At 42.3% G+C, this 70940-nt stretch overlaps 7 protein-coding genes across 10 annotated transcripts; 3 read left to right on the top strand and 4 right to left on the bottom strand.

Moving 5' to 3' along the window:
• Window positions 1-11429: 11429 nt before the first annotated feature.
• LOC308305611 (guanine nucleotide-binding protein G(I)/G(S)/G(O) subunit gamma-7) lies at window positions 11430-22392 on the top strand. Its single transcript, XM_080750431.1, has 4 exons — window positions 11430-11500; window positions 14945-15132; window positions 15661-15776; window positions 16981-22392. The coding sequence occupies exons 3-4, from the start codon at window positions 15696-15698 to the stop codon at window positions 17104-17106; spliced, it is 207 nt and encodes a 68-aa protein (XP_080606557.1). The 5' UTR covers window positions 11430-11500; window positions 14945-15132; window positions 15661-15695; the 3' UTR covers window positions 17107-22392.
• Window positions 22393-23838: 1446 nt separating this feature from the next.
• LOC308305768 (growth arrest and DNA damage-inducible protein GADD45 beta-like) lies at window positions 23839-26398 on the bottom strand. 2 transcript variants are annotated; one of them, XM_080750637.1, is made up of 4 exons: window positions 26297-26398; window positions 25726-25827; window positions 25181-25409; window positions 23839-24712 (listed from the first exon to the last, which is right to left on the bottom strand). In XM_080750637.1, the coding sequence occupies exons 2-4, from the start codon at window positions 25824-25826 to the stop codon at window positions 24608-24610; spliced, it is 435 nt and encodes a 144-aa protein (XP_080606763.1). In that variant the 5' UTR covers window position 25827; window positions 26297-26398; the 3' UTR covers window positions 23839-24607. The 2 variants fall into 2 exon arrangements, with proteins under 2 accessions (XP_080606763.1, XP_080606762.1); XM_080750636.1 differs by having other exon boundaries at window positions 26190-26327.
• A 2614-nt stretch (window positions 26399-29012) lies between these two features.
• LOC308305770 (interferon-induced protein 44-like) lies at window positions 29013-35650 on the bottom strand. The gene is made up of 8 exons (XM_080750639.1): window positions 35497-35650; window positions 33117-33624; window positions 32773-32833; window positions 32247-32442; window positions 31674-31826; window positions 30216-30387; window positions 29956-30056; window positions 29013-29318 (listed from the first exon to the last, which is right to left on the bottom strand). The coding sequence occupies exons 2-8, from the start codon at window positions 33604-33606 to the stop codon at window positions 29136-29138; spliced, it is 1356 nt and encodes a 451-aa protein (XP_080606765.1). The 5' UTR covers window positions 33607-33624; window positions 35497-35650; the 3' UTR covers window positions 29013-29135.
• A 3865-nt stretch (window positions 35651-39515) lies between these two features.
• On the bottom strand, window positions 39516-48898 carry map1sb (microtubule-associated protein 1Sb; the record flags this gene model as incomplete). The annotated part of the gene is made up of 9 exons (XM_080750985.1): window positions 39516-39671; window positions 39965-40182; window positions 40606-40759; window positions 41285-43824; window positions 44010-44096; window positions 44298-44808; window positions 45188-45325; window positions 46038-46120; window positions 48733-48898. 9 exons carry the CDS (start codon window positions 48896-48898, stop codon window positions 39516-39518), a joined length of 4053 nt encoding a protein of 1350 aa, XP_080607111.1.
• Window positions 48899-49987: 1089 nt separating this feature from the next.
• LOC308305261 (cocaine- and amphetamine-regulated transcript protein) lies at window positions 49988-51280 on the bottom strand (the record flags this gene model as incomplete). The annotated part of the gene is made up of 3 exons (XM_080750025.1): window positions 49988-50095; window positions 50638-50718; window positions 51146-51280. The coding sequence occupies 3 exons, from the start codon at window positions 51278-51280 to the stop codon at window positions 49988-49990; spliced, it is 324 nt and encodes a 107-aa protein (XP_080606151.1).
• A 3875-nt stretch (window positions 51281-55155) lies between these two features.
• yju2 (YJU2 splicing factor homolog) lies at window positions 55156-60454 on the top strand. Its single transcript, XM_080750401.1, has 8 exons — window positions 55156-55290; window positions 56258-56358; window positions 56502-56646; window positions 57223-57357; window positions 57701-57882; window positions 58968-59118; window positions 59320-59491; window positions 60046-60454. Exons 1-8 carry the CDS (start codon window positions 55267-55269, stop codon window positions 60153-60155), a joined length of 1020 nt encoding a protein of 339 aa, XP_080606527.1. The 5' UTR covers window positions 55156-55266; the 3' UTR covers window positions 60156-60454.
• A 782-nt stretch (window positions 60455-61236) lies between these two features.
• Window positions 61237-70250, top strand: LOC308305349 (SH2 domain-containing adapter protein F-like). 3 transcript variants are annotated; one of them, XM_080750127.1, is made up of 8 exons: window positions 61237-61315; window positions 62444-62687; window positions 62907-63008; window positions 63698-63854; window positions 64159-64416; window positions 65294-65474; window positions 66529-66648; window positions 68664-70250. In XM_080750127.1, the coding sequence occupies exons 2-8, from the start codon at window positions 62448-62450 to the stop codon at window positions 68848-68850; spliced, it is 1245 nt and encodes a 414-aa protein (XP_080606253.1). In that variant the 5' UTR covers window positions 61237-61315; window positions 62444-62447; the 3' UTR covers window positions 68851-70250. The 3 variants fall into 3 exon arrangements, with proteins under 3 accessions (XP_080606253.1, XP_080606252.1, XP_080606254.1); XM_080750126.1 differs by having other exon boundaries at window positions 61264-61405; XM_080750128.1 differs by lacking the exon at window positions 61237-61315 and having other exon boundaries at window positions 62566-62679.
• The last annotated feature ends 690 nt before the right edge of the window (window positions 70251-70940 follow it).

The raw sequence follows: 70940 nt of genomic DNA, 5'->3' as shown, positions 1-70940 counted from the left end.
TACCTGTAATCCCCCTTTTACGCGGTCAGAGCCCTTCGGGAGGCGATGCCCAGAAATGAGAAGGCTACCTATAGCTATTCCCCAATCTTAAAAGAAAGTATGCTCTAATTCCCTCTGCACGCCGATAAATGTCTTAACTTGACAAGGGGGAATCTGAGTGGACAGCGTTTTCTTTTTTCCTGGACGATGAGGAACAGACTTCACTTGTTTGAAATTGGTGTCAAACGGGAGGTAACAGAATGCTTCTCGTATTGCTCTAAGACTAAGAGGATCCTGTACAGCATAGAGAAATGTGATTCACAGTTGTTCTCCCATGGCAGAGTGAGACGCGCAGCCACCCTTGCAATTACACAAAAGGGCAGCCTGTAGAAGCTGAACATACTGTACATGAAAGGTTGCGGTTTTGTGGTCCATCGCAGGTACATGTTCCATCATGAATTCATCTCCACCCACTGCAAGGGCAGGTTAGGTTATGTCTAGTTCCGCCATAATATATATAAAAAAGCTGACCCAGTCCGTAAATCAAATGTTACTTCAACAAAATATATAATACTGATCTGAGGGGGTCTGAGGTGGATGTTTCTCAATGTCGGATCCGGGGACCTCCAGGGTGTTCGAATGGACACTTATGGGTCCATAACTCTGAGAGTGTACAAACGGAAACAAATGGACCCATAAAGACATTGAAGATTGGGGTCCTAGAGATTAAAAATGTATAAATAAAAACTGGTCTAAACCATATAAAACTGGGGGTCCTTAAAGGAAAAAGGTTGAGAATCACTGATGTAAATGATGACCCCTTCACCTCGTTCCCACTAACCCCATTGACCACCAAGGCCGTCCATTGTCATGATGTCATCTTATTTGCCCTGCGTTGTCAGATTATTTCAGTGTTCATGAGCTGATTGCGGACTGGGTCTCCGCTATAGAATTGTGGGTGACGTAGTTCAGTGCTATCCTACATCTCGCCCACTCCTTCCTGCATGGTCCCTATTGGTGTTCCAGCCAGCATGAGAACAAGGACACAAACTGTGAATCATCTTTGTATTTTTTAAATAAACTCCTCAGCGGCATTTACAGCTTTGGTTTTTAGCAAAGGATACTTTTGTTTTAATCAGTTGTTGTTGTTTTTTTGTAAATGATTCGGTTTTTTGTTTTTTGTTGGGGACATTTTATTTATTTATTTATCTAATTCTGATGTATAGATATTTATTCTAGCAATAGTCTTCCTATTAAGATATACTGTGCTGATGCATCCTCTGGTTAACTGAAAATAACATATATCGAGAATCGAGATGATACTAATAATAATCAAATCTGCAAAAAGATTTTCCTAATAAAAATGTGAACTGAAGTTTCTCTCTTTTATTTGGTTTACCTCTGAATGAAGTCACTCGCAATCTTGATACAATAACATATTTTTGTAACAGTCAGTTACTATATTTATATATATATTATGTAGTATATAACATTACTAATTTGAATACAATATTATTACTGACAATATAACTGTCCCAGTAATTATACTAATGTACGTCAGTGGGAGTAAAAAATCAAACTATTGCAGTTTATGGGATTTTCAAAAATGTGACTTTCATTTCAAGTGAGACAATGAAATGAAAATATGTTTTGGTTTAAATATCATTTAAATATCGATGTCATAATTGTACATGAGAAATAGATTGTTTAAATAGTTTACCATGAGAAACGTCACAGCTTGTCTCTGCGTAGACGTGTATACGGTCTATGGGCAAACCCATAGACCGTAAAAAAATGTATCATCATGATGTCATCATGCTCTGATGTCACTGTGATGTGGGGGGAACCACTCTATGAGAATGGGTTTGCCGCTCTGACATCACGCTCTGGCTTCACTGCGATGTCACTATAACAGAATCCCTTTTATGCCTCCCTTTAGGGCGAGGTCGCTTGTCGCCCTGAGGTGTCTTACTAGTATACTGATGATATTGAAATAAGAATCACATATTTTTTGCATTACAATAGTTTCAAGTTTTTTGACATATAGTTCTATCAAAGTACTCATTTGGTGTGGAACCCCTGTAAATCATAGGTTTTCAGAGATGTGACAGATTATGCGCAGAATAAATCTTTCAATGAAATGCCCTTTTAAGAATGCTGTGTGAAATATGATGCTGCTTCTCAGCCTGTTTAGCGACTCTGCTGAATCGCGTGATATGTGATGAGCCTGTCAATGTCAAGCCAGATTCACTGTTTTAACAAACAGTCAAAAGACCCCTCCAAGGATTGCACTCTCTCTCTTTCCATCTTTCTCTCATAGGGAGAGAACAAGCAAGCTCTCCCTATTGCGTATTCTCCCTCTCTCTCTCTCCCTCTCTCCCTCTCTCTCTGTCGTTCTCTCTTAACCCTCCCCTATTTCTCTAACATCTGCTGGGGATTCTGCGCCCAGCACGGTTGCCATGGAGACTCTGTGACGTTGACGATGGTTGCCGCATCAGAGTGTGGTGTGACCCTGGTGGGGACAATGACGCGTTACGACAGGCGGAGATCTCCCAGGCTGTGTGGGTGTGAGTGTGCGTGTCTGTTTCTGTGTGTTTGTCTGTGTGTGTGTGTGTGTGTGTGTGTGTGTGTCTGTGCGTGTGCATGTGCATGTGAGGATTATGTCAATAAGGTCTAGTAGTGTGGTTGCTAGCCTTAGGTCTATTCTCTCGCTGCCCACACACACACACACACACACACACACACACACACACACACACACACACACACACACACACACACACACACACACACACACACACACACACACACACACACACACACACACACACACACACACACACTCCTGCCCTTCTTGACATCAGGGGTTTGGAAACTAGGAAAAACAAATGTATACACATGGGTACGACTAGATTTAAAACTGTTAAAGTTAGTTCACATGTTTAACCCCTATGGTCCATATACTCTCAGAGTGAAATTAACACAGAGGATTTTGATGTGTACATCAAAAGTATTAGTTATCTAAAACAACAAAGGACCAACTGCGTCGTAAATGTAACAACGAGGCTGGTTTCCCAATAGTATATCAAGCACATAGTGTCAGTTTGGTTGTGGCATAAACATGTGCTGAGCTGAATCAGAACTAGACAACGGGTGTCTGGGACATTTATTTCCCTGTTTGGTTTATATGTTTGCCTGATTGAATTTTACTTGTTTAGTTCTGTAACTTGTATGTTCTGTGGCTAGGTCTGAGTTCTGTAGGTCTGTTCTTTCCCCATGTATTTCTTGTTTTGTAATAATGTTCCTGGCTGTTTGTCTGTTCATTCTCTTCTTTTTAAGATTAGTTTTTTGGGCTTTTATGCCTTCATTGATAGGACTGTAGACTGACAGGAAATGGGGGGAGAGACGGGGAGTGACATGCGGCAAAGGTCATCCGGATGGGGAATATAACCGGCGACGCCGTCAGGCATCATTGCCTAAGTGGCAAAGCCTATGTGGTATGTGCCTGGACCAGTAGGCCAGCAGGCGCCCCTTGTCTGTTCATCCTCAGAGGTTATTGTTATGTTCAACCAGCCCAGTGGCCTTGTGGTTAGAGTGTCCACCCTGAAATTAGGTCGGGGTTCGATTTCCAGGCCAGCTCATACCAAAGACTATAAAAATGTGAACTAATGCTTCCCTATTTGGCACTCAACATTAAGGGGTTGGATTGGGAATAAGTCCCTGTTACATTCTAGCGTCATGTCCAGGGAGTGTACTTGCACATCATGGCTGGAGAATGTACTTGTACATCAAGCTGCCTCATGCTACAGAAACAGGTTCCTGTCCTATGGGCTACATGGCTCAGCAAGGTTTACGTTACACAATTGCTTGTTGTTCGCGATTTACAATTGTGTACAAACGTTAGGTTACTGATCTTCTGACAGACAGACTTTTACAAAGCATAAAGATTGTAAATACAATCCTACATAACCAGTAAGACACCCTAAGGGCGAGAAGCGACCTCGCCCTAAGGGAGAGATCTCACTGAAACAATAGTTAAACTATTAATCCGGCAACGTATGCACACAGAGACACACAGACACACAAAAACACACACACAGACACACACACACACACACACACACACACACACACACACACACACACACACACACACACACACACACACACACACACACACACACACACACACACACACACACACACACGGATTGCAGATGTGGTTGGTTGTTTCACTTGCACAAAATGGCAACAGACACAGACAGAGAGAGACATACACAGATGGGTGGTGGAAGTGGTTTGGTTGTTTGACTGTCAGAAATCAAATGTGGCACCGCACAGAGACTGACAGACAGAGAAGCACAGACAAACAGACTCGCGCTCCAGTGTGGCGTGCATGCGATGCAAGGCCTTGTCCACAGCCCTGCGGTCCTGGTGGCCCTTGGCGTCGTTGACCTTCTGGAAGCACGCCCACTCGCTTCCGCGAAGATCTGCAAGATGCAGGCACAAGCCTTGCAGCAACGTAAGCCTGGAGCAGCCAACGTAAGCGATCCCCAGAGAGTGCTTGGACGGTCCGATGTCCAGGCGAACCTTTTGGCGAGTCCGGCCCTGGCTCTTCGTGGCTCTTCATGATGGCGAAGGAGAGACAAAGAGGAATTTCAGCTTGTGACCACACCTTGTCTGCTTTCATCTGATCCAGTCGTCTCCATGTATGGCTATCCAGGGTTTGATGAGGTCAGTGTCGTGATCTGTCATGATAATCCGCTCCACACTTTCTGTCTTGGCCATATAGAGCGTGACATGAGACGTGACTGACTGACTGACTGACGCACGGGAGCTGAGCTACAGGTTTTCATAGTAAATGCGACCTACGGTTGCAATACACGACCGAATGTCTGTCTGTCTGTCTGTCTGTCTGTCTGTCTGTCTGTCTGTCTGTCTCATATATCCGTATGGCATCACTGATACTAAGTTGTGGTATGTCATGGTAACAGTTGCATGCTGAAACAGTGCCCACATTTGGAGATTTGATCACTGAGACCGCTGCTCAAACGGGAAAGGACTAGTAATAGTATAACTGACAAAACAATAAAATATTTTGTTGGATTGATTGATTTTCATACAATACTCAAAATGGGAAAAATTTGCTTCCTCAAAGACCAAAACAAAACATGATGTGCTTTAGAGCATGGTCAACAGTAATATCAAGATAAGATGAGTTGTCACCAATATGGTCCTTTAAGTCTGATTCTCACATTCTCAAAATGTAACACATTTGCTTCAAAAGCTCTTTGTGGAGAAAGTGAGAGAGAGAGAGAGAGAGAGAGAGAGAGAGAGAGAGAGAGAGAGAGAGAGGAGGGGGGGAGACAAGGCAAGTGAGGGAGGGAGGGGCACTGAGGGGGCGGAAGCAGGTGAGAGAAACAGAAAAGACAGAGGAGAGTGGGTGGAGGAGAGAAATAGGAAGTGATGCAAAGCTGGTTGAGAAAATGAGAGGCATGAGGATGCCTGAGTGAACAGGAGAGGGAGTGAGGGGAAAAGACAGAAGGGGAGGGAAAGAAGAGGAAAGGGGTCAATGAGGAAAAGAAAGAGGGGAGAAAGATGGAGAAGAAGAGGAGAGGGCCTGAAAGGAGTGAAAATGAAAGAGAAATGTAAAGGCATCAGCATAATTTCACACTTCACTGGAAATTAGGCCAATGCGGTAAATACCCTCCCCACCCCACCACCTCCCCATCTTCTTCCTCTCTCTTTCTCTTTTTTTCTGTCATCTTTTTCTCTGTGTTATAAATAGCTCTCCTGTAGTTATAATAAGCATGGGTAAGGTTTCAATGAGGTTGAGACAGTGGACAAGACAAGGGGACTGCACATGTGTTTGTGTGTGTGTATAAGCATTTATTGTATGTACGTACATTGATTGTCCATGTCCAAAATTGTCTATCACCATGATTTTCCAAATAATTGATATCATTACGACCTTGGGGTCATATGAATGTGTTCATTGGTTGTGTGTGTTTTTAATCTTCTCTATGCCTTGGTTTGTAGGTTTGTTGGATGCATAGACTGTAGAAAAATATGGACGAAGCGAAGCCATTGGTTTCTATGCAGCGCAAATGGCCCTTTCTACCCCTTGGAATGGGTGTCGCCATCATAGAATTGTAAAGGCATCAGAGACGCTATTGGCTGCCAACAGTCACGTGCAACGCAGGGATACATGGAAGAATGTGGTCGGAGCCTCCCGAAATACAGCACACGAAGAAGAACACAGCCGGCTGGTATTAGTTTAGTTGGCCACGCCCCCCGCAACTTTATCATTTATTTTAAAATACATTGGACCACATTTCAACAAAACGAATATGATGGTGATTGAAAGGCAATTTTTAACTAACGATAGGAACCATACAGTATTCATGAAAATGTTAATTAAGGTTAGAAAACGAAAGGGGAAAATGAATGGGATCCAATGGTGGGCAATTCTTTTTGCGATCGGCCGGGGGGGAAAACAGCGCAACTAGCGGCCAATCATAGGAAGTTTTAGTTCCGTATAGAGAAACAAAGCCATGTCGTCATTTGTGCGTAATGACGCCCTCTAGGGGGTTCATGCTGGTATTGTTTTGTATTCAAATCGCCATTGGGAAATTTGCGATTGCCGCATATAAGGACTGTGTTAAAAAAATAAACACACCATGTGCGCGTTTCTGTCAGCGGGGGGGTTCTGCATAGTTTATGATATTCATTCATATCTGATATAGCCTGTTGTCAGAGAAAATGTAATCAACGCTGTCCTAAATGTTGGAAACTACAGAGAGACACTCGTGTCTGGGACAGACTGTCGCTGAGAGCATGTCCGCGCACATGGTGTGTTTATATTTTTAACACAGTTCTTATATGCGGTGATCGCAAATTCCTCAATGGCGATTTGAATACAAAACAATACCAGCATGAACCCCGTAGAGGGCGACATTTCATGCCATTTCACGGAAGTGACATCACACTTCGCTGCTGAATAGGAGTCATTTTAAATCGGCAGAACTATGCCCCTGGTTGGATGTCTATCTGGTGCCTTCTGTGTGTCATGGGCTGCAGGTGTGCTTGGCTGATTGAATGAGTTAACGACAGTGACTAGGTTGTTCCAGGGAGTTGATAGTTCCGGCATTCCAGCGAGATGTAGTGTTGATTTCATCGAACTATGAGGAAAAATGTCCGTCGACTACCTTTTTCACTGACGAAAGCTGGATTAAAAAAATAAATAAAACTAAGCCATGGTGGCTAAAACTGATTAGACTAAATGTATTATTTCGTCAACTAGACTAAAATGTTCGGGAGAGACTAGTGAAGAAGATATCCAGTAGAACTAAATGACAAGTCATTTTATGTTGGTTGCGCTCGGAAAGATTTGAATCAGTGAAAGATTCAGTGAAAGTGAAAGATCAGTAAAAGATTTGAATCAATCAGAACTACATTACTGCTTTGAAATGCGTTCAAATCCAGACTAAAGGTATGTCTCCGTATGGACATTTACATTGCAGCCTGATTTATACTTCCATCATATGATGGAAATATCTGATCTACAAGTTCACAACCATGCGATGCATTGTTAGCTTGTAGGTTTTTTGCAAGAGACAGCATTGGATGACAGAGTATGTTAGAGAACTTACGTTGTTACCACAGCAACCTATGCAGATATAGTTGACAATGTCTGAATACAAAAATCGAATTTGATCACTTGCAAATAACAGTGTGGACAGTCAGTCCTAAATATCATATTTGAGAAGAAACCCATATTTGCCTGTAGTTAAAATAAAGCATAATAGGAGGCCAGCTTTCTGCACCTCTTGCAGGCTTTCCTATCCACTAGCCAGACTGTCAGTGGATATATTGCTCTCTGTTTTATGTATTGTTGGAATTATACATTGAATTAATATTTGGGTTTGGTAGGTTGATAGCATTTGTGATTGTTGAAAAAGGTACAGCCCCCACACAAAGAACGGCAAAGACATTTTTTAAACAAAAACACTGTTTGAACCATTGTGGCTCTTCTTCAGGTCAATTTAGCATGCACAGCACATTTTGTACACACCTGTTCTGACCCCTAACACCCCCGATCATAGCAGGAGTGGCTCATCACCCCTAAAGTGAACCACATGGGTAACCATTGACTGTCTGTTTACAAGTTCAAGGAAATGCAAAGTACACAATTCAAACCTTTAGTTTGTTTTTTGAGGATAGAGTTTATTATTTTGCTCAGCCCATCCTGAAGTCATATCTTGGTTGCTGGTGGTTTTTGGGTGCTGGGGTGCTCCCATTCACTCATGTTGTGTCTTGATTTCCCTTAGGCTGGAGCCATAACAATATTGTTGAATAATTTAGATCTATCAGATGAAATAAGATAAAGAATCTCCACGCCTTCTCATTCTGAGCAGGCCTGGCTCGAGATGAGCATCTATGTTAGCCCCTAGCACAATACAATCTAATTTAACAATTCCTCAATTTAATTTATCAATTTAAGCTTGGCAAAACACAGCTGCCACTCCAAATCAACAGAGTAGATACCGCACAACAAACCACAAGAGGCATAGAAGCTAAGACTATACTCAAAGTTAAAAAACAGGTACCGGGACAAATGTGTGTGTGTGTGTGTGTGTGTGTGTGTGTGTGTGTGTGTGTGTGTGTGTGTGTGTGTGTGTGTGTGTGTGTGTGTGTGTGTTTTCTCTCTCTCTGTTCAGACTTGATATAAACCAATCAGATTCCAATCTGAATAGGTCAAAAACCTGATTTGGGCAGCCAGTGTGAACATAGTCTGGGATCACTTCACTTTTCGGGTTTGTAACCGGTCTGGAGCGGAAACCACAAAACGTCATGTTGTAGTACTCAAGGACTACAATTTGACCGGAACTATCCACCGGAAACAGTTTTAACCCAAAATAATTCCCCTGCGCTCAAGGACATCATTTTATGGCCTACCTAATAAACTCCTTGATGCGGAGTAGTTTCGCTTTTGAAAAATTCGTTTGGTATATGCATGTTTTAGACCAACTTTTAGCGACCGGCAAGACCACACTAGGCTACTCGAGCATTTTAATAGGGATTGGGGAAACAAACGGTGGGAACCAAATCAAAGCGACGCCGTGGTTTCCGCGCTTTAGGCGGAAACCAAACGGCCTGTTGTGAACGAACACCAGGCTTTCTCTCTGAAAGCCTGGTAGGTGAGGTTAGTGTGAACATAGCTTTAGGCCATTAGCTCAAACCCTGTTTTTACTCAGATTTAGGGGTTGGAGCTGTCCTTTTCTGGTGCTCCTCCTCCTCCTCCTCCTCCGACCAGGTACGTTCCTCTCCAGACGCCTGACCTCTGCTGTGTGCAACTTTGATGTTGGGGCTGGAGGAAGCAGAACATCCCTTCATTGTATGAACAGACGGACCATAAGAATCTCGCCTACATCCAGTCTGCCACAGTGGTGTAAAGTAACTATGTACATTTACTCAAGTACTCTACTTGAGGTACTTTTACTTCACTGGACTACTTTTACTTCTAGTCCACTACATCTCAGAGGCAAATATTGTGCTTTTACTCTACTCTACAGTAAACACACCCATCCTTGGTTCTGGTGGCGCATAGGCCGGGGCCACACATTTAAGGCACATGCTTTATGCTTTACCATGGGGGGAGGCAGGGGGTAAAGCAGCATCCAATTCATTCCCTATGGAAGTCACATAGAAGAGGCAAGCTTGCTCTGTGGCTTAAGGACAGCCTTAAGGAAAGCTTAGAGCAAGCTTGCCTGTCAAAACATGTGACTTCCATAGGGAATGAACTGGATGCTGCTTTACCCCCCGCCTCCCCCCAGGTAAAGCATGTGCCTTTAATGTGTGGCCCTGGCCATAGGCCACAGACACACAGTTAAAGCATGTGCCCTGTGTTTGCCCTTGGGGGAGGAGGGAGGAAGAGCAGTGTCCAATTCATTCCCTGTGGAAGTCACATGGTTTTGAAGGAGCAAGCTGGCCCTTAGCTTGCTCTAAGGGCAAGCACAGGGCACATACCGCCCTCCTAATATGTGAGGGAGCCGTGTTAAAAAATAAAAAATCGCTGCTAATCGCCCTGAGGGCGCTTTTCACTCCAGCGGCCATGGGACATTTAATCTCCCTTGGGGCTAAAGGCATATAATTCATTAAACTTCGAGAGTCTATTTGGTTACATTTGTACACTCTTCAGAGCTAAACCAAAACTGACAGTGTTACCGTCTGGCCATGCCCACTGTCTGATAGATGACATCCGATATTCACACGTTTGCATGCTCAATACTTCCTCAGTAACATTGTCTTGCCGTTTAGTGAAAGCAGCACTATATATCTAACTTTGTTTTTAGGAAAACATTTTAATTTGTCCAATCTTTTTGGAGCATGTCAATAAAATAGAACCCACATTAACTGCTCTGGACCCAGCCAAAAATGGAATTATTCCACTTGTGTTTAACACTCAATAGGCCTAGTTACCTGCTGAGCTCCATTCACTGTGTATGATGATGAGGGCTCTGTATAAAGGGGAAATGGATGACCATTCCATTGGCCTATTTGCACTACACTAGGGCCTTCTCGTCTGCCAGGAATGGCCTAACATGGAATTAAACTAAATTAAAGCGAATACTAGCTTACGTATTGGCCAATGGCGCCATCGTGTGGCAGTAGTAGTAGGCCTACAGCCCTACACTCTGCAGACAAGTGTCAATGTGCCAATATCAGTGGTACAGAATCCAGATGTGCCAGCCCAGAGGCAGAGCCGCACATAAAGACGAGTTAAGGTGTTGAACGGAGTTTAAAAGGGACAGACAGACAGACAGACAGACAGACAGACAGACAGACAGACAGACAGACAGACAGACAGACAGACATATGCCTCCTATGTTGCCATTATTACATTGGAATTAATATTAAAATAAAGTCAATCTAACTAAAGATCAGCCTCAATCACACATATCGTCCACCTTTATATATATATAGGTCTATATAATTTATTTCCAATACCTTTACTTCTATTTCACTACATCTCAGATACAAATATCGTTTATTACTCCATAATATGAAAACTTTAGTTACTAGTTATTTATACATTAACCACTTTATCCCTATTTTTTTTTTTTAAATAGCCGATCCATAAGCTTGTAGATCTGCTATTTTCAAACATTTTGTACTTTTACTTTTGGTGCTTTAAGCATATTTTGAGGCCAATACTTTCGTACTTTTACTCAATACATTTTGAATTCTGGACTTTTACTTGTAACAGAGTATTTCTACATTGCAGTATTGGTACTTTTACCTAGGTAGACTATTAAGAAAATGTGAGAAGGCCTAAAAAAATGTGCAACCACTGCTTCTGTCACAAGTGGCGAGGAAGGGAGGGAGAGCAGTGAGAAGGGAGGAGGGGGTGAGTTTGAGTGGACAGGCAGGGTAACGGAGGGGGTGGCGTTTGAGTGAACGAGCAGAGGGGAAACCAGCGGATCTGGCCCTTTAAATCACAAATACAACGCATTCGGAGGTGAGTTTAGAGATATTCGGGGGATTTCTGTGTATACATTACATTGTACATTACACTGAATGTAACGGGTCTGTTCTGTATACGCCTCTTCTAATATCTTTTGACCGTTTATTATGTCCTCTTCTTGCAATCCTGGTGTTTTGGTCACCGAAGGCGGCTGTTAGCTGAGGAAGGCTTCATCGGTGTCACGAATTCGGATTTCCCAAGCCTTGGCCGAGAGAGAGGGTGGGGAGAAGTGGGGACGACCGGGGGTCAGTGGAAGATTTCATGTAGCCTACAGCGAGTGGACTAGCGTTAGAGATCTCACAACTAGGCTAGAATATCGGAAGTGTTTTCTGGCTCTGTGTGTGGGCCTAAACCGCTCAGTTTGCGTAATAGCGAAAAATAAAGGCATGCGCTCCAGCCTTCCATTCCCATTGTCGGATACGTTACAGGCTGGCTGTAGCTTTACCTCCTAAAACATGTCACCACCCTGTTCCCACAGCTAAACAATCAGGGCCTGTTTGGTAAAACCTGAAACGGTCTTGTCTGTTGTAAGGCTACGCTTTGATCAATGTCGCTGGCTTTAATTGTGCACAATGTCTGCTTGTGCTTGCGCGCATGCATGGTCTGTGTTGTGTGTGTGTGTGTGTGTGTGTGCGCGCGCGTGCTTGTACGTGCGTGCGTGCGTGTATATAGCCATGGGACTCTCCCGTGGCTATGCGTACGCACGCGTTCGTGCGTGCGCGTGTGTATGCATAGCCATGGGAGAGAGGACATGCTGTTCTATCCATCAAAATGCCCGCATTGTGTTTTCATACGCTTTGGACTAGAGGGCCTATAGGCTATCGGCCCGTTTAGCCTATCTACCGCGATCAGTGCTGACGATAATTCATGATCAATAAGCTTTAAGAATTTGCGCCTGAGCGTGGCTGATGAATTGCTCGCACTATGGCCCGTCCGTCCCCGCTACGGTTTTTGACAATAGGGTGGCTGTAAAGAATATGGACCCGGCTGGTCCGGACGAGAAATTGTCAGCACACATGTTCGATTCTCTGCGTCGCGTTTGAAGATAATCGGGGTGTTTATTGAGATTTGTGGTTGAAATGTGTTTTTTTTGGGGGGGCTCGCACACCTTCTCTCAAAGTAGGCTGATAATATGCCTACTTTCTGTCTTAGTAATGCTAATGCTTTATCAGAAAGTTTGAGAAATCAACAGGCTATAATGAAATCAGTGGTCCATTTGGTTCCATTTGTACACTCAATTAACATTGATTTTACAATATAAATTGGGGTCTCACAACTTAAGAAATACTATTGAATGGGGGTCTGTAGCCTAATGCATGTCAAACTGGGGGTCATTGAAATTAAAATGGTTGAGAATCACTGCTAGACCCACAAAACTTCTCTATGTGTTACTAAAGGTGGTCCCTGGTCACGTTTATCTTTTCAAATGGGGGTCCACAGGCTAATAAGTGTCAATTTGGGGGTCCTTGACATACTTTTTATACTTAATAAAGCAGAGAACGAATTACACATTATTTTCGGTGCTCCTGGAAGGAGCTAGCTCCAACATCTGGCTTTGTCCGGGCTCTGAAGCGTGGCCTATAGTACATCTGGCCTACATCTTGGCACAAAGCGCTCAAAGTTTGTTGTGCGCCCAGGGTCACTTTGGCGAAGCTTCGCAGGACGCTTAATAATATCCAAAGGGACCCTTACAGTTTTTTTTTAATTGTTACATAAATTAACATTTAATCAAAGTAGGTCTGTAGTGATTCTCTCAGATACTTCTGTAACATGTATGGCAAGGTGGAGAAAACAGATACAATGTGATGGTAAAGATCTGTCTGTCACACTCTGAAAAACTGTGATCAGAGAGAAAGAGAGACTCAAAACTAGATACTCAGAAACAGGAAATCAGAGACAGCATTCAAATAATAACAGTAGTCTCCATAACTCCCTCTCCCTGTGTGTGTGTGTGTGTGTGTGTGTGTGTGTGTGTGTGTGTGTGTGTGTGTGTGTGTGTGTGTGTGTGTGTGTGTGTGTGCGTGTGTGCGTGCGCGCGTGCGCGCCCATGTGCGCGCACATGCATGCTCACGCGTGAGCACACACACACATACCTAATTACAGACATGAATCTCAGCTAATCCACAGCAGGAGTAATTAAAGCTAGACTCTCTGGGACAGAGAGAGAGAGAGAGAGACACACACACACACACGCGCGCGCACGCACGCGCGCGCGCACGCACGCACGCACGCACGCACGCACGCACGCACGCACGCACGCACACACACACACACAGAATGTCTATATTATGCTTAGAACGTGTGATTTGATTAACTATGTACAATCATGCTTTTATAGTGTGCATTGAAAACTAGACCACTGAATCTATGCTGCACAGTATCATGTGTGTTTCAAATGGTAAGGCTGTTGTTACCCTAATCAGAGAACAATTAAACTATTTTTTGAATCATGATATTAATACAAATCAGGTATAAAAGTGTAAACATTTTTTGGGTCTAACTTTTGACCGTGTACAAATGTAAGCAAATTACCCTTACAGGTCTATTTTAGAGGTGTGCATTTGGCACTGCCCTTACATTTCAATTCGATTACAATTCAGGTATGGATTCGATTCAAGATGCATCACACTTTTCTATATTACTGCCCAACATAGAAACATTTTCATTTATTTCGTTTATTTAGAATGATATGTATAATATTATACACAGTATTACAATTATACTAGTAAGACGCCTCAGGGCGCGCAGCAATTCTTGGCCATCTGGCCAGTAATATCGGACCAGTTACCCATGTACTGTATATGGACATATGCTGTGAGAGCCCAAACAAAACATGCTTACTCAGTTATTCGTTATGTGAAAGTCCTATGATGTCTATGACATCTGACATCATACCCTTTTATTTACATGGAGATCCCTGTCTGTAGAACCAGCCGTTAGTGTGCTATGTGGCCGATGTGGCCTCCATGTATGGGCATTCCCTTAGAAGTCCTGTTAGATATGGGCTTAATATTGATGACATCACGGACCTCCATATATGGGCATAATAAAAGGGATTCTGTTAGTGTGACATCACAGTGAAGCCAGCGCGTGATGTCAGAGCGGCAAACCCATTCTATTTAGTGTGGTTCCCCTGACATCACAGTGATGTCAGAGCATGATGTCAGAGCGACAAACCCATAGAACCACAGTGTTAGGCGTTATAGACAGAGATACATACGCACAAGCTGTGACCGTTCACATACTAAACTGCGACCTACGGTCGCAATTATAATTAATATATAATTATAGGCTTTGATTGTCGTTACCTGTTGCTGCATCGATGCAGAATCGAGCGCGGACAAATTGCGATGCATTGCTGAATCGATTATTTTTGTCACCACTTTCAGGCTTACAAATGAATAAACACAGAGGGCTTTACTGTGTGTTTCTCCCCAGTCAACAGCCAACTTGCCTCTTCAACTCACCTGTGCCCTTCAGAGAGACCCTGGAGAGACCAATGTGAGCTCAGCTGCTCACAATTTGTGACTGTTCTCAGCCCAGCCCAGCAGTGTCCACAACTTGTCTGTGGCAGTTCACAGCTTCATTCTGACAGAGCAGAACACATTCTGCGTACCATCAGTCAGGTAGGTATCTCTCTCTCTCTCTGTGTGTGTGTGTGTGTGTGTGTGTGTGTGTGTGTGTGTGTGTGTGTGTGTGTGTGTGTGTGTGTGTGTGTGTGTGTGTGTGTGTGTGTGCGCGCATTGTGCTTTTCCTTAGCTTTATTACTTATCATGCAAATGTTATAATTGTATTTCCAGTGTACATTTTCTATTACAGACTGCCATCTAAAATGATATACTCGTGTTTAATACCACACACTCACCACATGGCGGTGCTCTAACTCTAACTAGTAAATTAGTTAAGCTCAATGCTAACCTGGTTTCATAAAATGTTTAATCTTGAATAAATGTTTAGGTTTTACTTTAGACCCTGAAATGGCTGCTAGCTGCCACACCATTTCCTTATACCGTAGGCCTACCTAATCAACATTTGGGTTGAACAATAGTTCTGGGATTATAACTCTACCTCCCTGTTTCTTTCCATCTTTGTCGTTTCTGTCTGTCCATGTGCCTGCCTACTGTCCCCACCCTCTCTCCATCTCTCTCTATCAGTTTTCTGTGGTGTTGGTGTATTCTGATGGATCAGTATGTCTACAACTAATAACATTGCCCAGGCCAGGAAACTGGTTGAACAACTGAGGATTGAGGCAGGGATCGAACGCATCAAGGTACAGAATGGTGTGTGTGTGTATGCGTAGTGTGCACGCACGCATGCGTGCGTGCACACTTGCCATTTCTTTCTCATCACTTCTACTCGGGTCATCACCCCCCTCTCCTCTGCTCTTTTTGCCCTTTCTCTGATTTATTTTCTCTGTTCTCATTCTATCCTTCTTCCCTGCCTGCACTGTTCTCATGTCCTCTTTTCAACCTCCTTCCTCTCTTCCCTGCCACTTTCCTCCCTCCTTCCTACTGCATATTATTTCTTGCCCCAGTTCTCCCTACATTCTCCTTCTAGCCTTCTCTCTTTCTCTCCTTTCTCCTTCCTGCCCGCACTCAACTGCCCATGGCCCCCCCTTTCTCTCCTGATTTCCTGTTCTGGGAGAGTGTTTTTTGCAGGTCCTTCAGTCCGAGTGTATCAAAAAAGCAACTGGGTTAAGGCAGCGGAAGCTTGTGATTGGCTGCGCAGAGGAGCCGAAAGTCAGGGGGACGGAGATACAACTAAACCTAACCTTAACCCTAACCCTAACCTCAGTAAAACTAACGCTGGTGAAATGCTAACCTGCCGACGCTGGTGAATGCTAACCTGGTGAATGTTAAACTGGTCGGACCAACGGTGCAAAAAACACTCTCCCTTCCTGTTCTCCCCTTGTTCTCCCTGGCTCCATCTCTCCTCCTGTCGCCACTCCACTTTACATTTTGATGCCAACACTTTCATACTTTTACTCAAGTACATTTTGAATTCCAGACTTTTATTTGTAACAGAGTATTTCTATATTGATATGTGAGTTATTTTTCCACCCCACATGCTTGCCCTCCCCTTTCCTCCTCTTTCCCTCCTTACTGTCCTCCCTCCTCTTCTCACTCATCTCTCTCTCCCTCTCATCCACTCTCTCTCTCTTTCTCTCTTCGTTGTTGTCGGGCAGAAACCGTGATCTCCATATTTCACAAAATAGCCAATTTACAACCTCAAAACATGTCTTACATTTTTTTAAATGAAAGTGGTTAAGCCTGTCTTTGGGATTTTCAAATATTTAACCAATGAAAAGTATTGACGAGAGCTTATGAATATATTATTCTAACTAGATCAACTAGATCTAAGCTCACAACGCGACACGATATGTGTTTTTTTTATCGCGATAAACGATAATAGCGATTATCATCCCATCCCTATTTCCACCTGACAGCAAGGTCTTCCTGGCTCTGTCCCTGCAGGTGTCCAAGGCAGCAGCAGACCTGATGAGTTACTGTGAGCAGCATGCCCGGAGCGACCCCCTGCTGGTGGGTGTCCCCACCTCCGAGAACCCCTTTAAGGACAAGAAGCCCTGCATTATCCTATAGCTGTGCTCCTCCCCTCCAGCCTTGAGACGTACACACACACACACACACACACACACACGCGCACACACACACACACACACGCGCGCGCACACACGCACGCACGCACGCACGTATAGTATACACACTTGCAGTTACACACATTCCCCCATCCGCATATCTACATTCACACATACAATACATCAATTAATTATTTTACCCTAACCCTTTTTCATTCCACACACACAAATACATACTCACTCACTCACACACATGCACACTCGTTTGTGTTCCTGCGTGCATGCGTGCGTGCGTTCGCTCACATGCGCGTGTGCACACACACACACACACACACACACACACACACACACACACACAGAGATAACTTTCCCAAACCACTTTGGAAAAGCGCCATACACCAGAGCAACAGCTAGGGGCAGGCATTCTAGCTCACAGTGGCTAAAATCAGTAGGCCTACTGAGTATAAACCAAGGTGCTTTGGTAATATTCAAATATGCTGTTAAATTAACTCTTAAGTGTCAGCTTAACTTGAAAAGGGATTTTGGAGATCACATGCAGTAGGATTGTGGGATAAAGTATTCCTGTGTTGTGATGCGAGGGGTTGGTTGGAGGATGGATGGCTAATCGTGGGATGGGTGTGGGAGTGGGAGTGGGTACGTGTGGGCGACCAACTGGGCACCGGTCATCCCTTACCCAGTCATGCCAGATACTAAAGCTAAAGTGCTTTAAGTTAAAAAATAATAATCACCAGGCCTGAGCCAAGGCCAACCAAGGTGTTTAAATTGAACCACATACTTGTGATTCGTCATGGGGAGTTGACACTTATTGTGGAGGAAATGTCCTGAAGCCTTGGAGTAGCCAAAAAGCATGTTCCCAACCAGTTTTATCAAAAGCTCCACCTCTGGAACTCCGGGGTACTTCTGTCTAAGGCTCCTACAATGGCAGTCCACAGCCTCCAGTCCAAAGCCCAGCTGTGCCAATACAGTAGACCGCTGCATCTAGATGCCGAACTACGGTGTTTCTATTCTCCACTGTGGTTTATGATTAGTGTCAGTGGACTTCAAGCTTATTAAGCTGATTTGAGATCTGCACCTAGCCACCTACAGTATGAGGTCTACTTTTGTCAACATGGGAGAGAAGATAGTGACCTGCTCCACATCAAAGTCAAGCTATTAACCCCAACACGTTTACAGCATTTTCTTTTTTCTTAAAGAAATACTAATTTGTGAAATATAACATACAGTATGTTTTGATTATTGTTTTGGAGCATTACTGATAGATGAAACTATTACAAAATATATTGATTTCTTTGTAGTATGTTTCGAGGTAGCCAGACGTTTGTTCCACTTCCCCTGCTTGATGCAGGATCAGATTTTCATTGTCTTAAGCAAAAATGAGAGGAGCTCTGAATCTGTGCCAGGGGTAACTTCTGCCTGTTTTGTTAGGTTCTAAGTGAAGGATTCTACTGTAACACAAAGCCTCCCAGTGCTTTACCCCAGAGAGAGAGTGGTTCTTGAACACTGACCAGCGTTCCAGTATATCACAGTTGCTGAATGACTGGTCATGCCCTAGAATCACGCTGCCTTCAAATAAAGCTAAACGAACCCAGGCTGGAGGTGAAAACTCTCAATGAAATAGTGGAATGAAGTTACCAGCTTTCCCCCTCCCTTCCTCCCCCCTCTTTCCTCCATTCTGGTCACTTTGGGTCTCATAAGAGACAAGCTTCAGTGATGGCATAATCAGTATCAGAGTCCACACTATCAGAGGAGAAAATGGAGGAAATGGATTGCTGGTGATGCCAATGCTGTTCCTCTGTTTGCCTCTCCTCCACATATAGCTCTGCTATAGACCTGCTAAAGATTTATGTCTGACTAGCTCCTTAATGCGTTGTGGGTTTCAATTGGTCAGGGAACGGATACCAGTGACGTACAGCAATGACCAATGAACTCATTGGCGCATTGGAGGTTCTAGTCGAGAAACTCTAATCACAGAGCAATTTCCTGTCTCTCTTTTCCTTTACCGTGCTCCTCCTCTTTAAAAAACCAAACTTGATTGTAAAAACAAAACACATAAAAAAAAGGATAAAGCTAAGATAAAATGAACTAAGTGTATAAACTTTCTTTCAGACGTGCAGAAGTGAGAGTAGCTGTTTTGGTTTAGTTTGAGTTTCTTCATTCTATGGAGTCCATGGAACCTGGTCAGTTGAGTATTACCCTGTACAGTGTTTGTAAGATAAGATAAGATACAAAAACATTACTCCGAACATGGAATCCCCTCAGTGGATGTTGCATTTTTATTAGCTCTACTTTGCCTAAATGTTTCTGTTCTGTCAGTCAGGATTCTCTCTGTCTTGAGAGGTTCAAGAGGCTTGTGCTCCTAGAGGTTGGTTTTAGCCACAGATGTGGACACAACACCCCATGAGGAACATACATACGACTTAATATTAGACAGGAAATTAGGACCTTGTATTTTTATGATTGTATCCTTTTTAAGATGATGAAACAACATCTGACCTCAGTTCAGTGGCTAGAACCAACCTCTTATCTACTGCAGAAGAATGATGGCAGTCGTAACATGATGAGAATCCATCTTTCTGTCTGAAGTCTTGTTTTATTGGGAGCAGAGATTGGCTGGGAGAAGGTGCACTTACTGTATATACATAAAAAAACACACACACACACACACACACACACACACACACACACACACACACACACACACACACACACACACACACACACACACACACACACACACACACACACACACATTTACAACGCAGTAGGTCCTTTGTTGTTTTAGATGAAAGTGTTTGCTTATGGTTGGGGATGGTTTTCCAGTACCTTCCGGAAGCAAAGGTCAAAGAAACTGTGAAAATCGGCCCGAGTGCTCTAGCTGGGCCGCCTTGAGCAGCATTCCTGTGGTGTAAACAGTACAAAGGCTGCCACGGGTTCACCGTATAGGTGTTTGTGTCCTTACATAATGTAACAACATACAACAATGTTCTCTTCAAGAACAACTGCAGTTAACTAACAGGTTGGAGTGCAACCGTTTTAGCTTGTTGCTCATGGACACTTTTGACACAGTATTACACAGCGTTCGGTTGGAGCCATGTTAGCTGTCGTGCAGCTCAAATGTGGGGTGTTTCAGTTACATGACAGCCCCTCTATTATACTGATAGACAACCTAGCCGCACCATGTCAGGGGTTTTGAGGTGGCAAACAGCTGTTTAGCATGTGTGGACTTGTGCGAGTGTGCAGGCATGCATGTGAGCATGCGTACCTCTTGCAATGCAAAGACAATATACATCTTAAGTGATTTAGTGTTGTATTTAATCTGAAGATTGTGTTTTATTCAACAAGTGAACAAAATGTGTCACTAGGGTGAGATACAGTAACTACATGTTTCCAGTCTGGTTTAAGTTTTTTTTTAGCATTAAGAATTAACCTTGAGACTAGTGGCAATATCTTGAGACCGGTGCCTCCCTCCACTGACAGATATGTTCACCTGTTCTAATAAAATAAAAATAAAACATGATTCCAAGATTCTGTACAAGACTGAACATGTATGATTACTGTTTTAGGCACAAAATCCTGGGCCCATCTCTTGGTTGCATTTGTTCCTTGAAGCATTTGCTTACATAACTTAACAGACCATGCTGAAAGTGCAGTTACAAGACAGGAGCAGGGGGGGAGTATCTGTATCAGTATGTGTGTATTCAGTATGTAATGTATGCGTGTGTGCATATGTGCTCACTTACTGGGGCCTTGGTGTTCAATAGCTGAGCGCAATGGAATAGCTGGAGGTGCATGCATGAGCATATTTGCTTGCATGCACATTCAGCCACATAGCACACGTGCATGCATGCATGTCTGTTTGTGAGTGTATGTGTGTTTTGAAAATGGGATGAGAAAGAGCTGCCTCCAGATTACAGAGTGGTATGTTGTAATTTATACCACATATCACAGTCGCACAGTGCAGGGTTAGCCTAACTCTCACTGGAGAATAGGTCATGCAGTTCTTACTGGGTCACAGCAGCAGATGACAGACTCACCTCAGCGGTCAGGTTTTAGTGGGGAAAGGACTGGCATGCCATTTTTTGGGTGGAGAAGATGGATGTGTGTGTTTTGTTTAGAAAATATTAACATTTCCTGTGCATAAATATGCGACTAACCCATTTTACAAGTGAACTTTTTGAATGGCTGGGTGGAGAAACAGGGACTTATACTGTAAACCCCATTTTTACACATAATTGTCCACGTGCCTCTCTAAGCTACTGACCAGCAGGAGTCTGTTGCCATTGTTGCTCTGTTAGGGTCTGAATACACTGAGAAATGTAATATTTGCCTAACAACAGCATAATTATTGGTTTTGTGGGAGTCTGCCTTTTCTTAAGGATATATTTCAACCTATCACATACAGATCAGTGTAACTTTCTCTCTTTTAGTGATAGTGACATCAACTAGCCTATTTGAGGGTTGAGGAAGTACACTTGACCTGAGAAGAACCCAATGGAAATGCACACGTCGTGGTGACTATATGGTGCTGCACTGCTACAGCAGAACCAAAGGAGTAGAAAGACCAGTCTGAGTCTGTTCAACGGTCCTATGGTAGGAACACGGTGTGAGAATGAAAGCAAGCAAGCACACATGCATACACACACACATGCACATTCACATACACACAATACACAGCTTTCCACCCTTGACTCCCAATGTTGTTTGCAGCCAAAACTCTGAAGGATGTTCTTTGTTTTTTTATTCATTCCATTGCTGGTTGGGCTGCAATCAGAGACAACCAATCTTAAGTCGTTGTGCAGTTTCAGAAGAATCAGAGCGATTCTTCTGATTGGTTGGTTGTTAGTTTGCCTTATAGTGGCGTGTGTTGTGCTAATGCTGGTTTTGGGGGCATCAGACTGAATGAGGTACCAGTCTTAAGTAGAACACTCGGCTTGAGATCGTAGTTCAGTAGTGGTGTGGCACTGTTCACACACAAGCCCCAAAAATGTATTTCTGGAATTGTGGGGAGAGTCGAGGCTCCTCATTGGTGAACCTTGTATCAAACATCAACCATTCGGCCCTGAGCCCTGCCTGAGACTCATATTTTGTGTTCTGATCTCCTGTGTAATGCATACAGTATTATGTATCTTTTTTGCCTTGATTGATTATGAAGAAAATATATCTATTTTTTGTAACTGTTCTTCTCTGATGTGCCATAACTCATGTTTTCTTGCACACTGTTAATATTTTGTGGATATTGCTGTTTAAAAACAAAAAGATGATATTGAGAAGTAGATAACATTAATAAAAACATGATATAATAACGCAAGCTTTGGTATTGGTGAAAATCATTTCTCATAATGTGTGCACCTGTTGCAAGGATAGGGAGGCATGCAAACAGGTGTGTCTGGCTATTTCCAAAGTACATACATGCACAACAGTCATGTTAGTACATACTGTATTACATAATGTACAGTACACATGCATGCAATTGACAAAGGCTTGTTGAATTCTATAAACAAAGGCCAGGCCAGGTAATACCTCCCTCCCCGTTAGGTCATTTTGAAAGAATGTTATTGTTGCCTTTCACCAGTGTCTGTCTGACTGTCCCTGTGCCCTTTGAAATCCGCCTGGAACAAGTCACATGAGACACCTGCAAGTTTCAAATCAAGGTCCTCCAACCTCCCCCTATCCATGCAAGGCCAATCAGCCGCGAGGTGGATCAACCACTGGCCAATGTGGAGCAATGGCAGCTGCTGTCGGAGTCAGCCACTCCCCTGTCCGGCTGATAGTAAACAAATGGGAGGCCCATGTGCGGAATGTTCTCTCTCTCCTCTGCTCTGCTGCCTGAGTTCTCAGAAGACATGTGAGAGGGAGGGTGGGGAAGAGAAACAATCGTGGTCTGAAAGGCGGGTAAAGGGAGTACATAACCTGGGCTGCAGAACATTGTGCTTACCTACAGGTGAACATGAGTAGATTGTACACTAAGGGCAATTTTGTGCATGCCCAGCTCCTCTACATTTGGCAAAGTGCATGCATTCAGCAATACAAAGGCCATAATGTACAGCAACACAGAAGCAGCAAACACTGCAGAAGAACAAGGTCAATGTTGTGGAAGAAACAGATCCTGCAGCTACCAGAAAGTTTGGCCATGCAAACGTGTCTCCAGGCAGGGCTATATTTGAACTCATGCTTTCAACAAACAGTAACCCTAATAACCCCTTAAGGCTTAGGACATGGTCTTGTTTGGCCTGTCTGTGAAAGGGTGAGTTTCTGTCCCCACCCCAGCCTCTCTGGCTGACTGTCCTGTGTTAACAACAAGAGGAAACCATGGTTGCAGAGACAATGCCCTACGTACGTGTGTGCTTTTTTCCATTCCCGAAATGCTATGTCAACACATTACTCCGCTATCATTACTAGTTCCATGACGTAAGCATGTTTTGTTTTGGATTACGAACAGAATCCAAATGGACTGATATGGCGCAGTTTGTTGATTGTTAAAACAATAATTTATTCACCTGGACCACAAAGCCCAAAAATAGCTCATACATAATAAGGTGTTGTGCACAGCACAATTCCATAAATCACATGTAATTTTTCTGCAACATTAAGTACCACTAGACAGCATACATCTTTCTCTTAAAGGCACTAATTATCAGCACAGTCTTTCAAACTAAAATCATAGTTAACATTTTACTTTTGATCACAGACAAGGCACCATTTTTCTGTTGTGGCCCTCAGCATAGAACTATTTGTTTTGGAATTCAGTCACATTTTTGCAATGCCAATGAAGCTTGCATGACATCTCCATTTCAGTTCGCATGGCAGTTATTACTGAATAAGAATCACCAGCTTGTCATTGTAACAAAAAAACACATTATACTGTCATGCATGTGTCGGCAACACACACGTACAACACACCATCTTTCCAATTTTACAACCTGTGACACTTGGAATCCCCAGCGTACAGTAGTTGCATGAATACATTCTCCTCAAGTGTAAAACCATATGATACAGATCACCAGCATTGCTAGCATTAGATTATTATTATTATTATTTATGTTAAACACTGGGGAAAACCAAGTACGTTAAAGATTAACCAACAAAAGGCATATTTTTAGAAACCTAAAAATACATGGTTTCTGTGGGACTCGATGCACGTGTATCCAAATGGCATAAATATTCCACATACCAACACCGCCTTTTCCATGCGTCACTGTGGCAAATGAATGTTCCAATCCAGAGAACAGATTCTAGAGCTCAACGTCCACTCCATAATTGCTCTGACTGTTCCTCTCCACTTGCTCTGAAAGAGAAGCATTCCTGCTTGGTTGCGCTGGTAGCCACCTTGTCCTCATTCAGGACAGCACATCTGCAGTCCACTACAGGCTGTCCTACCATGATCGCCCAGGTCATCAGCACCTGAACTTGTGAGTGGAGCTGCAAAGTGAGAGCTCCTGTTTTGTTGGTACAGTATTGTGTTTTGGAAGCCCCCTCCGCCCTCCTCAGCGCTCCTGCAGGACTAGTTCAGGCACCCACTGGTTGAGGCTTCGGCTTTCCCTGCAGAAGTTCCCCACTTCCAGGAGTCTGCAGTGGTCTGCTTGGGGGTTCTGCAGCGGAACAAAAACAAAGTAGTCAGCTACAGGTACGAAAGAACACGTGTTCAGCTGACTCGTCCTTGAGCAAGACAAAGGACCTCAATTCATTTAACCAAAGTCTCTGGATAAAAGCGTACCAGTTAAAGTTAATGTCTCAAGACAGATTCAGAGCTCTGCAGCTGAATCTGTCGGTAACTCCCATCACAACGTTTAGAGTTGTTATTATGATAACTAAGGAGCACCACCAGAAGAGTGGTTTTCTGACGGGTTCGCAGATTACCTTAAAGTAGACACAAATGAGGAATGTTGCAGTGATTATAAATAGTTTTCTCACAGTGCACAGTTTACCATGATGCACCTCATCCGATACCTGACCTGATCCCATCATATGCTACAGTATATGTCGTGTCCGTTAAATGTGTTCATTTAGCCGTGAGCAGCAGTAACATTTTGCACATCCACTCTGCCGAGTCAACTCACCGTCACCAGGATGCAGTGGAGATCTCTGTGATCCTCCTGGTTTCTGTTGGCATCCATGGTGACGAGGGCCTGCTCCAGTAGCCGCTGCAGCCGGTGCACCCCGGAGACGCGGAGGATGGAGATGCCGCTGTCGCAGCAGAACGACTGCAGCAGGGTGAAATGGATCTGAAGCGCCACGTCAACCTCACTGTCGGCCGCCAGAACACATAGGACCACATTGTCTGGGTCTCTGAGGAAACAGGAGAATAAGTCGGTTACGGAGAGGATACTTGGCCAGGATAGAAACTCAGAGTAAGAAATTATCGGATAAAATGAAATCAACAAAATTCAATAGATATTAATCTGAAAATTAAGCTGTATACTGGGAAAATTGGTAGGTCATGTGAAAACTGATAGGTTTAATTCTAGCAATGTCTAATTCAGCAATGTCAAAATAAACAGACCAGACAATTAGTTTATCAATGACTCATTGGCTGGCTCTCACTGTATTTTCCACCTCAAATGTGTGAAACTGGAAATGACCAAGTATAAAACTCAAAACTCACGTATTCAGGAGTTTAGCCGACTCATAGATCCCTATGGTCAGGCAATCCAGCCTTTGAGCGGTTACAAGAAGCTCCTCAACAGCAAGACTGACAGACTGCATTCTGCAAGGGAGAGAGGATAAGAGCACAGAAGTTGACTCGCATGTAGGCTATTGCATATTAGGCTACTTGTTGTGACATAACTCACAGATGCACATTTAATTTCCTCTACTTGGGACATAACTCACAGATGCACATTTAATCGCATCTATTAACAGTACACTAATATGCATGGGGAACAGATGCACATTCCTTAAACAGACGGAGCTGTGATGTAGATGGATTAAATGCAGATTGATAAACTGAATTAACTATATACATGGCATGCATAGTTAATGCATGCAAATACCAATGCAACATGCATTTTCCTAATATTGCGCTTGCTTGCTCAATGTAAACGGTGATGTTCACATAATGTAACTTACTGTAAGTCACACGCGTTTCCACATGGCTCAGCAACTCAAGTAAAAAACGAGCACGGCTTGCCATAAGTTGCCAATGCCTGATAACTGCAAAGAACAACACCACTTACTTTTTCTAGATGATATCCACCAGAGTATTTATGTTGTTTTTGTTTTGAATTGTATTCCGAAAAGAAAAGAATGTATAGCTCTCCCGCGACTTGAAGGTTCCACACGTGACAGCTGTATACGCAAATGACAGTGTTGAGTCTTGATTTGGCAACATTGCGACACACTTTACTGCCTGCCTCCATCTGCCTACTAGAGGGCGTCACCGAAACTGTTCCACCTTTGCGGCTCAAAAGAAATACATTTTCTTTGTGCAAGTGAGTGGGCACTGGGGCCTTTACTTTTGTTTCATTTATATGTAGGCTTAGGCCTATACTTAGGCTATTTTTTATTTATTTTTAAAAGGTAAATGTTTACATGAAAATAAACAAATATCCATTTTAAATTGCTTATATCAATCACACATATACGGAGCCATGGAGTGGACATACACTAATTCATACACACACACAAACTGCAAAATCCAAATTTATCAGAATTTCCATTCTTTTTTTTATTACGAGATACTGACTGACAGTGACACCTTGTGGTTAGTTGTGGTAAGGGCTACAACTTGTGATTATATATAGTGGGCTACTTGTTAAATGGTTTTGGAATGATAAAACAGGAGATTGACTTTTTTTTTAAGCGTTTATTGTTTAGGTCATACAATCATTAACAAATCAGAACTGTGTGTGTGATTCGATCCACTTTTACAAAAAAAAAAGAAAAAAAAGTGTGTGAATATTAACACAGAGAAAGTGATATGAAAAGCCAGATATTCTTTCAATGGGTGCTTTGTAATGGGTACTTTGTGCACAAGAAATTAAATGCCACATAACTGTGGTTTTCATGTCAACGACCCAAATTGTTTTGTATTTAGCCTAGCAGCGGAGAGGGACAGCGAATGCATTTTCCGGCAGCGGCACCTGCCGCGACGTCGCCTACCGACACCGGAACTGCCGACAACAGCCGCGGCAATGATTCCTATGCCGTGGCAATTATACCTAATCTGTGGCAACACCGGACAGTTAGGACTACTACTAGGCTACTAAGGAAAGGGTGGTACAGACAGACAGACAGACAGACAGACAGACAGACAGACAGACAGACAGATAGACCCATCTCTGGCAGCACTGCGGCCGCCGCCGATGCACCGGCGGATCGGGTATAGTGTGTGCCAGCGGCTACGTCATTGTAGTCCTTAGCGGCCATTTCTTGGGTAAAAACACAGGTGTTTCAATTGTTTGATTGCATAGAACTAATGCTATAGTCTAATCAGAACACCTGTGTAAGGCTGTGTTTACCCAAGAAATGGCCGCTCTTAGAACTACATTTGGCACACCGGGACCGCCGGTGAGGCCCGGCGGTCCCGGCAGGTGACGGCGGCTATCGGCGGCTGCCGGTGAGGCCCGGCGGGCCCGGCAGGTGACGGCGGCTACCGGTGGCTGCCGGTGAGGCCTGGCAGTGACGGCGGCTACCGGCGGCTGCCGGTGAGGCCCGGCGGGCCCGGCAGGTGACGGCGGCTACCGGTGGCTGCCGGTGAGGCCTGGCGGGCCCGGCAGGTGACGGCGGCTACCGGCGGCTGCCGGTGAGGCCCGGCAGTCCCGGCAGGTGCGGCATTGCCGCGGTAGATCCCGGTGGTCCACCAGTAGATCCGGAAGGTCGGCAAGCGACCACCAGAGAGAGCAGACATGACTGTTTTAATACTTCATTCATTTATTTATACATAATTGACTATATTAGCACGCTGGTCCACTGCTGATCATGGTGCGTGCGTGTGTGCATGCGTGCGTGCGCGTGCCTGCGTGTGTGTGTGTGTGTGGGGGGGGGGGGGGGGGGATAGGTTCGGCAACAGCGGCTGATGCAGCTCCATTGTCGGTCTGTCCGGCGTTGCCACGGATTAGGTATAATTGCCACGGCATAGGAATCATTGCCGCGACTGTTGTCGGCAGTTCCGGCGACGCCGCGGCAGGTGCCGCTGCCGGGAAGTGTATGCGGCTGTTGTCGGCAGTTCCGGCGACGCCGCGGCAGGTGCCGCTGCCGGGAAGTGTATTCGCTTCTTCTGGGGGAGGGCGGATCCCTATTCGAAAAGATATGGGGCCAGGGACCCCCATTAGAAATTAGAATTCAATTAGAATTGTTTAATTGTAGCAGATCTAGAATGCAAAGAAATTGGGTTAAAATGGTTAAACAGATGTTTGCTGGGGACCCCTGGTACCTCCTCAGTCCTCAGGGACCTCTAGGGGTCCCCAGACACCACTAGGGTGAGGCACCATAACTTGGCTCAGACTTGGATGAGTGACTTGTCATCATCACTTATTTGCTACATTGTTATAATCAGATTATATTTTCACTTAGCAACTGATCATTAACTCTATAACCATAATTTTGAAAAATTAGAGATTATTGACAATCAAAAACCTTAAACTTAAAAACGTACAGTACTGTATACCGTTAAAGAGTAGGTGAATAACAGTAGGGGAGAACTGCATGCAGTTTACATTAGCCCTTTTCAGGAACAACAAACCTTGAGCAAAGAAGGCTCTTATCAGGACTAGAAAACAGTGAAATGTGCTGTAGAAAAATAGCCACAGACCCACCCACAAAGTAGTGATAAGTGGATAAATGTTATTTTATGGCAGTTTATGGACACCCACTCTTAATCATGGACTGTGTCAGCAAACCAGCATGTGCATGTGATATATGGGTTTACTTGTGAGTGAGTACGCTGTGTGTATGCATGTGCGTGTAATTTGTAATGTATTACTTTTATTATGTTTTGTATATAGTCTCCTTATGTTTTGCAGCTGTAACACCCTGATTTTCCCCCTTTGGGGCTTAATAAAGTGTTATCCTATTCTATAATAGTTCCACCTCTTCTTCCTGGTTATCAAAGAAGCTGTCTGTGTAGTTGAGTATCTGCTTCACAGCGTTCATCAGCAGAACATCAACATCTAGATCCAGGTTTATCTCTTGGCTGTAGTTTTTCACTGGCAGCACGCAGGCTAACGGGATGCCAAGAGAAGAGCTTAATTCCTGGGCCTGAAAGACAGTGAAGGACAGAGTATTGCTGTGAGTTCTGGGCGGGAGACATGTGCTGCAAATGAATAGATGGCGGGAGACATGTGCTGCAAATGAATAGATGTACAAATGGTAATGTTACACCAAGGTTGAACTGACTTGTAGCCTACAGCAAATGGGATGGGCAAGAACTATAAAAGCAGCTTATAGCACTTGGTATCACCAAAACGACACAAAAGAATCCTAAGCGCTCATTTAACCCTGGGAGTATACGGTAAATGAACACTGAGGATTTGATTGTGCATCACCCTCTCAGAGACCAGTGTGCTAATCATCATCAGCTATCATTCCATGAAACCCAGTGCTCTCAGAGGAACTGATGGAGCGTTCATCCTATGCAGATTTCAGTCGTAACCATTTTTTTAAAATGTATTTGTAAATAATCACCCCCAATCCACCCACCTTTCTGTCAATGTGATCATCCTTCAAATTCCCACTTCCCTATGTACTGTAGTCCCCATAGTTGCTGCTGACCATGTGCACTCTATAATCAGGGCTAAATAGTAAATGTCATCAGAGTGAGATGGCATGACAAGTGACAACTAAAACATTTTAACAAGAGACCTGCATCTGACCAAACCCCATTAGCTCTGGTTACCTTCCTCTGGATATAACTGCTGCGATAGACATTCTTCAGCTCCGCTTTCACTAGAGGACAGGCCTCATCTACTTTGGTCATGAGCACAAGTTGGGGGATGTCTAGGGGTCAGAAGAACACAAAGGTGAATGGAACAGAAGAGAACAGAATTTAATGGAACAGGATGGAAAAGCTAAAGGAGAGAACAAAAACAAAACACATCCAAAATATGAGTAGATATAATTGTGGGTAAAGTCAAGTGCGCCCAGCAGGTCACTCACTCATCTGGTTTGTCTTCCTCCGAAGAGCAGCTAACTTCTCCCGCATCTTGTCAGAAAGCAGAGCAATCTTGGTGGAGTCAATCACATACACCATGCAGTGAATCTTGTCCTTCAGAGTTGGATCCTTCTTATAGCCACTTGAATCTGGTTGCAGAGGAGCTGAGGGACTAAACTGGGGTAGAGATATTGAATATGTGTATTTTTCAATAATGGCTTCAACTTTTATCTTAAAATACATTCTCCAAAATAAATGCATAAAGATGGACTATTTTATTGGCGGACATGATTGATCAACTTGTTTCTAATGCAATAATGTATTAATTGATTGCCAATTTTCCATATTATTCCTTCACTCCCTTTTCAACAAAACAAGCAAATATGAAGTAGGCAATAGACACATGTGGCTATTAACAGTCTCCAAACAAACACAGAAGAAGATTACTTTGAGGAAATGAGAAGGAAAGAACAGGAGGATGATAATAAAGATGACTTTCAGGTAAAGATAAAGAAACTGAAAACAAAACAAAACCATTAATGTTTTGTGACTAAATGTGGCCCCTACTGGTGGCCTTGGGGAATGGCACCATTGTCCACACACCAGAGAAACAGATTTTCAACCCTTCGCATGCACACACTCACACAGTGCAGATGTATTAACAAATGAAACAAAATACAGTTTTTTGGGGGGGGCTTTAACCTCTAATAATGGCACAATACATTATTTTTCAACCTGGCACTTTCATACATTTCTGTCCCTCTGATACATGTGTGTTTGAAATAGTTTGTATGGCTGCATGTTATGCATTGAGCATTTGTTTATAAAGTTCCTAGTTTTTTATACAGAATTGAGTCTTTCTCGATGTCCAAAGGCCATGATGATGTCACTGAATCCACTGCTAATCACAATATACACACACAAAATGTCTTATAAAGATATTGAAAAGTATCTAATCTGTAATCAATAAAAAAAACAAGTGCAATATATCTTGTATTATCAGTCATACAGTTAAGTTAATGTAATTAACATTGTTTACTCTACTAATATTATAATTGTGTTGCAGGATCAACTCTGTTTGTCTGGGAGAGTCTCTCTTTGAGTTCTATGACAAGTACAGGAGTTGAATCCCTGCATCCCTATTCTGGGGCATGCATTCAGTGAAAATACAGCTCCATCCACAGATGTTGAACCTCCCCAAGTTAGATTTAATTTCCCCACGGATGGTTCAAAATTCTGACCCTGAGTGTTATCGCACCCCATCAGGCTAGTTTGGGTCATATTTGTTTGCACATAAGCTCCACTCCAATCAGTGAGGAAAATGTCATGACTCTTAACATTTAAAATCTCACAAAAATTGCAGCAGAAAGAGAAAAAATTACAAAACAAAAGGGTTTCAAGTTTATGAATCCTTAATAATAATAAAAGCACAATGTCCACAATAACTTATTCTCAGTTCAAACCTGGTAACGATCTTGTACGTGACCCTTGAAGATGCTGATTAGGTCGTCCATGTCCAAACCACTCTCAGCATTCTCCTCCAGTCCCATAGTGTCACAAAGAATCAGGGGAAGAGGTTTACCACCCTTCCCTGACTTGATGGTAAAAGTGCGGAACTAGAGAACAACAACATACAGTAAAACATGCTATAATGAATCAGTTGGAGCTATGCATGTAATGATTCACTTAACTCGTCTCACGCTATGATTCCAATCACGATATACATTTTTTTTAACACAAGTATTTTCCAAATGACATCTTGACCCCCCTCCCCATGCTATTAATCTAATATGTACCACAATTTCACAACTTTTATTTAACTACATTGCAAAAGTAACTTTTCATGTAAAAGTAGGCCTACTTCTGTGCAACAGCAACATTACTGTTACATTATACCCTGCAGGGATGCCATTCTAAAGTGGCAATCACAACACTATTAATCCATGCAGATTGTTAGGAAAACAATACAGCAAGGTACAACACATTGATATCTTATCAGGAAAATAGTCAGATGTTGTTAGAATCAGCTTCATTACCTGCGTGGTAAGGCTCTTTCCTGCAATGCCAGAGATTGCCTGGGATGTGATGTTGCCTCGGAAAACAGAGTTGATGGAGTTGAAGAAGCTGGACTTTCCAGCCCCTACTGGTCCCACCAGCAGCACCTTGGCCTGGGACACTGACTTTATAACAGGTTTATATGACTCGATATCCTGCTTCAACTGCCGTTTCATCCTGGAGGAAGGAAATGCATGTGTACTGGTTTAATCATATCTTTTTGCTCAGACGGCGTGCGGGTCATTTCTTTTGTCTAGGTTTCATAATATCTCAAATAAAGTCATAGTTTCTCTCTCAGCATAATTTATAGTACAAAATGTAAATAAATTGTGGCATTTTCTTTTCCAAGGGTAAAAGAAGTTCAGATTGATAAAATCTGTATTTAAATAACTGGTGATCCTCTGATTATAATTTATTTAAAAGTCTTTGGAATTAATATAAATGATATTCCATTTTAATAGCAAAAGGTGACCCCAGATCCAATATAAGCCTGCATGCATTGCATACTCATCTGTCCACATGATCTTCCTCCATGGTTTAGCCATGAGACGACCTCCTGAGACAAAGTCTGTTTGAGAAAGAAAGACATTACTGTTTCTGTTTGATGTCACTATTCTAACTAATGTTATTCATAATCACAATTATTGTATATTTGACCATATTATGGACTAGTTAATTTGAAACACAATCTACATTAATATTCACAATCAGATCTATTTGTACACAAGCCACTTTTAGCTTGCAAAACTAAATATTGCCAATGTTTACAAATAATCTAATTCACTAATCTGTGTATGATGCATAGTGACATTCATGGAGAAGGGTGGTATAAGGGCTAAGTCCACTATTACCCTCCACACGGTACACTTCAAACTCAGTCAGTTCCAGGTCATCTCCATGCATTTCCTCAGGAGTAAAAGTGAATCCTGTCCCCGGGTTGGACTGGATACCAGGCTTGTCATCATGCAAGAACACCAAAGCGCCATAATTCGGACCACCATCTCCATCAGTGAATCCACTCAGACCATCATTGCTGGCTACCTTCAATGGCTTCTCGCGGGACTCGCACCCTGCACTCATGCTGTAGAGGAAAGCCTTCTCGTCAGAGATGTTCTGCTGAGTCTTGGCGTAATCCTTGGCAGTGTAGGCTCCAAAGATGAACCCGGCATTGTTGTAGGCTGCAATTACGGTGGGACCCTGGTGGTCACAACGATTGTGGAAGGCGGCTGCGGTATATCCGTGCACACTGGCTTTGTAGAGCAGGTGGAGCCTGACATGACCGAACAAAGACAGCAACTTCTTCTCATGTTCCACAGAGAGATTGGATGTGACCACACTCATGATGAAGGACCAAGTTATCTAAACCGCAAAGGATATCAGAATCAGAATCACTTTTATTTGTCACTTTCTCCATATACTTGCATACATAGGTACTGTAGGCCTACAGACAATGAAATATTGTTCCTCCTCAGTCACTCATAAAACAACACATTTAAAGAGATACTAGAAAAAAATGTTTTATTATAAGGTTATTATTAGAATGTCATGTCATGTGACATTCTAGGGCTAGATCCAAGGCTACCTTCAACATACATGATCACTAGCTGTCACTCTTCACAATATTAGGCTGATCAGTAGGCCTATATGGTTAGATGAATGCATAATATCATTACATTTTCCTTCCTCCTTTAACTGACACACTTTTTTTCACATTTTTATTTTATTTGTTTCTTTTAAAAAACACTCAACAAAATACATCATATATCTCATATCACTCATCACGGTCAAGCAGGTTCAGATACAAAGCAGATACTTGAGCTTTTCCAAATGCACCACATTCATCAACTCTCTTATCCAAATCTCATATGTTGGTACAAAGTCTTGCTTCCAGTTCAGGAGAATCATTTTCTTTGCTACAACCATGCCCAGAGAAATGGCTTGAGATTTGAACTTATTTATTCCGTTTAGAATACTTGTTACTCCGAGAATAGCTACCAGAGGACTTGGTTCCCAGTTCTTCTCAAAAGCTTTAGAAAAGCATTCGAACACACTTTTCCAAAGGTTAGTGCGTTTTTGACATGACCAGAAAGAATGTGCCAGTGTGCCGTGTGCCATCTTACATCTATTGCAAAGGGGAGATACATCGGGATATATCCTGTGCAGTCTATCTTTGGAGTAATATAGACAATGAATTGTTTTCAATTGTATCAAATTATGTCTGCTATTTATTGAGCACCTATGCACTTGCAAGACTCTCTGTCCATGTCCTTTCCTGTATCACTTCTCCAAGTTCTGTCTCCCAACTGCTTTTAAATGCGTGTGTGTCAATTTGAACATGTCTTTGTATATTATGATAAAAATAAGAAATTGCCCCAGGATTATGGGGGTTACATTTATTAATATTTTCAAGTAATTCATTACAACAAAGGTTTTCAAAGTTTTTAATGTTTTTCCTAACATAATCTCTAATTTTGCAAATACTAAAAATTAGATAGGCCTACTGGGATATTGTAGGTTATACGGAGCTGTTCAAATGACATGAAATGTCCTTCAAAGTATAAGTCTCTTATTTCTTTAATACCCTTATGATTCCAGCTGGTAAAGACAGGATCGTTTAGGCCAGGCACAAAGGAATGATTTAGACATATTGGACTATCAATGTAAGTATTGGGTGCCTTTGCATACAGCCTAATTTGTTTCCAGACTTTAAGTGTATTTTTGATCACAAAGTTATCACCGTAAACTGCTTTATCTATTTTATTAGGGCCGTTAAGAAGAGCAGGAGGTCCCCACACAAAAGGAATGTTCTAAAGCGAGCCATTCCGGGCAGTCATGCAAGCTATTCACTGAACCTTTTTTCCACACCATGATATGCTGTTCAGATGGGCTGCCCAGTAGTACGCTTTGAATTTCGGCAGACCAAATCCACCTTCATTCTGTGGCTTAGTCAAGTGTTTTTAACTGACACACTTTGAGCATAGCATTTTTATTCACTTTTGAAATCTAGAGAGTTGCTAAACTGCTCTCAAAACTAAAAGTACTGGCAGCTTTCAAACCAAGTAAAAACACACTGTCCACTGTGTATCATATGGGCCACTACTTTGTCAGTCACACTCACATGTCACCCTTCAACTGATTTAAATGTGGCTACCTAAACCTACAATACATACATCACTGGAATCCATCTTATTTTAACAGTGATAACTGCGACTCTCATAATATCAAGCTTACCTTCAAAGGCTGTTGCCTGAACTTCTTTCTTCCAGAAAATGGCTGGAACCAAGTAGCCTAATGTCTTGAGCTGATGGAAAAAATTAAAAGATCGTAGATAGATACCACACCTAGACTGTACAGGATTGAGTTAAACTGTAACTACTACTTTTCTTTTCCTCTGTATCTGTCCCGTGTCTTCTTTACTGATGTGAATGCAACTGAAATAACTTTCAGTTTCATCCTGTCTAATCTGGGTTCCCAGAAGCATCTCATTTTCGCCTGTCAGAATGAAACTGAAAGTTCATAATAACACACACACGCACACGCGTGCGCACACGCACGCACACACACACACACACACACACACACACACACACACACACACACACACACACACACACACACACACACACACACACACCAGGAGGTATATTGGTGATGTTACAATCTTTATTGTTGTTTACATTAATTTACAACACCACCCACCGCCAGCCCAACCTATTACTGTACATACAGAAGACAACATACACATTGAAAGCTGTAATGTTTTCAATCTTCTCAATAGCCTATACCATTTCTTTCTTTCTTTTTTTCTTTTTACTGTATAGTGAAATCCTTATTGTTAAAGGTAGGGTGAGTGATCAATTTTGGTTAAAACAAAGTGTTTCTTGTCAAAAGCATAAAGCTCCATGTTATGATAATCAGTGTTTGTTCACAGTAACAGGAATAATAGGAGTAACAGGAATCTCACCATCTCTTCAGCTGTTAAACAGATAATTCATTTTCAGGCGGGTTGCCAATTTCATTTACCGGTATGAGCTTCAACTTTATTCCAGTTCCAATTTTGTGTGCTCATTTCTTTGTGTCATCACTTCAAATTTCACTTGTTTATCCTGTACCTGGTAGTTCTCTTTCCTGATTGGATACAATTGGTATCCCAATCTGAACATTTATTTTCTGTATGGGAAGACACCTGACTGTGACTGAACAAACACTAGCAATGATTAATATCAGAATATAGAACCAGGCCGATTTAATACTTAACTCAACAACAACAAAAAATCACTCACTGCACCTTTAATTGACCTCCTAAGAGTGTACAAATGGAACCAAATGGACAAACTAAAATCTAAATCAGTGAAAGTGTACAAATGGAACCAAATGGACTGATAGGGGTCCTTTTGGTTCCCTTTGTACACTTTTACTGATTTCGGTTTTACTGTGTATCGAATGCTTCCTTCTTCCCTCATGAATATCATGAATGAAGCAACATACTGTACATATTATTTTACATGCATGACATACTCATATTCACTACTATTAGCTACTGGAGGGCTCAAAGCAATCTCTGTCCATGATTACTGATCCATCGCAGCATCTACAGGATTTTTAACAGACAAAACTCAGAAGTATTATATTTTTTATTTAATGAGGGTAAAACACTCTTTACGGTGATAGTGATTTGAGGCAACAGCAGAATCAGAAACAGTTGTATTCTTTGGGTTTATTTAATGCATTCAATATCTATGTTGAGGGTTAATAAAAAATAAATTCATATAATCTATCAGTGTTGCTTTCCAAGTAAGGCTTGGAAGTTAGTAATAACTAATAACTTCATAATGAACCCATTGTGAGTAGTATTACTTTCATGCCAACAATCTTTTTATGTGGGTACTGGGTATCTTTGTTTTTTTATCTCATATTTTGGAATTAATCTCCTTCTGTCATTTGCACCAACAGCTATTTGTCTGCAGTGTCTCGTGCTCTGGTGAAGGTGAGGAAACAACCAAGTCACTTTCAGAACTGTGCAAACTATCCCTTTAAAAGGCAGCAATATCATGGATAGTTACGTACTTTAGTGGTTCTCTCTCTCTCTCTCTCTCTCTCTCTCACACACACACACACACACACACACACACGCACACGCACACGCACACGCACACGCACACGCACACACACACACACACTCCTCTGAAAAAGGCAGGAGTGGCGTGGTGGATTTGTGCAGGGTTGCTATACAAACGTGAAGAAAAATATTGCAAAAGCGCAAACAATTGACCCGGCTGAGAAAGTAGAGAGAAATGTAATCCATTACAGACGAGATTATTGTAATTTATATAGCATCTCGTACTCTTTAACTAAACTTAAATAAAGTTATTTTAGGATGTATCCGTTACTCTTATATAAATTAGAACTGGTGTTAAACAGAGAATGTGTTCTTTAATTTAATGTTTTATTTTCTTCAATTTAGTTTTGTACCAATTGTTTTCTATTATTAACAATAAGATTGAATAAAATAATTTAAAATCATGTCCATGTGTATAATATCACAATTATATTTTCTATAGTTACTAAGAGAACAAGTAATCGGGTATTCTTGTCATTTGATTATAATTTTTTGGCTACTAATTTAAGAGCTGTAATGGATCAGTTACAGTATCTTCTTGCCATAGGCCTAATCATATTGTAATGATGTTTAATGTAGACTGATGTTGTTCCAAGACATTTTGATTGATTAAACATTGCACATTCAAATTCAACATTGCACATTCATATTCCGATAATCACAGACACTAAAGATTGACGGGTACTACTGTATATTCCTTAACCACTTAAATCCCAAAGTGTCCCTCAGGGCTCTTTCAGTTTTAACTCTACATTAAATATCTTCGATGAAAATAGCCGAGCTCACAACTCGCTTGGCGATCCACGATTTTCTGCGAAGGTTTTGGATGTTGGGGTTTAAGTGGTTAAGTATGTCTCCGTTTATTTAACAAAGTCCTCATGGTCATTTATCGAACAACTGAAGACAGGGACCATGGCACAGACCTTTGCTATCACAATTCTGTCACATACTGTACAATATTTAATGAAAATCCCCACTTATACAGTACACTGTAAAATCCTCAGTGTTAATTTATCCATTTGTAACTCAGAGAGTGTACAGATGTACTGTAACCATTACATTTATACACTATCAGAGTCAAGGACTTTCCTGCGTAGTATGTGTGTGTGAGACGTGTGTAGTACTATAAGTATATTGATGACTGACATGGGCTTAAAACTGGAGAATCCCTGTCCTCATGCGTCTCTTTGCATCCATTATGTTCTCCTCTCCCGCTTTGCACAGGGTCATGGGTCAAATATTTCATGCAATAATCCTCACTGGGATGTGTATTCAGTGTCCTTGTCTGGCAAGAGTGTTATCAGCCCAGACTGGAGGAAAGGAAAAGGAAAGAGTGCACATATATTCAGGTATTCAGTCCGAATCCTGTCTTCTAATGTGCATGTACACTATAAAATCCTTAGTGTTGATTTTACACTGAAAGTCTACAAATGGACCCTTTCACAAGTTGAATGAATGAACGTAGGTTCAGGAGTGGAGACCCACCTCTGCTCAGCCTTGCCACTCCCCGGTCACATTCACCTTATCATACACACCTGCCTCACTATCTCCTGGCCAATCCACTGCGCAATCACAGTCACAATCACAGTATAAAAGCACCTGTGCCTCCCCTATCTGTTTGTATCTGCAAAAGTAGGTCCCAAACGCCCTCCCTCCCTCCCCAAACACCTAATCGTTTTACAATCCTTGCTCTCCTAACCTTGTTCTTTTTACCATCCTCCAGGAGCCCAGGGCAGGGGAGTATCGGAGGCGAGGCTTCTAACAGCCCCCGAGCAGAGCTACCATGCCGTTGCTCCGGAGTCTACCCCCACACTGAGTCTCACCCTACCTCGGGCTCCATCATCTCACCACACCCACCTCAACATCCATATCACTTTCGTCTAATAAATGTGTTCAACATGAGCAGAGGTGTGGTCTCTTACTAGTGAAATTGCAGTTGCTTGCTCATTCTTTCATATTCACCTTTTTTGTCTTCTGATCTTACTCTGCATCTCATTGGCATTATATTACTCTCTTACTGTATCTCTCTGGCATTCTCCCTCTCTTTCTCTCACACACCAACACACACGCACCTCTACCATAAGTGTTCTACTTCCACCTGCACCCCTTTTCTCCATCTCGCTGTCTTAACTCAGAACTCTATTTTGCAAGCAGGGAAGGTCTCGTCCTGCATTGCTACAGTGCTGTTAGAGCCCAGGACAGTGATGCTGAGCTCCCTCTGCCTGTCCAGGGTCTGCTGGTACCAGCCCTGCATCGATGGAGACTCAAATGTAGGGATCACCGTCACCTACAGAGACAAAGACAAAGATTTTTTTTTACTTACCCATTTCAATGACTGCTCTTCTAAAATAAATGCTAGTAGTATTATTAATATAATAGACGTCAAAACGTAAAACGTAAAACGTAACGTAAAAAGCCAAGACAGCAGGCACATCCAATCCATCCATCCAGTTTGTAAATCAGAGAATGTACAAATGTAACCAAATTAAATGGACCAACTGGTCCATTTGGTTACTTTTGTATACTCTCTGAGGATTCTACTCTGTGTTATTTTGTTAGAAGATCATTGTATTTTTCTACCTGAACAGAGTCGGACCATGATGACTTCCCATCCAGAAGTGCATCCAGTGTACGTCTCATAAGCTCTTCTCTTTCTGGACCTTCTCCGCTGATGATGTAACAGGAGGAGCGAACGTGTCTAAAGAACTCCACATCAACGGTGGAGGAGGAGGCTCCAGAGGGAATGTAGGCCAGGTCCACATACACACTGCTCTCACCCACAGAACTACTCTTGGAGACTGGCATCAGAGAAAGAAGAGGTTGTTCAATGTTCACGCAAAACAATGTATTATTACATTATAGCAAAACAAAACACTAGTATAATGCTGCTATTAAGTGCAAATATTTTCATATTATTTTTCGGTATTAGGTTTCATTTATACACTTTTTTACAATTACAAAAACAAAGCTAAAACTGGGGATTTTACTGTGTATTCTTTCTTTCTTTCTTTCTTTCTTTCTTAACTAATAACTTAATTTGAATGTCATGAAGATATCATTTATTTATTTTGTATTAATTCTTTTTATTGCTTTTCAGTTTTGGACAAATGAAGATCTACTTTCACACAAGCTATAATTTAGAGCATATGCAGGCATATAAAGTATACTTTTCTCAGATACTGACAAATGTCAATATAAAATGCTACATCTGACAAACTTACTGGGGCTAGGTGGAGGCTTGTTTGATGTTGTCCGGGGACTGGAGGGGGGTGTACGATTGGCAGAGTTGTTATCCTTGCCTCCCTTCATGGTTCCACTTTGCCCCAGAGTACGTTTTTTCCCTGCACCTGAGCCTTTCTGGGAAGCCTCAAAAACCTGGTAGAGATATTATGTTAGAGGATGCTGATGTTATTTAATGTAATACTGTTTCTGGAGTTCATGTTGAACCCAAAATATGGGTCCCAGTTGACAACCACTGCTCCAGACACTTATGATAAATCAAATGTTATATTGACAATGACCAATCAATCTGGTAAGAGTATGTTAATAAAATCTAACTAGTTCATTTGCAGTGGTTTGAGGTAGTCTCACCACTCTTCCATTGATACATTTAGACCCTGTCGGGTATGACCCCTGTCAGATGCTCATAAGCCCAGTATCTCCCCTGGCCAAGGGAGGGATCCCTCTTGCATGAGCGGTGGATGTTTGGTTTCCCAAGCAGGACACCAGGTTTAAATTTCCCTGTTTTACAGTTGCAATTAACTCTCCCCATTGGGAGAGGACATAAAACGTACAGATTGTTGCTTTAATGTCTCATAATTATAATATTAACCACTGTTTTGTTGCTGTTTTTATTTTTATTTTTTACTTCCAAAGTCAATAGTTGTAAGTTTAACTCACCCCTGGTTGTTTTTTCACTCTCACGCCAGCAGTTTTCACTCCCTTCCCATGTGTCTCGTGGTCAGACTGGGGAGCGGGCATGCAGGAGTCAGGGAGAGGGGGCAGAGGGGGACCATCCCTGAGCGGAGCTGGAGGTGGGTCTGTGGGAAGAGACTGGCGGGCAGGGTTGTCATGGAGGGAGTTGGTGGGCTCGCTACACGACTCGTCCTCGTCTGAATCCAACACACCCTCTGCTGTGGTGGAAGGGCAGTCCTCTGTACAGGGAGGGACAATGGATTCACTCGCTGATGTATCCCTGTGGTTGTGGTGGTGGTTGTTGTTGTTGCCGTGGTAGTGCTGACCCAACGCTCTGGAGGGGTCACTGGTGCTTGAACCCGAGTCGGGAGGCTTAAAATGTTTGAACTCGCAGGGCGAGACCAGGCACAGGTCCACGTCGTGGCCCGCCACCGATTCGAAATGAAGGGTGCTGGGACCTGGCGGACGCAACATCTCTGAGCCCTGCCCAAGAGATCTCGGAGGCTTCTTCAATGGTAAAGACATCCCCACTCGGAAGTCTGACTCCACAAAATGGCTTCCATTGGAGTGGGTGTGGTGAGTGCTGTCATCCCCCTCTCTCTGGCTCACAGTGGTTGGGCCCTGCTCAAAAGACATGGACAGGGACTCATCCACTTCTGTGGACTGGGGAGAGCTTACTTCAGCTGCCATGGAGTGAGTAGTGGTAGTCGTAGTGAGAGAGGCAGAGGGATCCGGGGCCCCTTCTTTAAACGAGCCCAGAGAAAGGAAACTCAAATGCTTCTCTCTTGGATTTGACGAAACATGACCTTCTGAGGTGCTTCTGGATTCAGACGGCTGTCCCTCACTCTGCCTGCAGGATGGTTCAGGAACACTGGTGGTGTCTGAGTTACCTATCTGGGTCTGCAGCTTGTTGAGAGTATCCCTGTTGCACCACACATCGTCTGGAGACAGACAGTAGGGCGTGTGGCCTGCACTGTTGGGTCTCGAATCAGAAGAGACCGGCTCTACAGTCTCCTCATCTGGGCTGACATGGGCCTGGTTCTCGGGAGAGGACCGAGAGGGAGGGCTGTTTCTCAAAGCCCCGTCCAGGAGTGTGTATTCAGTTGGGGTCAAGTCTAGTTGGACAGAACGCTCACTTCTTGGCGTCTGGTTCAGAGGAGACGGAAAGCCTACCACTTTAGGGAGCTTTTCCCCATTGTGCCCTGTTTCCAGCTGGTCTCCAGTTGCAGTTCCAGCTGTGTTTCTAGTGCCACATCTATTGCCTTCACCTCCATTCTCACCACTCTCTCCTTGCATTATTTTATCTCCTAAAATCTCTGGAACTGCAGTCTCCTTACATTCAGCGCTTCTGCCATTTCCTAATTCACTGCTTTTGTTCTCTGTTTTGTCTGATTCCTGCTGTGACTCTTCTCTTTTAGTATCCTCCCTCAGCCTCAGAAAGTCAGTCGTCATATCCTCAGGGGTAGACATTTTGGAGCCACAGGGGTTCTCCCTTTCCTTGTGCAGCTGCTCGTCAACCCCTTCTTGATCCAACTTTTCTGACGTGGTTCCTGTGTCGGGTTTCACAGAGTGGTGCTTTGGTTCGGTATTCACACTGGCCTTCTTGGCATCTAAATTGCTATCGGTCTTGATCTCCTTTCCTGATGGTTTGCCTGTTTTTTTCCCCCCTATTTTAGAGTCATTTTTAGCCTCCTTTTTGGGCTTGGCTTTGTTTTCATTCTTTGGTTTGGAAGGCAAAATCTCCTTTTTTGCTTGTTCTTTTCTGTTGGGCCCAGTCTCATCTCTCTTCCCAGTCCTTTCTTCCTTTTTGCCATCTTTCCCTCCTTTCTTTGACGTGTTCTTGTCAGACACTGATGCTTTCTGCTTCCCAACTCCCTCTTTCATTTTGGTCTTATCAACATCTCTCTTCCCCTCCTCTCTCAAGCCACTACCATTCACCACTTTTCCTTTCTCCTTTACCAGACTCTCCTTCCCCTCATCTTTACCCCCTTTCTCCTTCCCTGCTCTGGAGTTTGTTTCCTTCCCCGGTAACCTCCCACTGTCCTGACTCTCTGTTCTAGTCCGTTTGTGTTCCAGCAGCTTCTCCATGTCCCCTGTGGTTACCGTGGGCTTCTGGAGAAAGGCCAGTCCCCTCAGCTTCTCCAGCCCCTCCAGGAGCTTCTCCTGTGGTGTGACACCAGGGAACAGAACCCTGACCACCTTCTCCTGGGGGCAGGCTGGGTGCCACACCAGCAGGGCAGACACTGAGGCCAGAGCAGTGAGAGGTAGGCTGTGGGTCTGAGACTGCGAAGTCGAGGAGGTTGTGTCAGGCCAGTTCTGCATGAGTGCTTGATACTCCTTGCTGTTTTGGCTTGGGTTCAGTATGTACAGCTCCAGCTGCCCCACTCCCATCTTCTGGAACAGGGTAAGCGGTTCAATGGTGACCCCCTTTGGCCGAAACATTGGTTGTGGTGTGATTTCTAACTTTTTTAGCAGGTTTAAGGTCAGGGTTGCCTGGTCTCTGCTCTTCAGGACATTGTCTGTACCTATAGGAGGAAAAGCATGATTTTTTTACAATTACATTTATGCATTCTTTTTTTCACACGCGCGCACACATACGCACACACGCACACACACACACACACACACGCACGCACACACACACACACACACACACACACACACACACACTCACTGATATACTATAGCTAGCAGGTTTTGTATTACTCACAAGGCTGCTTTTCCATCTGCAGACTGATGGGGGCATTGAAGAACACAACGCCAAGCTCTGGAGAGATCAGCCTTTTGGACAAATCATCTATGAGAGAGAAACAGAGAAAGAGAAGAAGAAGACGACAGGTGAGGGGAGGGAGGAGGAAGAAGTGAGGAATTAGAAGAGGAAGAAAAGGGAGAGGGAGAAGAAGAAGTCCTCTGTTTGTCATAATTCCATAACTCCTCACTTCATCACCCTCCTCCTGACCATCAACGTCATTACCACCTTTATCATTATAGTTTTTACCTTTAACATCTGAGCCTATCTCCAGCTCAGCCACCTTCCTCTCCAGGAAAGCATTGACACCATGGAGGTTCTCCGTCCCGATGTGGGTCAGCAGGATTGCGTCGACCCGGTCCAGGTGACGCACCAGCTTCCAAAAGCAGGCCTGGTAGTCTGACCCACCGTCCAGCAGAACCGTGAACCCGTTAACGGCAAAGAAGGCACAGTCGCCGCGACCGGCGGGGAAGATGTAGCAGCAAGGTCGGGAGAGCTTTAGGAACCCTACAGTGCCCGGTGGTGGAAGAAGGTCAAAGGGAGACACAGAGGACAGGGAGCCAGAGACCAGAGAGGTGAACTCGTCCAAGGCGTCCATGGTAGGCAGCATCTCTGGAGGGTTGATGTGAAGGTCCAGGGGCCACCGGGAGGGCTGGCTGTCCAGGAGGGTCTTCCTCCACTGGCCGATGTTAGGACAGCTCAGAGTCAGATGGAGCTTGGAGGAGGGGAGTGAGGAGACAGCGTTCTCTAGATCTCTGAACTGATCATAGAGAGAGAGAGAGAGAGAGAGAGAGAGAGAGAGAGAGAGAGAGAGAGAGAGAGAGAGAGTCAGTGAAACTGACCATTTGTATTGTTTTTTTCTTTTTTGTTCAAAGTTAGATTCCTTTAAATTGGGAAAAGGTGTTTTGATGGTTCCGTTTTCTACATATTTAGCTGATGCTGTCTTCTAACCTGATTTACAATCATGAAAGTGTACAATAATAAGCCTACATTTACTTTGCAATAATATGGTATAATTTCCCACATAGCTGACAGTGCAAGTCATTGTCCCAGACAATATAACAAATAATCCAAACTAATATGTAAAGAGTAAAATAAAGGGAGATAATAAAATAGAAAAAGAAAATACACTATCTTACCTGCTCTGTGATTATTTGATTCAGCTGGTGAGATGAGAATAGTCCCCTGTGTAACAATAAGTCTCCACTCTCCTCCACAATCTGGCCAGCCAAGAGCAACAACTTGTGACCAGACCCACTGGCTAACAGACTGCTCACCTACAATGTAGAGAGGAAACAAAGTAGGATAGAGAAAAAGTAAAATGTTGATGAAACCAAATGAAAGAGGTGGCCATACAGTTGCAAGTTATATTGTCTATGCATAGTGTAATCATCTCATTCACAGATGGGGTAGGATGGGGGGGGGGGGGGTCAAAACAAAAAGATACATATGGAAAGCAAAAGCAGGAACAATAAACTTGAGGGAAATAGCATGACTTGTGGCAGAGGTTTCCAAATAAAGTTATTTTTTCTAAGGGTCGCTGAGGTTTGTTCCTTTCCGTTTTTACTGATTTTCTTTTCATTCGCCTTGCTAGTAGCTGTAACAAATACAGTAATTAATATTAATAATACCATACAATACAGAGAGGGGGCACATTATAATAGCCTGTGATATGATAGCAGCAAAGGAAAACAGATTTAAACCTTTGAGACATTTTCAGCATGGAACATGAATGAGAACTTTTGGGTCTCGTCCCAGGAAAGAATGATACAATTCTTTTTTTAATCCCTGCTAGTGACAGAATGAGGCTCCTTATGGCAACTTTGGTCAGTCATGCGATTCAAATCACATTGGTCACATGGGGTGTAAAGAGCAGCACAGCCTCTAGGGGGCCACTAGTCTTGTTTACTTAGAGATGCAGCAGTCATGCAGCACATCTGCCCTACCCATGCATGATGCAGAACTTCAGTATAACCAGGCTTCCCTCACCTCTGACAAGACCTGTTCCTCAGATGGACTGATCAGCACCTGAGTGTCCAACACTTTGTTACTGTGACGCAAACACCTATGCCCTGAGGAGGCAGAGGGGAAACGGGGACAACAGAGGAAGACAGAAATCTTAGACATACAGATAGGCTACTACGGAGGGAAGAATAGAAAAAACAAAGAAAACCTGAAACATTATGCCAGTAAAGGAAAATGGGTAATGGGTAAGGGGAAAACCTAGAAAAGAAGGGTAGACAGAAGAAAAGACAGACAGACAGACAGACAGACAGACAGACAGACAGACAGACCGACAGACAGAAAAACAGACTGAATGCCAGTAAGGCAATGAGATGGCAGACTGTACTAGAGCCATTGATTAACACTAGAGGAAGGAAGGGGGCAGAACAGCTGACTCACTGTCAGTGTCTGAGGTTCAGATGACAACTCTACTGGATCTGTGGAAAGAAACTCAATCTGAGGGGAGCTGGATTAATGTCTGGAAAGCCCATTATCTAGTTAAAACCTAAAAACCTATGAGAAACCGACAAAAACTCTCTCTCTCTCTCTCTCTCTCTCTCTCTCTCTCGCTCGCACGCGCGCACGCGCACACGCACACGCACACGCACACGCACACGCACACAGACACACACACACACACACACACACACACACACACACACACACACACACACACACACACACACACTCTATCTCTCCCTGTCTCTGTCTAGCAACAACATTTAACTCTGGTAAAAACATGGCTCACCTCTTCTCTCCTCTTATTTGGCCAGCTTTCACTGTCTCGCCCTCTTTCTGTCTCTGCCTCACACTCCAAAATGAAAGCAAACTCGTTCATTTTGTTTCCCACTAGTCCTGAACTACACTTACATACAGATACCAAACAAAACATGAATTGACAACATGATCACTTTCAGCTACAGAGGTAACGTTTCTGAATGCTGTTACATACACACAACTTTATTGCAAATGCTCTGTCAAAGAAGACATACAGTATAGGCCTGCCTACAGTATTTATTCTCCAATATGCATTGGTCAGCACTGGGCAGCCCAGCTGCAGTGTGGTTTTGGTGTTTGGCTGCACACAAAAACACACACTTTGACAAAGATGATAGTGAGAGAGTGTGGGCTTGCACTGCATGGTCTCCATTGTGCACTGTCCAGACTGTCCACCCATATTGAACAATAACCTGAATACTTCCCCCTTTCCTTCCTTCCTTCCTCCTTTCCTTCCTTGTGCACCCTAAAGCTTGACCCTGGCAGGTTACCATGGAGACGTGCCTTTACTTAGCCACTTAAAGGAGTAGTTCACACACAAAAACGTACTGTATTTTCGATCAATTACACACCCCATGAAGCCTTGATTTTTTAGTTTTTTTGCATTCCTAAGCCAATAATTTGATGAATGGGTCACAGGTCAATAAGAGACTTAGTAGGAGACTCTTTTCAGATCAAATTATTGGCTTATAAGAAAAGATTGAGTACTGTTTTGGGCGAACAACTATACTGGAAACGGGACGAATTGACATGGACTGCTTTCATTTATTTTGTTGTGTTGTGAGCTTTTAGTTACTTTGGCTGATGTTCCGCCCTCAGCGCCCACAATATGGATGCTGGGGTTCAAGTGCTCGGGCAGGATGAGTTTGGGCAAAAACACCATAGTGCACACACCACTTACCTGCACCCTTGAACGCGACAATGTGATGAGAGAGGAATTCCTGGAGATACAGGTTCAAATTGCAAGATATCAGGTCCACATCCCATGACCGTATGCCTACAAACATAAGAGGGAGTATGGTATCACTCTCCATCTCTTGAAAGCATGTACATGCACGGCCAACATATGCATATACATTTACACAGCAGCAACCTCACAAGTGTGTGCGCGCGCGCACACACACACACACACACACACACACACACACACACACACACACACGCACATTTGAATACTTTTATTTGGATCTACAACAACAATTAACATGCCAGATCCAAACATTTTTGAAGAGGGTTTCAAATGATGGCGCGCGCACACACACACACACACACACACACACACACACACACACACACACACACACACACACACACACACACACAGACCCCGAGCTATAGGGTAAAGGATGCAGACTCCCATCATTAACGTAGATTATATGAAAACTAGCCCGGTTGTTCTGTAAACAAACAAACAAACAAACAAACATTTTATATATATATATATATATATATATATATATATATATATATATATATATATATATATATATATATATACTGTATATGCTATGATAGGCTATACTGTGATAATCTATCCTGCAACACAACATTGTTAACGCCTATTATGATAGAATAACATGGTCAAATATGCTCTATAAATGGAAGAGGCATAGAGAAGACAAAACACAGGATAGAGACTGTGATTATTATAATTACTAAATGCCCAAAAGAACGGATGATGCTGCTGATGATGGAGCACCTCCAGTTGACGCAGCCCTGTCGCTGGGTGAATTAAATGAGCCCCCCATAAACACTGTTGTGAGGTCAGTTTAAAGCATCCTCCACTGCAATGTAAACGGCGAGAATGTTAACACCGCTGGTCCCAGATCTGTTATAATAAAAAGGCAGAATTCATGAATAATAAAACAAACGCTCGATTTATAAAAAATAAAATAGAAAATACCTCGTTCAATGTCCTTGCTGACATGTCCTGCCTGGCCCGAATGACTGATGCGTCCGATGATGATAAGTAAAGAATATTTGTGGTCGCAGAGCTCGAGGTTTGCGACCGCTGCACGTCTTGGCTCCTCCTGTGATTCCCTCTCCAGTAGGACCCGACTGGACGCCATATTGCTAACTTGTGCTTGCATGATGTCATTGAAACGCATTACAGTGGCTTTTATTGTAGAGAAGCGACAGCTACCGTGCAGCGGAATTAAATGGAACTGTGCAGTTATGGCGACGGCTTGTGGAACTGTTGAACTATTGATAGACAGTTGTGCAATATAGAGTAGGCCGCCTACATATAAAATATATTGGTGTAAATTAACTAATTACATTATGTACTCTACTTACACTGCATGTCGAATACAAATTAGATTAGATTTGGATTATTATTAAAAATGAATACATTTTTAAGTGAAGGAAAAGAAAAAAAAGATTTAGATTATTATTACAAAACTTACATTAACCACAATTCAGCCCTATACAGTTCGGCCATTTGAAAATAGACGACCTACACAAGCTCACAATGCGTCAGCATGCAAGCTTGTACATCTGCTGTTGGCTATTTTGAAAATATGTGTAGCTACTCATTTGAAAACTTGAAATGGGACATTCTGCATAATCTGAGTACTTTTACTTTTTGTATGCCTAGTATCGATACTTTTACTTAAAGTATGAAATGTGAGTACTTTCTCCTTGATAAAATAGCGCTATGAGCTTCAGGCAGTAGGTATAGGGAGTAGGTAGGCTGGACACTTGTCGACCAGAATGACGCCTGGTTGATAAGGGTAGGACACCTTGGCACCATATGGGGTATACATTTCTAGCTGTAGCAATCAATCAATCAACCAATCCAACCACTGTAATGTGCAACATGTGGATGTTATAAAATGTTGAAATTCATAGTGGGTTTATCGGGAGTTTCCCCCTTTGCACACATCATAGCCTATATATATATGCATGTATACGCGCGCGTGTAACACTGTATGGGCCAACATTATACAGTAGCTGCAGGCCTACTAGCATAGTCTACAAATGTATGAAAAAACAAAATCACACAAATTTAGAAAAAACATTGCGTCATTTATTCTTCACATATATTACACATTTCACTCTTTATATTGTCAAAAAAGAACAAGGGGGAAAAAAATGAATTCAGCACGAAAAGACAATTAACAAATATGCACACGTTGGTCGATGTCCCCGCCCTTCTCTCACAAACATTTGAGAACATAGAAGTTGCAGGCCGTCCCGCGCGGGCATCCGCACAGTGTGCCAATACGCGCTCCTTTACGCACGGCGCACTGCTCCCCAGCGTCACACTGAGAGGATCAAGAATACACATTGAATCAATAACACAGCGCCAGTGGTAGAAAGTAACCATGTAGCCTACTGTACTTATAAGTACACCTTCAATTCTTTTTTTTTCTTTCTTTTTTACTTATGGAGTATTTTCGCCTTTACTCACTATAACATCTCAGACTCATGCAGAGGCAAATCATATATGTAGCCTATACTTTTACTCCATTACAATTTATTTGCAAACTTGTTACAAGTTATACTTTGCAGCTTTTGATTATTATCAACAACTTTAGCCCTATATAGCCTTAATTGTCAATTTGAAAAAAGCTCACAACATTTCATTGTGAGCTTGTAGATCTGCTCTTTTCAAAGTATACATTTACATTCTGCATAATGAGTAGGCTATACTTTTACTTTTTTCTTATTAGTAAAACGTGATTTCATATAGGCAATTTATTTCTGATTCTGAAAGAACATTCTGCATGCTAAAAACAAGCCTATTCATGACATTTTTAACATTCATAAAATGTAAAAGAGCTCATGTTCGTGAAAGTCCTCTCACCGAAGGCAGCCAGCCTAACTTTTTCTCTGATGGCATCTCTTTGCTCCGCAGCTTCTGCAAAACGTCTTGTAAAGCTTCAATCTGCATGAATACAAGAGAAAATGCAAAAAAAAATGTTTTAGCTAAATGATGGAGAGTAACCAAGTGGACCCTTATGCTATAGATCATCTTCAACACTTGAATGTACAATGAAACCACGCTCTCAAAAGTTACATTATTGTTTAACACCAGTCCTGCATCACTCAATTTACAAGGGGTCAACACAATTAGAGAATTTAGAAGAATCAACGTTTGCCTGTTATCTCTCCTATGGTATACCAACATCAATTCAACAAATTGTGGACAAAATCTTATCTAACCGATGACAAAATCTTCTACGTTTTGTGTCTGAGACGAGATCATCAAATGGTGGTCGGCGGCTCAAATGGAAAACCACTAGGCCTACTATAGATTAAAGGTTGCCCCATTCTGATATGAGACGTTATCTCTCCTCATAACGAAAACTTACTAGATCCTTCTCTTCTTGAGTTTTCGATCCGCGGTAATCCGCGGATCTAGTCTCCAAGGATGAATCTTCTCCATGAGCGACCCACAAATACGCACAACAGGTGGCAGCAAGAAGAAGCGCCCTGGCGCTGACCATGGTGCTGAAATCAGAGTTTCGGGGAGCGAGCGAAGAGTGAAAGGTTGGAAGCGTCTGTTTCGTTTCGAGAAGAGTTCTTCCACTTTATAGCCACTGTTGACATCACCGAACTCCTGAAATATTCATGGACAGTTTGACACGAGTGACTCTCAACACCTTTGATCGAAACGAAACGTGTTGACCTAACCTGATGAAATAAAGATTGCGGGTGGATTTAAATGTCACGAACAAAAAAATATTGTTGACTCAAGCAAGCAAGATTTATTTTCCGCCATCAAAGGCCCAATTTAAAGTTTGAGCTACTTCTGTAGTAACATGGCACACTACAGGCGCTAGGGTTAGGGTGCACTCATTATGCAAAAGGTCCAATTTCCAAGTTTTCAAATAACATTTATAAAAATCCTTTGAAAAGAACAGATCTACAAGCTCACAACGCATCACAAAGTGAGGCGTTGCGAGCGTGTCGATCGGCTATTTTCAAGGTCTGATTCAGATCTAAGTGGTTTTGCAAAAATAATAATGAGTAGGCCTAATTAAAGTAAAGTGTTCAACTATAAGCGGAGTAAAAGTACAATATTTGCCTTTGAGCTATAGGCCTATAGAGGTAAAAATATTGAAAATTGCTATAGGCTATACTCGAGTTAAAAAAATAATATATATACTATAACCCTAACCCTAATACCTCAAAGTTGTATAGTCTACTTAAGTACAGTAATTAAGTAAATGTACTTTACTTAATTACCACCACTGCCTATATGTGTGCACATGCACATCTGTCACCTTTGTTGAAATCAGACGCCCAGTTAACCCACATTGACACCTATCTCTAATCACAATCCAATTTCCTCCTGTGTATATAACCCCAAATGGCCCCAGGTAGTGTGTGTGTGTGTGTGTGTGTGTGTGTGTGTGTGTGTGTGTGTGTGTGTGTGTGTGTGTGTGTGTGTGCGCGCGCGCGCGTGCGTGCGTGTGTGAGTGTGTGCGTGCTATATGTGACAGAGGATGTGGTTTAATTGCAGGTTGTTGAACACTGATGACTGATCTCATGCTGACAGATGGCGCTTGCAGGTAGGCTACAGTAGCCTATATGCTATAAATGTATATTATGTGTATGTGATCATGATGTTTGTTTATATATATTGGCTAACCTTTTACAATTCACATCAAATCAAATCAATTTTAATTTAGGTTGTTCTAACCATGTGTGTCGCCTAAATGCAATCGACAACACATATAGCCTAATGTGTGTCAGTAAAACAGTGGGTGAATTTGTTTTTGTGTGAGCTCCATCGTTTTTGTTATTCCCATAAGAGACAGGGAAGAAGAAGAAAGGGGGCCAAGGGGGAAGACGAAGAGAGATTAAAAAATAATAATAATTGCCTACCTGTGAATAAGGATACATCCACATCCAGAACAAGTATAATACATAGGTCCAAGAGGAAAAGAAAAGTCAGGCAATTCGTCTTTTTATTCCAATTCTATTTGTCATTTAGTACATTTAGTATATATTATATAATTAGTATCTTATATATACATTCCTCTAAGAGCCGCATCCCACTTCCAAGCCCATTCACGCCCCCTTTACATCGACTTCAACTCATAAGTAGAACGTAAGGAATACCGCCCATAACTCTATCATTGGCCCCCCGTTGCCATGGTGACCACCGTCCATTGGCTCGTATTCCCAGCTATGGGACCGGCGGATCCAATTTCAACCGAGGGGGGTGTAGCCATAGGCGCCGGACCATGGACTGTTTGGGCTGGACTGCCACCCCACTTTTAGGCTATCAAGCTTTTTTTTCTTTTTTTTCTGTATGTTTTCTCCTCGACCGGCGCGAGCAAGTAGTAACGGCTGCAGCCCCGCCCAGTGCGACCCCCAGTCACTCATGCTAATTGCTTCCAATACACAAGTCTCTCTGCTTACATGTTCAACCGGTTCTGAACTTCTGATGACGGCCAGGCTGCAGTGCATGGTAGCCTAAAGTAACAAATTAGCCTACATTATACTCAAGTAGCCTACTGTAGTACAATTTTTGGATGTCTTAGCATTGTGGCGAATGGATGTCTGGCAGAAATAGCATTGTGGCGAATGGATGTCTGGCAGAAATAGCATTGTGATGCATGGATGTCTGGCAGAAATAGCATTGTGGTGAATGGATGTCTGGCAGAAATAGCATTGTGGCGAATGGATGTCTTAGCATTGTGGCGAATGGATGTCTGGCAGAAATAGCATTGTGGTGAATGGATGTCTGGCAGAAATAGCATTGTGGTGCATGGATGTCTGGCAGAAATAGCATTGTGGTGAATGGATGTCTGGCAGAAATAGCATTGTGGTGCATGGATGTCTGGCAGAAATAGCATTGTGGTGCATGGATGTCTGGCAGAAATAGCATTGTGGTGCATGGAAATGTGACTAATAATAATAAAAGATCATAAAAAGACTTAATTTAACATACTCGTTCATGAACCCTGTTAATTACTGCCAGTGATAAAACAATTTTAATTAAGCAGACTGGCTAAAGTGATAAATGCTAAATTCAAAGCAATAGATTTCAAATATAATAGCAATAGATTAAAAAAAAGGCCTAGCAATAGATTTCAAAGCAATATAATTCTTAATGTTAACATCACTATCATGTTCTCATTCGACTGCAAGAAATAATAATGTAATGTAGAATAAAGAATTCAATAAAAGACGCAGACACTGCTCTAGTACAGAGCTTCACTTGGAGGTGGGGGAGAATTTTGGCCTTATAGAGTTGCCGTAGTTTTGGGAATGTATCGTTTCCGTGTTCAATAAAGGTTATTCAAAGCCAAAAGCCAATCGCAACAGCGCAAGCAACGGAAGTGACGTACCCCTAACCTCGCCTCACCAGGCTTTCCCCTGAGAGAAAGCCTGGTCTTCGTTTACTAAACGGGCCGTTTGATCCGGTCGGGAGCGGAAGAGCTCTTACGTTTTTCTGTAGTCCAAAACGGACTACACTTGGCCGGAAACAACGACCGGAAACAGTTTCAACCCAGTTTAGCGCATGCGCAAGTAGTTAGCGCATGCGCAAGTACGGGTTAAAACTGTTTCCGGTCGTTGTTTCCGGCCAAAGTGTAGTCCGTTTTGGACTACAGAAAAACGTAGGAGCTCTTCCGCTCCCGACCGGATCAAAAGCCCGAAATTGGAAGCCAGCCCAGGCTAACGTACCCCAGGCAGATTCTCAGCCTGGGGCAGATCATCTACCGACACCGGCGCCACTGGGTGTAGCCAGAACACACACACACACACACACACACACACACACACACACACACACACACACACACACACACACACACACACACAAAAATAGCTAATAGTTAGCTCGCAACTTTCCACTTTTCTCTTTCACCTCAACCGGAAGTGCGTCCGGCGGTCAAATATGTCGACCGGAAACGTGCGCTGCGCCACAATAGTTCCGCCACAATAGTTCCGCCACAATAGTTCCCCCCCCAAAAAAAAATTTTTTTTTAACTTTTTATTTTTATTTTTAATTTTTTTTAATTTTTTTTTTTTTTTTTTACTTTTTTTTTTTAAACTTTTTTTTTTTTCAAAAAACTTTTTTTTTTTGAAAAAAAAAGTTTTTGAGTAAAGAAGCGGGCGTGGACTCTAGATGTGAGCGGCCCGAAGGGCCGCGAACCTCTAGTTTCTTTACACTTTTCCTTTGGAATGGACAACGGCAACAACCCTATTTATTGTGTTTGTAGACTTGATTTCTGAATTAGTCAGTGGCCTGTTCCACTTCCAAGTGACAGCCTGGTGATGCGTGGTTAGTTCCTGTAGAGGGCAGTAACACACTTTCGTAGCTTTAACTTGACGGAAGTTGAAGAAGCGACAACCGGAGGTTCACTGCGAAAGGCTTTATTTACATTTATGCCTTTGCTGTATGCTAGTCGCTGCTGATAACTTTGATACAGAAGTGTTCATTTGTCTTAGGTTTGGTTTTCTATCCTGATCAACAATGTCTGAAAGAAAAGTCTTGAATGTAAGTAACCTATGCGACATGTTAACAACCAGTTTAGCTTTGTTACCACTTACCAACCACGGACGGACGGTAGTAGTAATAACGTCCTCACAACGCATAGCGTCCCAGAAACAGATTATAATGTGGCAAAGGTTCACGTTTCTTGAACCAATGAATCGATGGTTATGTTGCAATAATTGCTCGTGATGTTGTTAAGCAAAATGTAGGATAGCTTTAAAATTAGCAACATTATGTAGTTTAGATTAGGCTTTTTGTTTACCACCGCGCTCTGACTTGACTGGTGGTGCGGTGTCCTTTTAGATCAACAAGTATTCATAGGAGAATGGATCGCACACAGTGGCAAGAGTTGCTTTATTTTATTTTATTTGTATTACATGTCAAGATGAGAAACAAACGTTTCGGCTATCAGCCTTCTTCAGTGTATCTGAGATATACACTGTAGAAGGCTGATAGCCGAAACGTTTGTTTCTCATCTTTTGATTGATTGATTGATTGAAGACTTTATTAGAAGTTTGCATAGGAAAAGGTACAGTTTCATGACGGTACAGTTCACTGGTACAAGGTCTACTAAAAGGAGATCCATTAAAAGTCTAAGCTTATTTCCACAGGAAACCATTTAAGTAGTATCTCATATAACATTGAATGACAGACAAATAGAACACAGTACTATGCAGTAGATATGTAAAGAAAAGAAAAATGAGGGAAAAAAAGAGTCTAAACAAACAGTAAGTATATACAAAGAAGGGGCAGGGGAGGGTAGGGTTTGGGCTAGGTTATTTTCTTTTTACCAGTTGCGAACGGCTGCTGGTTTTTCAGGGCAATTTTAAAGGATGCTAGTGATCCACACATGTTGACATCTTGACATGTAATAAAATAAAAAGCAACTCTTGCCACTGTGTGCGATCCATTCTCCTATGCATACTAGTTTAGATTAGGGTAACTCATAACTGTGTTTTGTCCTCCACAGAAATACTACCCACCAGATTTTGATCCATCCAAAATCCCAAAGCTGAAACTTCCCAAAGACCGTCAATATGTGGTCAGATTGATGGCTCCGTTCAATATGAGGTATATCTTGTTAATGTGGTCGCAATTAGACGTGTTCTGTTGAGATGTTCTCTGTCAGCACCGTTTTGCAGACCTTGCCACACTTGCATATCGCTTTTACTTGTAAGTGACAAATACATTCTCTTATGCTTCTCTGGCTGCAGGTGTAAAACATGCGGAGAGTACATCTACAAGGGGAAGAAATTCAATGCCCGTAAGGAGACTGTTATGAATGAGCTATACATGGGTCTGCCCATCTTTCGCTTCTACATCAAATGTACTCGTTGTCTGGCTGAAATTACCTTCAAGGTGAGAGTTATAGTTAACATATTGCTTTATTTATCATAATTATGATATCGCAAGTTCATTTTCGCATAAGACAATGAAATGGAATGTAGCATTGCATGTTAATTACAGTACCATTACTATGTAGTACCACAATTTCACAATAGAGACACAGTATACATTTTGTTTTGTTACCTGTAAAGTGACGTTAGTACCTTTTTGAAAAGCACTATATACGTTTGATGTAATAGTTATTGTTATTATTACCGTATGTAACTGTATTTAACATACCATGACGTTTTAACAGGTGTCATAGCCATGCTGGCTTGTGGTGGCCATTTTTATCAATATTCTATTTTTTCCACAAACATACAAAATAGACAAACACATAAAGAGCGAGCCCTACTGTAAATGACCACTAGTTTTAAAAAAGTAGTACGGTCACATATTGATGTAAAACAGTCCACAAAATGGTCTCAAAGGATTAACCAGTTGAGCCCCAGCATCCCAAACATAGCAGATTTATTGTCGATGGAAGAAAACATGTGGTATAAGTCACTTAGGTCTGTTTTACTAATAATTGGTTGTTCCCCTTTATAGACTGACCCAGAAAACACAGACTATGCCATGGAGCATGGTGCCACAAGGAACTTCCAGGCTGAAAAACTGCTTGAAGAAGAGGAGAAGAGAATTCAGACAGAGAGAGAAGAGGAGGAACTGAACAACCCCATGAAGGTTGGTGTAAAGACAGTTTGCTATATACATTAGGAAGAAAACCAAGACTGGATCCAGGTCTTCAAATAGTAAAATCAATAGGAAGTTGACATTTTTATTTGGTGATGTTCTATCTATACTGTCAGAATCAGCTTTGTTTGCATTTGTTTATGGACCAAAAGAGCTCCGAACCTCTGAAAAGGAGTCAGAAGCACATACTCTTTCTCCCTCAGTGACAAGTTCTGATTCATTAATGAACCAGCTGTGAGAATTAGTCCCTCTAGTCGCAGGATCTTGTTGGGATCCTCCCAATGGTGGCGCCCAAAGAATGAGGATTTGATGCTATTTGTGATCCTTTGCCCAGGTGTTGGAGAACCGGACTCGGGATTCCAAGATGGAGATGGAGGTTCTGGAGAACCTTCAGGAGCTGAAGGAGCTAAACCAGAGACAGGCCACTGTGGACTTTGAGGGGATGATCGACCAGTACAGAATGTTGGAGGAGAGAGAGAAGCAACGGCAACAAGAAGAGGATGAGAGAGAGACAAAGTTAGTTGGGCAGTTGACATGGCATGCAGATTTCCTTTTTTTGCTGGTAGATTACAGAGTCACTCTGGTGTGTAAAAATAACATCAGTGTGAAGTGAGTGGTGCCTTTTATGAGTTATTAAATTAAGCGTCCCACGAAGCTTGGCCAATGAGCCAAGTGTGGGACAGACCTACATGTAGACAAAGCCAGATGTAGATGCGTTTAGCACCGTTCAAAAAATATTAAGAGCCAATATTTTGAGCAGTGCTAACCGCTCCAATATACTATATATAGATAGATAGATAGATAGATTTTTTTTTATTATAGTCTCCTGCACCAAACGATGCCCAGCCCGCACAGGCTTACAAGACACTCAAACATACATAGAATTTACATACACCAAGATACACCACAGACAAAATATACAAAAAGAAACATATTGATTGATTGTCCAAGCTGTGAATTACGGATACAACGTTCTCCAGCGCAACTGCCATGCTTTCTCTATACTATACATTTAGCCAAAACAAAAACGTCCTTATTTAACAGACAGTTCAACATATAACATTCAGACCTCCAAAACAAATCTGGATTCTTGTCTTGCATTATTTCAAATAAGGAATTTCTAAAATCATGGTACAGTGGACAGTGAAAAACAAAATGAAATTCATCCCTCCTTTTCCCCTCTGCACTAAATCTGTTAGCCAATCTTCCATTTTCGCCTAATGTTTGCTTATTCTGACATGCAGAGAATATAACTAGCACATCTGTACTTGTGAGGTTTTGACAATGCTGCTAAAGTTATTTGATGCAGAGGGCACTGGATTGGACATAGGACATTTGTGCCATATTTATTGCAGTTCAGATATTTCAGTTACCTATCTCCATCACAAGAGGGAGACAATGGATATGAAACTTACAGAGTGTTACTTTAACTGTCAAATTAATCTGATAATATAAGTTGTTCATTATACTATTATTATATAGAATTAAAGATGGAATAACCAGCAAGCAATTGGTTTGATATGAAAATCAACTTGCACAGACATGAAACCCACCAAACTTGTTTTGCTGATGTAATCATTAAAATCATGCGTTTCTTACAGAGAGATGTTGGACCGGGCTCTAGTGAAGAGACTGAGGGATTCAGACTCTGATTCAGACCTGGATGAAAAGAGTAATGATGTACAACCAAAAAGATCCAGTACAGACAGACCTACAGACGTTCTCACCACTGACAAAACTACAGACGCACAGGTATATCCCCTGATACTGCACAAAGTGTAGGTACTCACATTCAGTGCTATCATAGCACATGGGTGTGGTTCTTTCACTCATAGAACAGTAGATCACAGCCAGAATCTTTGTGATGACAACCTTAATCGCCCTTATGCGCTACCCATCTGCTGTTGGACTGCAGATTTGTGAAAGAATAATGTGTATGTCTTGTTTTTACAGAGCTCCATGGCTGTAGGAGTAAAAAAGCTCAAGGTAGAGAGTTGGGAGAAGAGTGTGGGGACACTCCGAGGTGGAGGAGGCCTTGGATCTCTGGTGGTGAAGAAGAAACCAACATCAGCTGTCAGCAAACCTGGTCCAATGGCGCCTCCTGCTGCCCCTAGTTCAAACACAGGTGATGCATAGGACCCTATCACTGCCTTTCCCCTCATACCTAAACTTTTATGGCAGTTTTACTTTACTACTAGAATTTCTGACCATCATGCAGTCCTCAAACCTAGAGTTCGGGCCACTACACAGCCCTCACGCCTAAGTTGTACCACCGATCCGACAAAATGCCCATATATGCTGATCTCTGTATCTGTCAGTCAGATACAGAGAATATGTCAACTAATGATTAATACTAATGCGCTTTTTTGCCCATTATGTGTCTGTCGTTAAACGTTTTTCAAAATGGTAAAAGAAAAGAAAAAGCCTTAAAAGTTTAAGCATACACTACACAGTCTGTTCTTGTCACTTAGCTAGTTTGATTTGCTTGGGGCTAGTTGGACCTAGCTGTGATTTATTTTTCATAAATGTTTTACATATTTAAAGAATACATTTCTACATGGCTAATGTTAATATCTAATGGGAATTTACTTTTTCATTTTCTTTGTCTGTCTTTGTTTTGATTCTCTATAATTATATGTCCATTAAACTGAATTTGTATTTTGTTTTTTTATCTTACAGGTTCCAAAGTGGTGACAGCCGGTGCTACTCAACCTGTCAATGTTAAGAATGGGTCATCTCTCAGCCTCTTGGGGGCATATTCAGACAGTGATAGCAATGACAGTGATTAGGATAAAGGATGCAATGAGACAGTGGGCTATAAAGTTTGTCTTGCCATGATGTAGATTCATAAAAAGTATTATAAATCTGATGTACAACCAAATAGCAGGGAGCTGCAGCGTGAACCAGCAAGGTGACATTATCCCAGTCTATGGTCTGTCAGTGTCCTTGAGCATACACTGAACCCTTAGCTGTTCATTGTCATTGAGTGTCAATTAAATGTATAATATGTAAATGGTGTGATGTAAACTCTTGGACCTGTAGTTGAAAAATGAAACGGATAACGCCTTCATTTTGTGGAAAATGAAAAGTTTGCTATGTAAGAAAAACTAAGCTTTTGCTTCTTTAATTCCTATTCTTTCATTAAAAAATATTTCTTACTAATACTTTGTCTGCTTTGAACTGTATACAGACTTTGAGGAAGCCCATTGTTTTTACGATTATTTTGGAACCAGGAATTTAACTGGGTATTTGAATGAGCTGAATGGAACAGTGACTTCTGGAAAAGAGGTTGAACTCAGATTGAACTAGACTGCACGCTGTTGAGGTGCCAACTTGAGACTTGTGCTCTCCTGGCCATATATGGCCTACTTGTGCCAGCAGAGCTTCAGTACTGCAATCGGTGCTGTCTGTATGTATGTGAGATTACAAACATAACGTTATTTCATTAACACAATATTATTAATCTATATCATCTATAAAAAAACAATCTTTAAAAACTTTATAAATTAAGTCCCCTCATATACAAATTACATTCTGCACATTTTAGATTCATTCAAACTCCTAACTGGGAGATTATGTGATTTATTGAGTAATGATGAGATGGGAAAATATATTGTAAGAAGAAGAAACAACAATAATTAGTTGTTATAGAAATAATGTGGTGTCATAATTTAACTTGATGTTGATATGGGCCTCTAACTATCAAAAAGAAAATGGAAACCCATGACACTTCATGTCAAAAAGGTTGCCCACCCTTGATCTATATTATAAATATTAACAGACAATTCATTGTTATTCCTTTCAAATGTAATTGCTGGCTGACTGTCACTCCCCTTTAAATGCCAGTCAACAGTGTTGTCGGAGAACAGCTTGGATTAGCATTAGCTATAGTAGCGTTAGCTGATACCGACCTGCCTGGTTACAGAGCAGGCGACGTTGAATAGGAAAAGTATGTTTCATTCTTAGCTCGGATCAAATAAAACGCTGGATGTTGATAACACAAATATAACTGGTACGGGGTACCGACAGGGCAAGGAGGGTGAGAGAAAAACACCTTATAATCATTACAACGTTAGCTTGAATAGCTTCCACGTTAGCTATAGCCAGCCAGCCTTAGCTTATTGATAGAGATGTTGGCATAATTACCTACTAATACATTATTAGACAACGTACATTGATATTACTGCTATTAACTATTAGTATTTAATTCTCAAGCAAATATGCATGACAAATAAGGTTTGAAACGGCTTGAAAAAGGCTTGAAACTTGTGCTATGCTAACATGGATAATTAATAAGTCACTGATCAAGCCTAACTCATTGGTAGTTTATTGGCAGTAGTGATATTGTTTGTTTTTTATTACTTTGCCAAATGAAGGCAGCCCTTTGTTTTGCCTAGAAGTTGATAAGAAGTGGCTGACAGACACTAGATGACTTGATTTGCATGGCCATGGCAATGATGTTTTGATTTTTGCCAAGTTTTTCCTCCAGGGCACAGTCAGTCAGTTTCTAATTTTTATGTTTTTTTGTCATTCAATGCTACAGTATGAGAAAAAGGATCTCAATTTAAATAAGTCATGTGCTTAACTTGAGTTTATCCTTTTACCAGTGATTCGAACTGTGCTATCATGACACTGTACCTTTACCTATGCAAACTTCTAATACATTCTTCAATCAATCATTCAATCAATTGTGTGTGTGTGTGTGTGTGTGTGTGTGTGTGTGTGTGTGTGTGTGTATATCACACACACACACACACACACACACACACACACACACACACACACACACACACACACACACACAGTGAAATACAGAAATCAGAAGTTATTTATTGTAGGTTTAACTTGCTTAGATGCAGTTTTTTAGATATTTATTTATTATTATGATGATGTGTTTTCATTGATGTCTTTATGAGCTGCTGTAACGCTTGAATTTCCCCTCAAGGATCAATAAAGTACCTACCTACCAATACAATTGACAGAAATCAGTTGTATTGAGCTGCTTGATTTCCATCCTCTCTGTCGTCATCATCATCATCATCATCACCATACATACTGTTTTGTTCACACTTCCTAGATCCATGGCAAAGTGGCTGAAGGGCTACTTAAACCTTGGCAGCCGGCGCGATCCTCCACAGCCCCCGAGGCCAGATTATACAGAGAGTGAGTTTCTGAAGGCTTACAGAGCTCAGAAGGAATTGGACTTCGAGGACCCCTACCAGACGTCTGACAAGCAGAAAGGCAGTTACAACTCTTGTAGTGCCACAGTGAGCCTGCCATCGTTCCCTGCGTTCGGTTCAGTTCTTCCTAATGGTGTGGAGGTATGAATATATACGTTTTCAAAGCAATGTTCAGTGTTCACGGTATTCTTCTGCACTACAAATCCTGAGAGTAGAAGTCTCCAGAGAGGGAGCTTAAACATATTTTCTCTATTATGTTGTGCCTTGTGCTCAGCCTGGTCAGGACAGTGTTTTGGTTTGTCTTGACGGGATTTACTGTATGATTGATTTATGAATGTGTCTCCACTCTCCACTCACTAGGTGAAAGTTGTGTCACCCAAACATAGACTCATCAAAGTGGACTCCCAGGAGTTTGGTCGGTGTAAGGTCCATCTCAGCCCTGTGACCGTTCAAGAGGAACCTGTAAGTATGACACTCTTATGCTTTTACTTTACGCTGCATGTTTCTACCGCACTCAGTCTTCATATTTTCTCTTGAACTTTCTTCTTCTCTCCTGAAATGGTACCAAAGAGCCTAATTTATTCTTTGGGTCCATGACATGCCGATGCCAGCACACGCATTGTCTTGGCTCATCTGCTTGGCACAATTAAGTCTGTCACATTGCCCTACTTAACACATATGGTGCCAACCCCGAGTTTCCCGAGTTTGTATTGGTACTAGTGCTGTGCCAACCCCGAGTTTCCCGAGTTTGGGCCGTTTTTTTTTTTTTTTTTTTTTTTTTTTCCTCCAGACCTCCAGAAATGTATTAGGCATGATCGCGATCGCGAAATTGCATGTTTAACCCCCATACCAACCCATTCTTTCAAACATGGCAGCCATGTTTGTTTACATCTGAAGAAAACATAATGGCTGATAAATCATGAATGCCTGAACGGATTTCCAAGCGGATTTTTTTGTTTGAAAGCTGTGAACAGCATCTACACACGTGGTGCATCATCTAGGCATGGGCGTGCACTTTTTACACACTTGCACAATTACATGGAAGTCTATGGTAACCATGGCAACGCGAGACATTGAAGAGAAAAAATCATAGCAACATAAGTGTTTTGCTTCCTGCCCATCCTTTTGTTTTCCTCTCTCTCTCTCTCTAGGTGGTTCCGTCTGCCCCAGCAGTAGGGGACACGGACTACTCTGACCCATTTGACGCCCGTCCAGATCCGAGGATCAGGCCCGACTGGGAGCACAAATCTGCGCCACCAGACTGCTGCAGCTATATGGAGCCATTTGAGGCCCAGAGGATCATTTCTGGTCAGTTAGCTCATCATTTATGCTGTTCTGGAAAGTATTGGCAAATATATAGTACAAATCTTAAAGTGCTGCACCCGATCGGGTGAGTGCTGGGAAGATACCAAAACAAAAGATAAATTAGAAAAGTAAGGAATTCCAGGGATCTTGTTATTGGCAGTTTGTACATTATCAATATAGTATATACACACCTGAAGTTTGTGTTGTGTCCGTGAGCGCACACATGCTGTACGAGTGTCTGTCATGAGAGGGTTGAGGCCGGGGAAGTGCATACACAGTAAGTCGTTTTTGTATATTTCGTGTGCAGAGCTCCAGCAAAGCCCAATGAACAACAGGACGGGGATTGGAGACGGTGGCCAGCTGTATGACAACCCCTATGAGGAGCGGACTCGTCACTACCACCTAGCCTCTCCACCATCACACCTACAGCCCCAGGGGCTGGAGGTTGGGTTTGGTCAGGGAGAAGGCAGGGAAAGCAGGCTACCACAGGATGACGAGAGGCCAGCCGATGAATACGACCAACCCTGGGAGTGGAAGAAAGACAATATCTCTAAAGCACTAGCAGGTAAACTGTGCAAAATATTGGGCTTCAAGCTTTTTGCTATTTCTTCTAAAGCATGGCTGAAGACCAAGCCACCTAGAATGGGGATTGTCTGTAAATATTGTGTGCCCACTCAAAAGTAGACCAATCACAGCTCATGGCACTACTTGCAATGATGCAAGGGGGAAATTCACAGTGTGTAAAATTTGGGTCTTGATTGAAAATCCATGCATTTAATTAATAATAATAATAATGTCATTACACCAACCATGCTCTTGTGAAATACCTTTGTATTTATTGGTGAAGTATTTATTATTGCCATTTGGCCAAATGAGGCGTAGACCTTCTCTACACCAGTCGACATGCACCATCCAGCCTGTATCATGGCTTTGCCACTGAACCCTGCATTGTAATATATGTGGCTTAATCCCCAAAATGTGCTAAATGACTAAATGGTTGGGTCCACTTAGGGATGTACAATAATACAGAAACAATGCAATATTTTTTTGTTTACAGATTGAGGGATTCATACCAAAATGAAACTGATAAGAATAACGTAATGCTGGTCTGTATGTGCTGTTTGGAGATATCCATGTGGATTCGCTGACCTGGTCTAGCCTCGTAAACCGCCCTCTTCCGGAAACGGAAGTTGGTCGTTAACTAGGCTAGACCTGGTCCGTGCAAGCTGTGCAAACCTTTGTCTTTGTTAAGATGTGCCTGTCCTCCAACACCGATGCATAGCGTGTCCCCAAAGTACCACAAGCAGGGAAAACACTTTGTCTGCCCCAAAATAGGGGCCGATGTCTTGTTCTTCGGACTCCTCCCACAAACATATTTATCTTTTTTCCCGCTCCATTGAATATAGTTCTGTTCCTAACCCTTTGTCTTTGTCTATCAACAGTTCAGTTTGAAGGGGCCGAGAGGGAGCGCTCGCGAGCCCAAACAGACCAGACCTGGCATCCCAGAACCAGCCCTACATCCACCACGGTCATGGGAGGGTCGGTCACCCTCCGTATGATCGGTGATACTCCTCCAGTCCTGGGGGAGAGAGTGGACCCATCTCTGCAACTGGAGAGACAAGTGTGAGTCTTAAAAGCCAGTGTGGTGGCAGCATCCTCAGTCTCAACCAGTAAATGTATCTGACCACATAATATATAACATCAATGTCCACCGTTCCTACATTCATTTGAAGGGACTGTTGCATATCACCATTTCTCTAAAATTCCTGTCTCTCTTCACAATCCTGTCTTTTTGCTTTCGATCTCCTGTGTCTAGCTATGACTTCCTGCTAACACTAATTAACTTTAGTCAATCCATTAGCTGACATTGAGGTTTATTAAAATGATCATAACCAGCATTTTAGGGTGTCAAATGTCAATCTAAGTTGGGTTAAAATAAAGTGATGATGGCACACAAAGTCAATATTCTAGAGACCATTTGGGTGTCATCACAGGCATGGCTTTTTAGATGGTGACGAACAACCCATTAAAATAAATGAGGCTGAGACAGTTGGCATAAGGTAGGTACTGTATGCGTCTTAGCTTGCGGCTGAAATGAGATGAGGAAATAACCTTAATATGCCACTGTGCTCCAAAGGTATTATAACAGTTGGTGGCAATACTTGTACACATATTCATTTCGATGTGATAGGCCTAAATGACACCTCGATGATGTTGTTACTTCCTAGAGATTTAACCAAATGTCCTCCTGTGGGGATCATGTCCATGTCCTTCTTTGGGCTATCTCTGCTCATCTCTTTCCCTATCCTGCCATCACGTTTCATGTGTCTGCTCTCAGCTTTACTGCTTAAATTAAATAGCAGTGCTTCATCAAGCTCTCTACTTAATTTGATACAGGGTCTACATATACTTAGTGTGGTTACAGGCAAAATTATGAAGAGACTGTGGGCCTATAACTGCTTTATACGGATTGTACAATTAGTAACTTGGCTGTTTCCTTCCTTATGACACTTAACTCTATCACAAACCAAAGAGGAAGGAGGGATTTTGATTCCACACTGGACCCCATTCCAAGTTTATATCTATCCTGTCATTTAACCTGGAAGGCGGTCTGGAGAAGACCACCAGTTTAATCGCTGAAATGTAAAATGGTGTGGCCTTCATGTGCATTTTGTAGGTGGTACCATGGTGCTCTGAGCCGGGCAGAGGCTGAGAGTCTGCTGACGCTCTGTAAGGAGAGCTCCTACCTGGTGAGAAACAGCCAGACCTCCCGCAATGACTACTCGCTCTCCCTCAGGTACAGTTTCTGTCATGCCACTCTTCGCCTTCCCTATCTTTTGTATGTGTGTGTTAAATTGTTTTGCTTATGTACAAGCTTATACAAATACCTATTGTAGGCACATGGTTGTATGTACCTTATGTCCACTAGGGGGCATTCCAACCACCAAAACTGCAACTGCTGCAAACTGCATATGAATCTATGGTTGCTGTATGGAAAGCTTGAATGATCCTCTTTCTATCTGCAAAGTGTTTGTTTCATAAAGATCCACTGTAGACATGTTATGAGCTACTTTATGTGTTGGAGTTTTGAAGCCCTCGTGGGAAATCACTCAATGGTCCTGCGTACCATCTGTTTCTACCTAGACAATTCGCCCTCCTGGCCCCCAAACTGTGGAATAAACTCCCTGTCGCACTTAAAATAGCAGACTCACTCAGCTTCCGCCGTGGTCTGAAGATTCACCTCTTCATACTCCACCTTAGCCCATAGCACTTACCGTAGCACTCGCCTTCGCTCAATGACCATACATTGCATTTTTTAGGTTTTATATTAAGTTTTTACTGAATAGGTGCTTGGTCTACCTACGTTCTTTTTCTTAGATTACTATTTTTATGCATTTTGCTGCACCTTTGCTGCTAAATGCCTAAATTGTTTCTAAATGTCACATCATGCGGGAGGCAGCAGGACCGTGCGTTATATGTAAAACGGGCTATTGCTGCTCTATCCACGTTTTATGAATATATGCATTGCGTTTATTTATTTTTTACAATCCCAGCCGTGGAGAAAACATCAGCTAGTAGATCTGCCTATATTTGGTGCATGATACAACCAAGTGTCAGACATTAGTCTTCCACCACATAAATGGGTTGCTGTAGTGGGGTCTCACTTTCGTACTGTAGAACATCCGTGTACCAGCGATGCTTCTGCATTTCTGATTAACGTAACTAACTCGAGTGCACATTGCACGCACATTAACCACTTAAACCCCAGGATCCATAATCAGAGGGAAAACTTTCACAGCAAAAGTCAGATCTAGAAACTTGCATGTCGCAAAACGACACGTTATAAGCTTGTAGATTTTCTGTTTCTGATTTTCAATATCAACAGAAAAGACACTGGCATAGAGCCCAGAGGGACTCTGCTCAACCATATAGGGTTTAAGTGGTTAAACATTTAGAGAAGGGATATTGTGTTTCAGTCAAGTTTCACGTTTATTTCACCATTTACATAAAAAGTTTCATTAAAATGCATTGGAATTCCTGTTCACAAGCCACATGGAAACAAAAACAAACACAGGCAAGACAGTACAGAATAAGACAAGGGTATAATCAGCATATCAGTTGTATAAAAAGTAAATAAAAAGTGTGCAACAACTTTAACAATACTAGGATAAAGTGCAATAGTGCTACTTATTCAAAAATCGTACCGCTTCTGGAAAGAAGCTGTTTACCAGCCTACTAGTGCTTTGTCTTCCTGTCAGGGCAGCGCTCCCAACGGTAGCGTCTGCCTGAGGGTAGCAGGGTGATAAGACTGTTGCCAGGGAGGCTGGGGTCCCTGATTATTTTCAGGGCCCTGTCAAGGCACCTTTTATTATAGATATCCCTTACTGAGGGAAGATCAGCACAGATGATCCTCTTAGCTGTTCTTACTACTCTATCAATACTGGTGCGGTCTTCTGCATAGCAGCGTCCATACCAAGCCGTTATGTTCCCTGTGAGAAGGCTCTCAAGGACAGTTTATCTATAGAAATTGATCAGTGTCTTTGTGGACACTCTAGCCTTCTTTAGACATCTCAGAAAGTACAGACACTGTTGCGCCTTTTTTACAATTGATGTGCAGTTAAGAGACCATTTATGGTCGTTGGAGATGTGCAAATCAATAAATTGCAGTCTGCAGCATACATTGAGTCTGTCTACGTGTTCTAGCACAGTGTGCAAAGCAAATGAAATTGCATCTTCAACAGACAGTCGTTTGTTAAGGACTTATGTCCTGTGTTTTCTCTCTCTCTCTCTCTCTTTCGCGCTCTCTCTCAGGAGCTGTAAAGGCTTCATGCACATGAAGTTCAGTCGGACTGAGGATGGGTGCTACGTCCTTGGGGAGAACAGCCCCCCGTTCTCTACCATCCCTGAGGTCATCCACTACTACACCACCCACAAGCTGCCTATCCGAGGAGCTGAGCACATGTCTCTACTCTACCCAGTCATAGTGCAGACGCTCTGACAAACACAAACGGTTTCTCCTGGTGCTACTGAATGAGTTTCATTCTGAAAGAATGGCTAGTGCTCCCCACCCCACACACACACACACACACACACACACACACACACACACACACACACACACACACACACACACTCTATATACAATAGTTTTTATGCCATTTTCAGATTGTAACACAAATGGTTCAAATTGGAACTCCAAATTGAAACACATTTTTTGTATACAGATGAATGCTACTGGCATTTAAGGCAGTCCGCTTCCCGTTGTTTCAACAACATCCGTAGCTGTGATATAGCCATGATATACAGTACCATCACTCATGCAGTATTGGTTTAGTAAGCATTAAAAGACCATAACGGTGGTCTGACATGTGTTGTATCAAAATGAACTCAAACTTCCTTGAGGTAATCCAACACACAATTCTGAACCATTTCCTTTATCAACATTATTGTCATAATCACTGCGTTTAATGCATTTTAAAGCGTGTATTGATTTGAAAAGTGTAGCCAAAAATAGCGCCTGCTTGTGTATGAACAATAAGAACAAAGCTGTGAGTAGACGATAACATGAGTTTAGACCGGTATGGTCCTTTTAAACATTTGGAATGAAACTCTACAAGTCATACTACAAGATGCCAACTATGAACCTTTGCTCATTCGCCTTTTCCGAATCGTACAGCTTAATTTGTCTTGCACCGTACACGAGAGCAGAATGTTTTGGTGCCACCTTTTCCTTTCCTGTTTACCATATCCCCAATTGACCACACTGGCAGCTCAGCAAAGAGAACACCTCATGGACTTGTGCCTGTGAACTTGTATTGTCACTGAACCCCCCATGCATCTTATTACCATCGAACCCTGACCATTGGTCTTGATGATCACGATTGGTTGGATAAATATTTTAGATCTAGTCTGATTTTTCTCTCAAGAGACACTATAAGAAGGCTTAGCCCTACTTTGAGACTGGTTTCTAGAGTCAAATGGAAATATCTGTTCTCTGGAGATTGTTCTTGAGTTTTGTACTGCCGAGTTAGATTAACTGCACTGCCGTGCCATCTGAGTATTCGTTCCTGATGCCAACCCAACACTACATTATAACCCCTGGTCTTAACCCCAGCATTCTATTTGCCTGTGGGTATCTGAGCCTGTTTAAGAAAGGCCTGTGAATGTGATATGATGCTGTGGCCACATGTCCTGTAAGGTTTCCCCACTCAATTATTGTCATGTGTGAACTCCACTGCAGTAACGGGTAATCATAAAGACAAAAGGCACATGAGTTAGTTAGCTTAGCACGGCAACAGTCTCTTGCAATACTAGTGTAGAGAATAACTACAGTATTATATATAAAAAAAGCTTGTTGCTTTAAGATAATGAGTATTACATAAGCTTTGGTAGATTCTTTACTGTGCTGTTTTATACAATTTTAAATGTCTGTTTCAAATAAAGTGTTGTATTTGTTTTTAAAATGGGTGTTTTCATGTTTGTGAATAAGAGACCTGTACAAACTTCAAATGCTTTTTTTTTTAACGCTGTGTTTTATGAGATGTACGGTACAATGCTGCTTTTGCTAGACAACCAGGGCCTTCCAGAAATTGACCTACAAAGTAACAAATAGTCCAATCTGCTTTTAGTAAAACTTGATTTAAAATTTTCTATATGATGTTACCTTTTTCTCAGACACTTGACTAATTATGAGTGCCTTCTTGGCAAATTGTCATATTTAAAAATTCTCATATTTAAACTATATTTTTACTGCAAACCAGATGTACACTGACTCATCTAGACAATCTGTATGATCGAATATGTTAATGCATTATCACCAGCACATCTGCAGTGGTTGGAGGTGGTCTCTACACTTCCTTTGAGATATTTTCACCCCTGGTCTATCCATCTTAGAATAGCAGTGGAAGTTTGGTCTATCACAAATCTGTGACGCTGGGGGTGTGTTCTCTCTCATCATCAGTGACCACAATCTAGGTGGGAGTGAAACGGCCTTTCTGTGTGGGGTTTGCATGTTCTCCCCGTGTCCCCTGGGGTAAGTACCCTCACAAAAAACATGCTGTAATCCTGCTCTCTATACTGCCTCCCCCT

The sequence above is a fragment of the Nannobrachium achirus genome (genome assembly GCF_963921795.1).
Source record: "Nannobrachium achirus genome assembly, chromosome: 20".
NCBI classification, from domain to species: domain Eukaryota; kingdom Metazoa; phylum Chordata; class Actinopteri; order Myctophiformes; family Myctophidae; genus Nannobrachium; species Nannobrachium achirus.
The sequence above is the reverse complement of the archived record's forward strand: the minus strand, read 5'-3'. Positions and strand labels throughout refer to the sequence as shown.

Bases quoted from the DNA above. Each gene is read 5' to 3' on its own strand.
- LOC308305349 (XM_080750127.1), top strand. From the start codon at position 62,448: ATGGCAAAGTGGCTGAAGGGCTACTTAAACCTTGGCAGCCGGCGCGAT. The intron at 64,417-65,293 runs GTAAACTGTGCA...GTCTATCAACAG, and splicing joins TATCTCTAAAGCACTAGCAG to TTCAGTTTGAAGGGGCCGAG. The intron at 66,649-68,663 runs GTACAGTTTCTG...GCTCTCTCTCAG, and splicing joins GACTACTCGCTCTCCCTCAG to GAGCTGTAAAGGCTTCATGC.
- LOC308305770 (XM_080750639.1), bottom strand. From the start codon at position 33,606: ATGAGTGTGGTCACATCCAATCTCTCTGTGGAACATGAGAAGAAGTTG. The intron at 32,834-33,116 runs GTAATAGTGGAC...TTTCTCAAACAG, and splicing joins TGAAGTGTACCGTGTGGAGG to ACTTTGTCTCAGGAGGTCGT. The intron at 32,443-32,772 runs GTATGCAATGCA...TCCTTCCTCCAG, and splicing joins AAGATCATGTGGACAGATGA to GATGAAACGGCAGTTGAAGC.
- yju2 (XM_080750401.1), top strand. From the start codon at position 55,267: ATGTCTGAAAGAAAAGTCTTGAAT. The intron at 56,359-56,501 runs GTATATCTTGTT...CTCTGGCTGCAG, and splicing joins ATGGCTCCGTTCAATATGAG to GTGTAAAACATGCGGAGAGT. The intron at 59,119-59,319 runs GTATATCCCCTG...TTGTTTTTACAG, and splicing joins ACAAAACTACAGACGCACAG to AGCTCCATGGCTGTAGGAGT.
- LOC308305768 (XM_080750637.1), bottom strand. From the start codon at position 25,826: ATGCAGTCTGTCAGTCTTGCTGTTGAGGAGCTTCTTGTAACCGCTCAA. The intron at 25,410-25,725 runs GTGAGTTTTGAG...CTGTTTCCTCAG, and splicing joins TCGGCTAAACTCCTGAATAC to AGACCCAGACAATGTGGTCC. The intron at 24,713-25,180 runs GTGAGTTGACTC...GTTCCGCTGCAG, and splicing joins TCCACTGCATCCTGGTGACG to AACCCCCAAGCAGACCACTG.
- LOC308305611 (XM_080750431.1), top strand. From the start codon at position 15,696: ATGTCTACAACTAATAACATTGCCCAGGCCAGGAAACTGGTTGAACAA. The intron at 15,777-16,980 runs GTACAGAATGGT...CTGTCCCTGCAG, and splicing joins CAGGGATCGAACGCATCAAG to GTGTCCAAGGCAGCAGCAGA.